General features: G+C 30.3%; 1 protein-coding gene and 1 long non-coding RNA gene across 3 annotated transcripts; one reads left to right on the top strand and one right to left on the bottom strand.

Annotated features, from left to right (window-relative positions):
- Positions 1 to 25,327: 25,327 nt before the first annotated feature.
- Positions 25,328 to 51,241, top strand: LOC132732361 (orexin receptor type 2-like). Of its 2 annotated transcripts, none has more exons than XM_060718774.1 (5): positions 25,328 to 25,843; positions 30,965 to 31,343; positions 32,442 to 32,598; positions 49,514 to 49,632; positions 50,938 to 51,241. In XM_060718774.1, the coding sequence occupies exons 1-5, from the start codon at positions 25,427 to 25,429 to the stop codon at positions 51,105 to 51,107; spliced, it is 1,242 nt and encodes a 413-aa protein (XP_060574757.1). In that variant the 5' UTR covers positions 25,328 to 25,426; the 3' UTR covers positions 51,108 to 51,241. The 2 variants fall into 2 exon arrangements, with proteins under 2 accessions (XP_060574757.1, XP_060574756.1); XM_060718773.1 differs by lacking the exons at positions 49,514 to 49,632; positions 50,938 to 51,241 and adding exons at positions 33,317 to 33,435; positions 35,145 to 35,646 and having other exon boundaries at positions 25,332 to 25,843.
- On the bottom strand, positions 36,413 to 53,096 carry LOC132732362 (uncharacterized). Its single transcript, XR_009626017.1, has 2 exons — positions 52,945 to 53,096; positions 36,413 to 36,875 (listed from the first exon to the last, which is right to left on the bottom strand). It is a non-coding gene; the product is annotated as an uncharacterized LOC132732362 (long non-coding RNA).
- Positions 53,097 to 72,089: the final 18,993 nt, after the last annotated feature.

The raw sequence follows: 72,089 nt of genomic DNA, 5'->3' as shown, positions 1-72,089 counted from the left end.
GGTGATTTTCTTGTTGCTCTGCCTTACCTAAAGACATTAAGTACTTTAAAAGTGGTCATTAGGCTGTACCTTTTAATATATCTTTACACAGTCATTTATGTGTTTTATTTATTTCGTCTAATGTAACCATGACCATTGTTAAAGTTTCACTTGGCAGGGATTAATTTTATTGATAATTTTGTATCATTTAGGAACATGTTCGGGCTTAGAGTGAGGTTTGGCGGGCCTCAAACCGGTTTTAACTCCCCATTGGTTTAACTGCCACTGACCGTTCCAAAGCTGAACCTCTCTGTGTTCCTTCACGTGTTTTTCATATTTTTCAAGTATTGTTACTTGTTTCGAATGTTAACATGTTTCGTGATGTTGGTCTTGTTGGATTGTCGTTGACGGTAGGTATTTTCTTAAACCCCCTCTCCCATTTTACCCCCCCCCCCCCATTTCACCCGTACAACCCTTATCCCTTTAATTCCCATATAGGCCCACTTGGATTTTTGTTATATCTTACATTACGTGTCCCTCTGCTTTCGCTGCCCTTGTGCCCACTCCCGGTTTTGGGTTGGTGCCTTCTGGGTGCCCTAATTTGGTGTGTCAGGGGGAGGGCTGCGTCCTTTGAAGGTTGCATTTGCCTTGTTGATCTTTAGACTCTTTTTTTTTCGTACAAAACACTAAATCACTATATTTCTACCACCGATAATTGTCAAAAAGCATCAGAGGCAAACGTATGTTCTTGTAATGGCATAGCAGATACTTTTTGGAACACAGAAAACAAAAAATAATTGCGAAGTTAAAGCATTTCTGGGCATAACATGCCTTTATAAAAAAAAGAATTTCATACATTTCATCATGTAATATTTGTATTTGTTCTATTTACAATATATTGGGTACACTTTTCTTTACACTTATATATACAATTGATATTTACTGTTTCATTAAATGGTTTAAATAAAGAGTGTTTGAGATTATTCAAGAAATTGATTAGGACCAAATTAGAGTTTATTAATAATCTATTCATTAATCAAGCAGTTACAACAAGAATTTTCCTGATTGGAACCAGACAGGATAAATGATGGGGTAATCAAACGCATAAACTCTTAATTTCTGCAGAGGTAATTTGATTTCATCCTAAAACTGTGACTAATATATGAATAAATTGTTTTGTATCATGTTAACTCTGTAAAACCGTATAAAGTAATACACAAACATACTCATAAATGTCAATTTAAATGGATTAGGGATATTTTAACACTTAATTAAGAGGAACTTCACTGAGGTCCAAAAAGCATAAAAACCTATAATTTGACTTTCTAATATAGACAAGATGGGGACGTAAAACAATAAGATTTGCAAAAAATTATTTACGAAATAATCTCAGATTTAAATGGAAAATCGAATTTATAGTATATTAATAGCCCGATTTGAGTTAAAGGCGTTGCATATCTTTCCTTTTCCTTAGTCATTTGTCACAGTTGAGATAATTATTCTGGTTTGAAAAAACGGAGTGAGCGAATTATTAGAATGATCAGAAATTCTGCACACAAGTTATTGGTCTAGGCTACATCAAATTGAATAATAATCTCGAAATAAATGTTCCAGTCATGTCAAAAGAAAGAAGAAAAATCTCAGTTCCCTTTTATCTATATTCTAAGGTAAAAAGCAATATAATAAACAGTATTAGCATTTGAAATGGCATGAAATGAATTTATTTCATAATCATGAAATTAAATATTGTGATTGTCAAGTAACACAATTCAGTACAAAAACTTTAAAATATATAAATATTCTGTTTAATATTCATGTTTTCTTGATAAGTTTCCGCTTGTGTTGATTTCTACTCAAACTGTAGGCATACAATGTTTGCAATTAAATACTATATAAATATGTTTATAGAAGCATTCAAACTTAATTGATCTTGTCAGTCGTATCACGCAACTGGTTCTAACAAATTGTCAAATGGAGATCTATTAGACATACCGATTTAGGCAAGACGTCATTCGTGTCATCATTAAACCTATATTGAGTTGCCTGTTCAGCAGCGACGTTAACATGTGATTTAGATGTGAATAAAGGGATTAGGACCTATTCTTGCGTGAGTCTTACTTCATAGCGTTTCCAGCTTTTATAATCGATATTATATATACTTTTTGAATGATTATTATAGCAATACGTAAGATGTAATGGAAGAAATTAGTCTGTACTCGAGCATTATTTTGTATCGTTATTTTTTTTTCTTTGCAATATCAGCTTCACATATCATTGCCAAAATTTACTTAATTTAATCTTTAAAATTGCAGAAATTCGTGCTTTATGTTCTAGACTTAGTTGTATTATTCTAATGATAGTACAGATAATGAACTATAATTTTATATTTTACAAATACGAATAAAATATTGCTATTAGTAATTCGACAATCTGAACGGATAAAATTGTATTGGTTTAGATTCTGTTCATTTATACATTAATCATTAATTTATTTCATTAATATAATCTTTAAAAGGTTCATATTATGTAAAGTATACAATCATGTACTTGGGTAAAGTAAATATGTATTTAAGTGATACAAGTGAAGCTAAACATACAACAATCTTACACATATATGGTTTCTTTTATTTTGGTTTGGGTTTATTTTATCTGTGGAAGCAAGCGAGAAACACTGTTGATTTATTCAGGTACATTTTCTTGAATTAATTCATGCATCGAAATGCACCCGAGGTCTTCCCCTACCAATAAACTTGAAAAACCGACAAACAATATCAGTGGATAGCTTTCATAATTATTATAAAGTAGATTTTATTGAAGGTACTATGACATTGTAAAATTGCACAATGGAATAATTGTCATTTTAATATATAAAATTATATTTATTTTTACCCTTGCACTGTAATGAATGATAAATTTTTTTGGTAATATAAAAAAATCGCTTACTACATTATGCATAAAATAAACAAAATCGAAAACAAAAAAATAGTCAAATAAAACTGCATCAAAATTATACGGTGATTTCATTTTACCTGCAAGCTTGACTTTTGTATGTATAAGAAACATAGATATAAGTAGGATGAATTTATTCAGTGATAATATCAGTATGACCGTCTCAAGGATATCTGTCAAGTTTTACTATTAAACATTTTGTGGAGGTATCTCATGAAATAATGATATATGACACCACATTATATTGTACAAACGTTTTTTTTAAAGGATTGTAAAACGTAAAAGTATAAGCATATGCATAAAGATGGATGTTTATAAACGATGCAGAATCAAATCATCAGGTACTTTGAATATTTTTGTTATCGTTTAAGCATTTTGTTTTAAGAGTTGTTTTATGATGATTAAAATTCGGAAAAGTGTCACTTTTTGTAATTACAAAAGCATAATTAACGATTTTTACAATAACGTTATCAAGTTTATAAATTTTACACTATCTCAATCTATACACATGAATGGCTTTACAGTAAATTTGTTTTTGTCCTGTGTAAATTAGTGTTCCTTTATATTTCGCTTCGACTGAAAGGTTTTTAAGGTTTTATTAAGTGTACTTCATATTATTTGCAAAACAAGAAATCTGCATTACATTTACTTATTAATTATATAAGCGGAGATGTAATGTCTTGTAGTTTGTGTAAGGTTTAAGTCCTCTTTGTGCGTGTTTAAAAGAAGGCGTGTTAAGTTATACGCGTTTTCAGATCAACTGAAATTATGGATAAAATGCAACATCATCAAAAAATAGTTTTCATTTTTTTCAATACATCAAAATGACATTATGCTCATTTTTATCGATGTCAAGTTAAATTGAATTAGTAATATATTTCAAAAGATTGGTTATTTTAATGTGAATTAATAATTAATAATGGAAACTGTGTATGATATAATATTTAATTAAAGACAACCTAGATTATAAAAATACTGTCCCGTTATTTTATAACAATTGAACGTAACCGAAACATTCTGATCAATATTTATAGAAATAATTACATTAAATGAGATTGTGGTAAAATGTTATTTTCATTTTGACATGTTCACTTTCCATTTACACTTGAATGGGTATAATGTCACTTTAATGAATTTCATACAATTTTATTAATAATCTTTGATATCATGAATAGATTGGACTACATTCATCAGTAAAGTTAATTTTTTGACATCATTAACTTAACAATTGTCAAATGTGACATCATTTGATGGGTTATTGCTTTACCTATTATATTTAGCTTTCCTACTTCAATAGCACATGAAACTAGACGAAGTCGTCGTTTGCATAACCCAAATCTAAATATACATAAGCAATGTTAAATATGATAATAGGAACAGTTAGTACATATAACAAATTCATTTAGCTTTTGTAAAGCACCAAATGTCGGTTAATAATTGTATGCAATTATCTAGCAATTTACTTAGTTTTACTTAGCGTCTATTTATAGATAGTAATATGTTGTATGATTTTTTTTGTATGACATGCAAGGAGAGATATATACTTAATATACAATATTTTTTATAGTAGCTAGGTACAAATTCTTACATAAGACGAATATACCAATGCAATGATTTTTTTTCACATCATGCATTTACTATGATCAAAATGTTGATAATTGCGTCGATAATAAAATGTGTTACTCTATATAATTTAAATCATATTGACATAATGATTTATTGACAATAGTTCAGAGAATTTTCTTGCAGGAATTAATACTGTATAAATCATGACAGCCTCGTCATCTAGAAGTACATACTTAAAATTAATTTAATTGCATTTCGACTGTTCAATTTATGTATGGAAATTGGTTTCAATATATAGTCGTATCTCTTGAGAGCGTTGTTTAAGAGCTATTTATTACGTTGGATAAGTTTATAATTTTGTCTCAAGTGTCTGTTAAATAGAGCTACTTTGACCAGCTTATGCAATGCTTTCATCTATAATGAAATATTATTTTTATTCTTAACAGTAAATGACGATACTAGATGCAACGACTTATAACTGCATACCACTATTCTCAGCAAGAATAATGTAATGCCAAAAAACAAATGTGACCATGAATAATTTATCATTTACCTATGTATGCATTTTCTTCAGGCAATTATGCATGGTAATGTATAGGCATTTGAACAAATACTCTGTGAGATATTTAACAAAAAATAGTTGCTACGTTAATAAGAGGATATCTTATTTTCATTACAGGTCGTTTTGCAAGTCGATAGGACAATTCCGACGTTTTAAACATCAGCCACAAATATAACCATATTCAATTAAGTGAACAGATGCTATTCTAAAGGCAACAAGGTAGGCATGTTTTCTGTTATTCAAATTAATAATATTAACTTTGACTGACATGACAACAAGACTGAGAAATGCATGTTCATTAAGCTATTTATAACAAATCTGAAACAAATAAGTACATTTCCCCCTATGTACTTCTTTTAAAAATAATCTCTAGGATTCCTTTGCGACCAAAATGATGATTCAGTAAAGTTACGATTAAACGATTTTCATGTACCCATAAAGAACATTCGTATATCAATAATCTTTGTACTAAAGATTCTGTGTGTAACATTTTCTGATGCGTTATACGGTCGATGTTTCTCTATACAACTTAATAAGAACAATTATCTAACGACTTATTTCCAAAATTATATCACACTACAATTAATTCTAGTATAACGAGTGTAAATCAGGTATACACTGTAATTCAACAACAGCAACAATCACTTTAAAATGAAGCCACGTCACAATAGTAACAATATGATTGGTTAGCATAAAGCAAAGAGTGGGTAACATGAAACAAAATCATGCTTCAGTACATTGGGAAAACAATGAGTTTCTCAACAACTCCTGCATATAAGTGGCATATAAACTACATTGTATTACGATATCAATTATCACAGTCGCTATGGACGTCGTCATGGTATAATGCATTTCTATGTTAAACTATTTTAAAAAAGATAAAGGAGATGTAATTATCTATCATGCATAAATCAATGTAACTGTATCTTATTGTCTGTATCTGTAGTGATGTGGTATAAAGACAAATATATATATACAGAAATATATAAAGTTATAATTCAAAAAGGTTTAATATCATCGCAGTGTTCAAATCAGATTTTTTCAAAATTTTGATTCTTTAATACAATTACCGGTAGTACTTTAGTCAACAATTGGTAGGACGTGATTGCATTATTACAAACACATTTTTGACCTTGATAACGTATTTAATTTATAAATATTGTAAACCATATTTGCATTCATATAAACCTACCAGTTGACGGTTTATATGTGTACAGGAAGTTAAATAACGCATATAAATTTTTTTTTTAATTCATAAATATGACAAATAATTTAAATATTACTCTCTCTTTTGACACTTAAGCGAAAAATTTATATCATGTTTTTTAAGGAATCAAATGTCAAAGTTTAGAAAATAAATTTAAAAGATGTTTTAAATTATTATATTCTAAATAATAATGAAGAGTCTCTTTGATTCTAGGGAACTTGGTGATTTCACACAATTTCATTATTAGAGTGTATTTTAGTGAAAAGGATGTCGTTATTTAACGAATAATATAATATGTGAGGCAATAAAATAATTCTTAACATCGTTAAAAATATTTAAAATATAAATCCATTTATATATTTTTGTGGTCTACAAAGTAATGGGATTTGGATTTTGTGCTTGACTTTAAAGTACTTAGTATGAACAATCAAGATATATAAAACGCATCAATGAAATATATTAAATAATAATATAGACAGCTTATACGATTAAAACCATCGTAATATAAATCTTTGTATATGCTTGTTATTTGAAATAAACGATAGCGAATAAACATCAATTCATATACGTTAGTTGTTGAAATCTTTCGTAACTAACATAAATTAAGGAAAACCACACTAAACATTGTGATACATGTATGCTGATAAACTGATTACGATTTTCCATCACATTGACTGATATATTTCTCTTTTTCCAACAAATGACGATATTATTTTTTGTTGACAATACTGACAGACGAATTCAGCAAAGCATTCGCTCTAGATAAATCAAGTTGGCCTCAGCACGCAAATATGTCTAACAAGTTGTCAAATGATAATCTAATTTCACTACCGTCATGTATTAGATATCCCGAAAAAAATGAATTGTGCTGTCGTAATATCGGCATTGATTGACATTTGCTACCGTTCGTCAGTATATGGTTAAAGGGATTAGGAACAATCCTAGCGTGATAATCTTTCCGTTAAGGTATCTCAATAAACTGAGAAACGACAAACGTCATTATAACAAGCCCACTTGCAAATATATTCTTGCATATGAATATAAATAATATCGAATATTATATGCTGTATGTACAGCAGCATTAAACATTGCTCATCAATACTGCTTTAGCGAATAATCTGTTTTCAGTGTGTATCATATATTATATGTTACGTTTTTATTATACAAGTGATTGTGATTCTTCGAAATAAAGTTATCTTATGTCAATGTTTACAATGATTTGAGCTAGCCGTAAGGAAGAAAGACATTATTTCAATCTGACTAATCAGTCTATAACATTATTTCTTTACTTCCAGTTAATGCCACACAATTTCAAATTTCATTAAATAATTCTTTGACTATGTCTAGACATTTAATTTCTTACGTCGTTTAGGGAGTAATGATGCAGTAAAGAATTTGTTTTTTATAAAAACGTTTTGTCAACCAGAATGCTATATTTATTTAAAAATTTGTCAACAATGGAAATAGAAAATCTGGCACGCACGATGTCTGAAGCACTTTTATTTATTAAATAAAGCTAACATATCAATCATAGCTGTTATATGTCAATACTTTCCCATAATTTTGTTAAATCCCAGAGAAAAACATTTATATCACATACCAAATTATTTGTTTCGCTATTCGGCTGTCTCTATACGGCCATGTAAAGGTTTAATTTCTGTTACATTTATAAAACATCTAAATAGGAGAGTCTGCTAGACAGAATCTAATCGATATATATGTCAGTAAATACTCCAATCCTTTACTTAGAGATGTTTCGGATATCTATGTGTTAAGAACAATGTTCTCAATCATAAAAGGCAAAAGGCAATATATTAAATTGTAGTAAACGTACCAAGAGTACGAATTTACTTCTAAGTCTACAGTGTTATTTGATTTTTTTTGCAACTAAGTTTAATTATACAATGTAAAAGCGTAACACGTTAAAACATAATAACCAGTATTGCTGTCTTAATTGCAATTTGAAATTAATTAGTCATCAGATATATATTTCCGCTTAATCGACAGAAGTATAGGCTTTTAGAAACAAATCAAACTATAAAATTAATTAAATTTAAATAATTAATATAACCATTTGTGCATTAACATCCCTATGAACCCTCGGAGTTTAGCAAATCCCTCACTCTACGAATTCGGGCTTAGTTACATACACATTCTTGCGATTTGACAGATTGTAGTACAAAAAAGACGCATCTAGCCTGTTAAAGTAAAAAAAATTCATCTTAGAATGATAATTATGTATTGCTTTCACGTTAAGAACGAGCATCAAATTTAAAATCATATTGTGTCACTTAAAATAGTGTATGTTTAATGGTTGAAAACTCAATGTTTTGTATTCATTATATTCGTAAATTAAGACAAAATGTCATATAGTACACAAGTCATGTGCCTGAGTGCATAAAGTTATCTGTCTGTATGTCTGTCTACTTCTGAAGATAGGGAAACAGATCTTCTTAATGCGAAGCCCAGCCGTAAAATGATTTATTAAACAAGCTGCTGTTGAAATTTTACATTCAGAACAAATGTAGATAAGGTCAGGTTCAAATGACAATGACATAACAACTTGTCTAGGACCAAAAACAATATGTCACCATTCTATTATCCTTATCACCGTATCATATTACACAGTACCATTACTTGTCTGCCCTCAAAAGTTGAACTAAATTGTGCTATTCAGAGGTTGTGAAATACTTCCTATTTTCTCAACAAAGGATATACTTAGACAATAAACATATTTTTATCAAGTTACAAATTACTTCCGACAGCTGTTTAGGCTTTGTCAAGGTGTCTTATTACAAAAAGTTGTGTGTATATTTTATTTGCATGTGTTTAAAGAATAGAGAAAACAGAATCCCTAAAGAAAGCCAAACACGGCAAAATTGAAAATCTTGCAGACTCGATTTGATTGAACCTCTTGAAAAGTGCAAATTACCATCCACGCTCCCTAGCTACGGCTTAAGCAGATCTTATATACATCAACATCCATATTCAATTCTTTTGTACTTTTTTTGTCTCGTATAATACTTAACAGTATCAGTATATTTATTTACAATATAATCGACTTTCCATTATGAACCAATTCATTTAAATAGACGTACATCTTCCATATTTAAATGATATTTTATGCCCAATTTCCATTTCTCTTTAAGGATATTAATTTCATGAAATATATGATCCATTATATTACCTTATTAAATTTTATCTCAGCCTTGATAATTATGTAGCTTCATGACTGTGTACTTTAAGCAAACTGAGTTTTATATATATCTAAAAGGTATAAAGTTGCGCTCAAACTTGTTTGTGTCAATTGAAATTCTCTTATTAATCTTTTGTATTTGATTGACACCTATAACGACATTGACGAAACAACGATGAAACTATAAATCTTTTACAATGATTTGAAATGCCTTTGTGATAATTATATTTAAATTGCAAAGAAAACGTAGCACATCGATCCATCAAGTTTTGTTTGATCAGAATGAATGAATTGTTTCACGATTTTAAAACTTGATTTTAGCAGCAGTTAATTAGTATGTTATATGATGAACGTATTACACTTGTATATCTTCCACAGATAATTGTACGCAGATTCAAATAAATAGCACACACAATGATGATAATCTAAAATTATACATACCCAATAGAAAAATGATACTTCTAGAAAGCAAATATAAATATAAACGTAAATGCTATCATTATAAACCCATTCTTCATTCAACTGCGTGTGTACATATCTGTTTATATAAAGTGACGAAAATCAACAAAGATAATAAATTATGTTATAATTGTTATTAGATCACAAGATCGTATTTCCAGGTAACATTTTGTTAATTCAAAAGTACACCTGTAAGCTATACCATACAAGATAATAAAGCTCCTTTCTTATTTGAGGTATTCATTTAGTAATAATTTATTTAAAGAACTGGAATTTCTGCTGGGATCTCGACTTATGTAAAATTATGTATATGAGTAATTATAGATTGAATTTGATAACCAGTATTAAAACATATGCAATATTACAGTCATTTAGACTGATGCTTGTGTAATATTAACATTATTTTATGAAATTGCAAATTGAGTGTGATAGAGCTTCTACGTAGACGTACAAATATGTTTTAGCACGTTTTCTGGGAAGTTAATACAATGAAACACATCTATATCATTATAGTTTTCATGTATAATTATATAAGGGCACTATTTTTCATTTACACACATTACAAATATGTTATAAGTGTGTTGCTTATTATATTGATGTTCAATTACTTAATCTTACTGATCAAATCTGGACATTCTTTCTATCCAACCCAAACTCAGTTCCTATCAACCTAAAATCAATAATTGGTATGGTTACTTTATCATTATCTATTATTGTTACTGTCATTGAATAAATAACAATTTATCATTTTTAACATTTTAATCATGAACATTATTTTGTAATGTTTTGTTGTCATTGCTGGTGAATTGGTTAGCTCAAAATTTGACTGTTACCTTTTATACTTCCTTTAAAATTAGAGAAGTTCAACACCCAAAACGGCAAAATTGATATTAAAGCCAGTTCAAGCAATATTTGTCCTTTAACAGCATTCTACCCATCATTTTCTCTCTAAGGTTCGACCTTATTGCAGTTTTATTAAAATAACCACAAGGACATACCAAGGGCGTTTACAGTCTAGAAATTTTAAACAGGATATTTAACTATTAAGTAAACATTATTCATAAACCATAATGGTGGTGCAACGATGCGTATCATTGAAGACAAATTTCATGCAGATTTGACGCTTAATTATTGTCTATATAAGATGCCTATTTACCACTATTAGTTTGCCACTTCGTGAAGCAAAAACGCATGTCATAAAACCATATTAACTTATTATTGTAGATTAATTCAACAATTGACCATTTAGTACATTACTATATATTGAAACGTTGCCTGGTAATAGAATTCAGTGGTGCAGCAAATATAAATATGTAAAGGGTTTGTCTTTCGTGTGGATGTTTTTTAATAAAATGGCTCCGTTGAAATAGCATATCCGTGCCATTGGTCGTTTTTGCTAATTTAACCTTATCATCTGAACGGCTATTAAGAAGTTTATTTTTGTGCATGTTTATAAATTTCTTGTAAAGTGAAATCTATTTCTTGTTATAAGAGATTGATAACCTTTGTATGAGACTAAACTTTCAGCTTGATGCTTAGGGTTTTGTAATAAAGAACTTTAATTATAATTTGCTGATTTCACAGAAATGCATGCATAAGTGTGTCTATCTGGTTATAGCACAAATATTCATCACACTTAAACGCTTTGACACTATAACTTTTACAATCGTTATCAAACGATACTAATGCATGCTAGCAGATTTTTAAAAGACTGTGATTTATACACATCTATGACTATAATGGAATTTTAACAATCTTAACTGCTTAAAAAACTTAGTTAAATATCACTTATAACAACTTTTTTCCGAAAATGATTTTGATGTCGCCACAAATTTATTTGACTTAAAAGTAGAAAATTGTTCAAAATATAGACCATAGGTTTCCTTCGTGAATTGAAAAAATATACAATCCGTTAAATGTAACCAAGGATATTATATTTTTTAAATTGCAGATTCGTCAAAATAGGTGTACATGTATTTGTTTTGCTTTCTGTCTTATTCAGCATAGATGAATTTAGATATTAGATATATTAAATTCATAACCATAACATAAAGATCCTGTTTGTAAAGAAAATATTTTGCTTTTTATATCTAAGTCTGTTTAAATGTACGCCTATCATGTCTCAGTACATTATCATCTAAACATCAAATTAAATGTAAAAACGAGTTTAATTCATTCAGTGTTTAAAAGATAGTCTGAACCATAAAATAATTTATAAATTCACATTTTCCATCATTTAATATACTAAATCATGTTAAATATAGTTAAACCTATTGTATTCTTCATTCGAGTAATATTACTATTATTATTCAAATTATTCGAAATAATTTATTTAATGTTTGTGGGGTGTAAGACGTAGCTTTTAAAAATCGACCAGCCATGTAAAGTAAATTACGCATTAGAAAATTTAAACCCGGATATCATGAAAGATGCAGTACTTTGCAATACGTGCCTTACATTGGGTAGTAAAGGAAGAAGAGAATTTGAATGCAACTATAGTGTAACCATATAATTATATATTTTGCAGGGTATTCAATCTTTACATGAACGTGTTTATTATAAGTTTAACACGGAGTATAATAGATGCTATTACATGGTAAATGTCAAAAAAATCAAATGTATGTGTGTTTTTTTATTTCCATATAATACTACATGTAAATTGTCCACAGTATTATTGAATGAAAGATTTTCAGAAGTTTCAATATTACTGCAATATAAATCACGATGAAAGCACACATGAGAACCATCAATCTGTTTTTGACAGGTGGTTGCATATAAATGTTTGTAATTTCTTTTTTTTTCTTTTTTTTTTCTTTTGAGTAAAAACACAGAGAAACTTTTGAAACTAGGTAATGGTTTGATAAGATTGACAATAATTATGGGTTAAAATAGGAAAAAGAAGTCAAATATCATCTTATAATTCTTGAAATTTTGCACACTCATTCAAAAGGAGTCATTTATAGGAAAAAAAAAACATATACTTCCTGCTCTTGTCCGTAGCAATTATGGCTTAACCAGAATTAATAAAGGTATCTAAATGGTAGACATCAGAATAAGGTTGTATCCATATGCAACACCTTACTGGAAGTTATACAAAATAAAAAAGATAGCGAAGGCACCTCTGTTTTCAAAATATAGCTATAGTTATTAGGAGTGCACCATCACGTCTGATTGACACAGAAATAGATTGCCTTTCTCACCAAACAAAAGAGAACAACATTGGTTCTCCGATATCTAATAAGAGCATATCAATTAAAAGCGAAAACGAATTTCATTTTAATGATGGAAGTAACTTTTCTTGTACTTGTCAAAGAAAACAATGATTTTGACGGTATGCACTGAATTTGATTAATTAGTGAAAATGTTTGAATACAAGCTAATGGTCCAATATCTTAAAACTAATGAAGCTTCGTGTATTACATTTATACTCGACGTTTCTCGTGTTATATGAAGCATGATTATTATCTCTTAAAATGAAACAAAAGAATTAAAGAAAAACTGAACAAGGCATTTATTAAATGTTTTTTATGTTTAAATATATAGCCTTATCATTAAAAGTGTGTTTTGTTATTGTCAGTGACTAAACAAAAGATAATATAATTTACTTTATTCACTGAAACAGTGATTTATTTCACTGAGTAGTAGTCGATTACATGCAATCATATAATTATTTGAATGTTAGTTACCAAAGAAAGCCACCAAGGTGGACCGAACACCGATATATGACAAACATTTGCTTACCGCAAACCATACAAATAATCATTTCCAGTGTTAATGTTTCCTTTGTTACTATTTTGTCTGTTACATTTAATTTCACACTTTATTAATTAACTTGACATTGACACGCAAATATTATAGGGACTCCACTGTGGTTGACTTGAGGGACTGGAAAATTATTATTCGAGACCAATGTTCTATTTGATGTAGGTCTAGACTATTTACTTGTGTGCAAAATTATCAGGTTATTCTCTCACTCCGTTTATTTTCAGAATAATTATACTATTATTTTGTAAAATTGACCCACAATTGAAAAGCGTTGCAACGCTTCTCACTTAAAGTCGGCTCAGAAAAGCAATAAAAGTACGATTTTCAATATTTCCCCCTATCGTTTGCATATCTTTCTGTTTTAAGTGCAACAGCTTATCTATGAAAGAAATTCAGATCTTATGTTTTAAGGCTTTTTGACCTTTTTGGAAATCCTTCCGCATGCAGTTAAACGTTTGCTTTATGGTTGCCGGAAACAACCAGTCATCCGCTCCAAACACGACTTCAATTAACTTTCTTAAAATGATGGCAGTAACATGAAATAGATAAGCCTGATGCGTTTGTTTCAGTACTAGAAACCTAACACCCATTGCTTAGTACTCGTTGGTTCCACGAACTGATTCGAGAGTGTTTCAATAAGCTTGTAGCTTCTAACACAACCGAACAAGATCATATCAGTATAAACTAACTCAATAAAACGTGCTGTTATTGAAGAAATATTCAAACGTTTATTTTGATAGAAAGTGATGGGAATACGAATTAATTATTCACATACATAGTTTTTTATTGTTTTTTTTTCATTTCAATATAATTCTACGTGCAATGAACAACAACATATTTATAAAAATTATTTCGGTTAGTAGGCCAGTGTGTGTACAAGTACAAAACAATGCGAGTGGAATACACATTCAGTTGATTATCATTGAGAAACAATACCTATTTCAAACTAAACTGTAATGATATTATCTCTGCGGTTATCATTTGTTATTTGATTCAGTAGCAATTTCTGTAGTACATTTAATAATGCAACACACATTTTACATTATCTGGAAACAAAAGCGGTGTTAACTGTTTTAACCTAAACAGCTGCATGAAAGTAAGACTAACGTGTTCACGTCATAGATAGTCAGGAACCATTGATCCATTTCCTCGGAGCATGGAAAATTGAATGCATCATTACCCTACATTGTCTTTCAGTCATAAGTATTTTAGTACCTTGATTGTATAGATTTTGTCTAATACAATATATAATTTGACGATGTTAAATAAGGTCAAAGGGAAATAGATTTTTTACAATATTATTAATAAGGTATAAGATAAAAGATTTAAAACAAGCATACATACAATATCATTCCATCTGCTGTAGATTGATACATTAATAAAGGCTCAGCTTAGATGTTTAAGACATGAAGTCGCCCTATTAACTGCTCATATATAATTTTGCAATATACATTGAGATTAATTATATAATTAATCGAAGTCAATATGAACACCTACCATGTAAATGTGTTCACTTCATCATTTGGTTTAATAAACTTATATTTAAAGTGTTTGACATTGTATTATCAATGATTAAAATAAAAACATTAACTATACTCATTTTTACTAGTGCAGACTCATTATAGTTGTGTTGTATTATGTGTAAATAAGAATAACAAGTATTATACAAAAAAGATTACGGTTGCATCAATGCATAAGCATGGAACGTTATTCATCACAAATACGTAATCTGTTAAATAAGACGGTTTTTACTAAGCTTTCTTTCGAGGAGTTATTTAACATAACCATTATTTTGTATAATTGTATTTGCTATGTCGTCCTAAGGTTACTACCATTCATGGCATACACAACATAATCCATTTAGTGGCTAACAATACTTTTTTTAGTGTACCGAATCCTGATATTTTATCCGAATTTAAGTGATAAATGTTAACTTTTTTATACATTCATACTAATTTTGTTTAGGTTTACACTCAGATGTTATTGCATAACAGGTAAATCCTATAATAGGTTCAGGTATTAAGTTATTTGTGAATTTAAGGCGGAAGTACTTGAAAGCATTATTCGTTTTGGCACAATGATTAAGATGCTAAATCCTGAATGAGATTAAGGAAGGAACTATGTTTTTGGAAGAGGAATCATAACCATTCCTTGAATTGCTTTCACTTTGCAATTTTATTTTATAATCATTATTTCTATTGTTAATTATGTGAAAAAGGTAAAAGGAGAATATTCAGTTGTTATCCATCCATCCATCGATCCATCTGTTTAGCTACACTGTTTAGCAAATTGTTGTATTGTATTTATTTTGCTTTTGGAGATATTTTGTATTTTTGTTACATTTTTCTGACTGGTATATATTCATATTATAAGCACGTTTATTAAAAGTTTTGTTTTTTGTTGTTTGTTTTTTGTTGTTTTGTTGTAACACGTCTTTACATCTTCGTCATATGATATTTCGAAATTGTTGGTGAAACATATTTCTTGAATAAAAGCAAATTGGCTTTTTTTTTCTTCATAAAAATAATGCTAATTAACACCGAGCTGTTCAGATCGTTGACTCTCCGCCATCTTTTAACAATTCATACAAGTGGCCTGACTTTGAAATCATCAAGCCAGTCTTGATACCGGTTGGCTAAAATATTTATTTAGGCTAGTTAGACGGTTTTAAGATGTTCGTATTTCTGGTCACTCAAGCTAAAGATAGAATTAAAAGGTAATATTTAAAGCTGTGTTTCTCTAAAAGCTCAGGGTATGGTATAGAGCGTATATATTTTATATGTAGCATTTTTTAATGGAATCCCACAAGTTTTTTTTTAATCATGACCCTGGAGTCCTTATTTTGTACAATTATGATGTAATATAATCGTCGCTTATTTTGTTCTTTATGATGATAGTTGTCATTCGTGGAATGCCTTTGTTTTAACATGATATGAACATGACATTTTTGTTGCAAGTACTAGCAATCATATCTTTTTTACAAACTTAGGAAATAAATAGTTATAAGACTTATGCTACTATTATGATTTATAAGAGTGTAAAAGTAATTGTTCTAATTGTTTTTATATTGTTATACGTACACATGTCCTACTCGGTATTTCGATATTACTTTACGTAAAAAGTTCCTTCTAACAAAAAGTGTGTTAGATAAATACTATGAAACATTATTATAAGTATATTTGTAAAAGGCCCAAAAGAATTTCTAGCACCAAAGTTATGCCGTGAAAAGAGGCAATCATAAAGATTTCAAGAGTCTATATGACCTTACTATTGCATTACACGTTACATCATTTTAGGTCACATATCTATTATTAATAAGTTAATTTCAAACATGGAACCTTTATATTATGCATTAACATTACACATTTCCAATAATACAGTCATGTAATTTACTGTATTATATATATAACTGAATTTAGCAAAAGCTAGTTATGTCTTCTGAAGAGTTTTTTTTTAACATAATCTACTTCCATCTGATAGTACTTTAAACGTGATAATTATGTTGTTATAAATGGAATAACAAACCATTAAATTGTTGAATTTTGATATTTAACGCATAACCTGCTAGGAAATATGCAACATAATAAATGTCTTAAATTAAAACAACTTTCTACCTGCTAGGAACAATGCAAAATAACAAGCGTCTCAAATCAAAACAATTTATCTGTTACTTATGTAAGATTACTGTAATGACGGCTGCCAAGCTCTTAAGCAATGCGATAAAAAATATGAACAGTTTACATGCATAATGTGCCAACATAGCTCTCGGTTCGGTTATTAGTTGCTACATTGTACGAAAAATGTCTGCAACTTTATTTTTACGTATTAACGTTTCCCACCTGTTGGTACAAACTATGAAACAATGCATGATACATGTGATATGCAAGCAGATTTAGTCTACGGAAAAGGCGTTTATTATTCAAAGGTTTCAATAGATACAATTATAAAAATAGAAACAAGTTAACGCAACTCTTACACAAAGAAAACAATATGTACTTGCCGTTCAAGTTCGATGCAAGAGATGCGCTACATGTAGCCATTTTTATTTATTTTACTTTTATACCTTTATTGTCAATGTGAAAGAAAAATAATTAATAAATTCCATCTTTCTGTGCACATAACAGGTCATTATCAATTAGATTTACTTTAATTTGTGTTGTTGGTTGCTTTTATTTCACTACGAATAAAAGGGCATTCAATATTATTGTTATAATCGGATAAAATTCGTCTAATATTTCAATGATTAGTTTTTAATGCACTTGATGAATATAATTGTATGTTCAATAATGTTCAATAATGTTCTATTATACGTGAACGTTGCTAAATATCTTCGAAATCAAAGCTTAAAAACATTAATATAATTATGATTTGCCGTGTAGATAAATGCAGAAACCATATCTTCGTTGCTTTTGTCATAAATCTTCTCTTTACATTAGTATACAAATGTATTTTATATGAATGTCATATAATTGTCATTGAGCTAGGATAATTCTTGTTGACAATACTGATAGTGAATGATCCAGATGATTGCAGTGAAGCATTCAAAGTAGATTAATCCTTTCAGCCTCATCACGCAAATAAGTCTAACAATTGTCAAATGGAAATCTATTTTCATCGCCTGAGTTTAGAGAAAGAGTAATTTTGTCATCGTGATATTTGCTGTTATATATATTTTTTGCACTTACGTGTGCTGCTAGTAGTTAGACTATACATTATAATTCTGAGTCTGTATTTAACATGTACTTACACCATAAATCTGCAAGAACCAATGATGATCAGCCTTTGCAACCAGTATAGAGCAAAATCAGTCGGTAACTATACCCGTACTATATACATGTACTGTTGGCTGACACGTTCAGACAGATGTTATTCATTTCTTCAATCAAATATGACGATAAAAGATGAAACACCTTAAACAATTTAATTCTGTGTATTTGTCCAAGTACTGTAATTATACAGTTTACAGTATGTTTCTTATATAATTATAACATTGATGATAACGATGATGATGATGATGATGATGCCGATGATACCGATGATGATGATGATGATGAAGATGATGATAATGATAATGATAATGATGATAGACATGATAACTTGTGTACATTGGACTTACTTCTTCTGTTCAATTGGACATGATCATTGATGTGCAATAAAATTTTATCTAATTTTTTGCTTTATTTTTCATTGCTCTCGTGTGATCTCCCTTTTAAGTTTGAACTTAATTTCATATTATTTGTAATTTTATCGTAAATTGAAAAATTCAAAGTAAAGTTTTTTGACATTTCACAGTTATATATAGTAAACAGAATAATTATACATTAAACTAAAATATATCATAAGTGATATTATACCTATTTTGTCGCTGTCGAGTTAAGCTGTACATAGTACATAGTAGAGATACATTTCAAAGATGGAACATTATCATGGTGGTTAACCAATAGTTGGTAATGGCTAAAGGCTCAGAAACAATATAAAAACTACCTAAAGTATAAAAAGAGTGATCCATCCTTGGAATTTGAATTCATGAATAGAATATTACCGAAACATTCTGAAGGATATTTCTAGAAATTTCAAGGGGTCATGTGGATTTCGGTTATTCATACAAAGTAGATTATATAATTGAAAACTATTTGTATCCAAATAGATTAAAACGCAATTCAATTTGACATTAACAGGTGCAGTCACAATTTACGCTTTGATGGACATAATGTCACTGTAAAACTGAATGATTTTCAATGAAAACTTTTTAATAACTTCTACGTTCGTAATATGATGTTGTTCAAATAATCACGTTGTTAAGTAAATCTACTTTAAAATAAGAAAATTTACCCTCTTTTTTTGCTGGTGCAACGCGTCCTGATATTTGATCATGTTTTCATTTATCAAAAGCATTCTATTTTTTTCTATACATTTATTCAAGTATTTGTTGATGTTTATCCCGGATGATATCGCATAACCACTAGATGTGCAAACGCTGTCATTCAGTCAAGTTGTGAAATATATCTTTAGATTTTATAAATTGATAACGTTTGGCGGGCGAACTTATAAAGATAACTTTTGGATGGACGATTATGATAAAAAGGTATTTGTTTTTCACTTTGATGAGGTGGAAATTACAGACATAATGCATTTCTATACTGATGTTTTGTCTTTATTCAGTTTACTGTTGTTTTATTGTTATACTTTGTCACTTTGTAAGGATAAATTTCGAAGGATGATCTTCGTTTTAGATGTTTTGCTGAGCACTTCATCTCTTTAACTTAACTTACATGTAAATAAATTCATTCGATTCGCTTATACCATAATTATATATATATTTTTAAAACAGAATATTATGTCTACACTTTGCTATTATTTATTTTCTTGTTACAATCATACCAAATGTGAATTGACACATTTCTCATTAACGTTGCTTTTAATTCAAAAGCAGATGCTTTATGAAAAACAATAAACATAAAACTACGTTTATGCATTTTATTTAATTTCCTTCTTTTTTCTTTTCGTTTGAATCTTTCATTCCAATAATTCTCAGATGATATTTTAACAGGGACAAAGGGAGATAATTTTGTACTACGGAAACACTTATACAGATGAAAAGTTAACAGTCATAATACATTTGAATTAATCAAATGAGCAAAGAAATATATTTTCATGCATTAAGATGTTTGTATAAGTGTTTGCTTTCAAACCTTTAATTTACCTAGCTCTCTTATTGTTAGTATGGATAACCGTTTGTATAACCATATAAATCGTCTTAAAGTAGTGTACGAACAGTCAGACAAAACAGCTGTCCTGTCAGACAAATGACGACGCAAATTATTCCAACAATTTGTCATGTGACGATCTCATCAATGTAAGAAATAGAAGTCATTTCTGACGTTGTAAGATATGTATTGATTTACTTTTTCCTAACAACCGCGCTTACATGTGATTAAGATACGTTTAAAGGGATTAGAAACTATTCTTGCGTGATTGTTGCTACATGCTGTTTCCGGCTTTATATAAATAACAATGAATAACATTCCTTCTCCTGAAGAGGACATTAATGTAAAGTAAGGACTTGAATATATTGTGGTGAATTTATGAGATCATATTTTGTTATAAAGCATTCAGAATTGATTACAATTGTATACGGAGCAATCAGCATCAAATTCAATAATGATGGACAATTGTGTTACAGTCGTGGTTATCTGCATTATTCAATGTAATTTAAATGAGAATATATTTTCCCTCGTGTTTCAGAAAGTCTACCGATGCCAAATGTAGTTCGTTTTAATAGGGTGATATAGAGCACAGACGATACGTTATTTTGAATATTTATTGTAAGGCATGTTATCATTTAAGGCACAGTAAATCTTAGCTATTATTATCTTATTTTTTTCAATGGAAATAGATAAAAAGAAAACCAACATGGAAAAATTAAAAATATTTTACTAGACTTTTTTTATTTTGTCAATGGACAACAGTGGTAAATGAAAGCTAGCGTTTTGTTCCCCTTAGAATTTAAGAAATATTCTTTAAGTTTAAAAACCTATAGCTGCGTTTGAACCTACATATTTGTTTGATGGGCAAAGACATGCGTAACATGTAAAAGAAACTAACTTACTGTCATACATAAAATTATATGATAAAATTATTATTTTAAGCATTTAAATTTGAGAAATTCAATCATTATGACAGTTTCTATGCTGAATTGTTTTAAACTATGCTATAATACTTCTCGTTTGTATCGTGCATTTCATTGGATAAGCGATAAAGAAGAACTCTTTGGGATATTTGATTTATTTTTAATTTAAATTTCGACAAATAAAGAGATAATACAGTGAACAGGTTCTTGGTTAGTGACGGAATAAACAAAGCGTGAATGTGAAAATATAGCTGAAAGAAACTTACATAAATTTTCGACAAATAATTCCTCCATGCCATGATATAAATGATTGTATTGTAAATTGAATTCAAAGACATGTCGGCTTTGGTTTGGTTATATCAGCCATTCACTTTTTATTACCGGGTGGGCCTGTCAGAAACTATTTGTTCGACAAATAATTCTTAATATTTCCATTGTAAAAATCGTACGCTTGTGTGTTTGATGTCAAATCAGTCATGTATATCATAACTTTCTAAAGATATTCATATACTCTGAGAACTGTTAGTGATCATGGTATATAACGTTTATAGACTTATGTTTTGTTTTATAGACCTTGTTAAAGTATGACGAATTCGGTCATCAAATCCGAGAAGCTATATTTATACATGTACTTTAACATACATGTATCAAGTCTTTAAATGTAAAGTATAATTTTTGGAACACGTCCTGGTATAGTTTTATGTTTTGAAACGTATCTTCCGTATCAAATAATGGACTCTGGTGTATTTGTTGATACTGGTGTTACCATATCACTTTTGTTCAATAGAAACAGCACATAAAACCAGATAGAATTACGTTGGTGATTTCCCGTTTTACAAAACAATCTGTTGCCATGAGCTATTCAATAAACAGAGTTCAAGTTTATTGTATTAGTATATGTGTCACATTTCTGTTCTACACGACGGGAAAGGTTGCATTGTTTACAGATGTAAAATAGAATACTTAGGCCCATGGGGATTCATCAAATAATAACCATTGTACGGAAAATTTAATCGGAGCTATATTAGAAAATAATGTGACGAAATCGTGTATTGTTAAGACATGGTTGTGTAGTTAGAATCAATATAAACAACATTAGAATAATTTGGCCAATCCTGTAAATTTGCATTCTTAAATGGAAGCAAATGTATTTCACCAAACTCAAACTTGAGAAAATGTTAAAGAAAAGTAATTTTAAGAAGTTTCATTTAATAATTTCACGTTGTGTGCGATTAATGACTGATTTTGCAGTATTCATCAACATATTTCTACAGCGTGACTTACATAGTAAAGCCTCTTTTTGCATAGTTTGACCTCTTTATTTTAGGTGGATATGTATGTGCCGTTTGCAATGTATGAATTACTTTCTTTGTTCACTTCAAAATATTTTACTTTTTATACATTTTCAAACTTCGCATGACATTAGTATGATTCTTGAAGAATGCCGCTTTAAATCTGCCACATTATATTCTCTAGAATTAACGAACCTTTTTGTTAGTCTCGGTTTTTATCTTTTTTTCTTCAATATCATTTTATAAGAGCCCAGGTAAAAATATGAGAGAATATAATACAAGTGTGATAGTGAAACGAGGTTAAATTGAATGTATTAATAGTGCATGCCCTGATGTTATTACTCTATTTTTAACAGCAATTACATATATAATGCAAAAATATTATTTAAGAAACCCGTTATACCTTTAAGAGAAAAATATCAAATTCAATCATAATCGTAAATAAAAAGTATATAGCTATCGGTTTTAATGCAAGGATTGGGCGGGGGCGGAGGTAATCTATGATGCATTTTGTACTTATATTTTCGTAAGTTTCGCTCTTATTGTCATTGTCAATGACAAGTCGTTGATATATTAATGTCAAGAACGTTGTATAATGTATCAGTAGCACTTAACTAACTGCTAGGTAATCAATGTAGCTGAATGCTTACTCGCATCAGTGAATCAGATCATTTATTGGATTGCACGTTTTGTGATTTCTTCTGTAGAGAATAACACAATCTTAAGCTCATGATTAGATTTCTGCTATTCAATTTATTTAATGATGTAGAAGTAGGCAAAAAAGTAGAAAACAACATTGATTATTAGGCTTTTACTCAACTTTCCTTTATTATAGTCGTCGTGTTTGTCATGTATAAATGTCTAAGTGGAGAGAATATTACTGTACTATTGTACAATCCAGTTTATCTCATGGACGGACTCAATACAACTGACCGATTTTGCGTTTTCCAATCGTAAATTGAGATCTTGCTGTTTGTTTTTGAAGATTTATGCCCTGCCGCTTGGCTCAATAAAGTGAATTTAGTAATATATGGGGTACCTTTTTCGAGATATATTTTGTCCGGGACAATTGAACTAGCCATTGATTCTAATAGTCGTTTGATCCTTTGCGCTGAATGTAAGCTTATGTAGGAGATATTGATAATTACTGGGCAGGTAGATATTATCCGGGGAAAACCGGTTTGGTGAATCCACACGTAATGTGACACACAAAAAAAATAAAACAACAACATAACACTTATTTACATAATAGGCGGGGAAATTGACTCCTATATTTCTGAATTTCCAGAATAGACACTGCTGGAAAATGAAATGTAAAAAAATATATTGAATCTGTAAAAACTGTTTCATGTATGAGTTAAGTTGTTTCATGTTCTATGCTTTTTTTAGCAGTAATACACTGAACGGATTAATACCCTTCACCCTCTTAAGTTTTGATACATGTTTTGCATCATAAATTGTGAAAGAATATTGACATTTCAACTTTTTTAAATAATCTGTGTAATTTTTAATCATTAACTGATCTTACTAATAACTTTTTTGCAAATTCCTGTTTTTATACTTTATTTTTCCATTTAGATGTGTAATTTTAATAGTTTTATTTTAGGCTTATGAATCTCAGTGGACCTTCTTAAATTAAACATAATTATATTTATATGGATTTACAAGAGGTTAAGCAGAACGTCAAAGCTAAATATGAATCTTAATATATAATATTATATATTATACAATGTGAAAATGTAAACGGTATAAACGGTAATTGGTATGTGCATACCTGTCAGAATAGCGGCGTTGTAACTATTACGTTTACCGTGGTTTTCCACAAGTTTTTGTTAATAAGAAAGAAATAAGAAACTACTAAATAACTTTCGAGATTGCCACTATGGATGTTAAGCGACTTGTGCAAAAATAGTTTATAATAAGATTTAGCGCCTCAATGTATTGTTGTCGGTTTTCCCTTAAAAACATGCGTGTATATTCTTATCATAATAAGAACACTTGATACTTATAGTGTGTATAGCATAATTGCTTTTTCTATAAACATATAGATATGATTGGAAAGTTGTAAGTGTGGTCTGTTATAGCAAAATGGCTATATCATTTACAATATCTAGGTAAACATTCGCTTTCAGAAGTCTAAGACATTATACATTATACATATATTTCCGGATGTTCTTAAATCTAAATAAACAGTGGTTTGTAACATATCAGTATGATTGAATATTTGTATTACTGAATATGCTTACGATGATACTGCAGCTTTATTTATATGACTTTCACTTATGTGTGACTGTGTGACTTTTTTATTTCAGAATAACCAATGTGATGAGAGCGATGGTATGCCTCACATGCGGAATGTGAAAATAAAAATCTGATACAGTAAACTGGTGGCCGCCTCGTTGTAGCAGATGTTAGCGCTGAGTCTTCTTAGAGAACACTATTGAGAATCGTTGGGGGTATTATAAGTTATAGGAAAAACAAATCTGACAAGGAGAAGTTCAACCACCATCTGTTTAAGTTGTGTTATAAATTGACTCTGGGGATTTACTTGTGCAGGAAAAAAGAAACACATTGGAATACAGTATTTGGATATTAAGCGGATTCATTTTTTGGTGTTAAACTTAAGTAAATAAAACAAACAGATAGTTATATACAATAAGTTTTTTTTCTTTAAAACAAATAAAAAACATGTTGATATGACTGAAATGAAAATTCTTAAGACAGACAATTACATGTAAAAATGTGTCCATACAGTTTCTTGTGAGATTTTAAGAATAAGTTAAGAAAGTTAAAGGGAACTTAGTGTAAGTAAGTTTCTACGATGGCGGGAGACCAAATGCAAAGCCAAAATTCAGAATTAGGGAACATGACAGACATAAATTCAACAGCTATAAATGGAACAAGTTATAACCCATTGTGTGATGAAAATACTTATTGTGAACCATGGGAGGACTACATTGATCGTGTCCATGCTTTGATATACCCAGAACCCGGGGAATGGGTTCTTATTGTGGTATATGCGTTGACATTTTTTGTAGGACTTATTGGAAATATCCTAGTTTGTTTTGCGATCTGGAGAAACAAAAATATGCGAACCATTACAAACATGTTTATAGTGAATTTGTCCGTAGCAGATCTTGCTGTTATCATTCTTTGTCTTCCATCTGCACTTCTAATTGATGTCACAGAAACTTGGTATTTAGGAAACACATTCTGTAAAATACATATTTTTCTCCAAGTAAGTATACCTCATCAACTTTTCATTTGAAAATGATTATTTTGACAAGGATTGTTTGTCCTAATTATATTAAAGACATATTATGCCTCAGAAACATTAAACAATTTACCTTTTAGATAGAGAAAATATATATTTTATTATGACCAAAGTGGTATACCATACTAATAATTATATGTATATAATTATGCAAATAAAACAATTTTCAAACATCGAAAAATATGTAAAACATGTACTGCAAATATTTGTGCATTTTATATGTAATCATTAAAATATATGCATTGATTTCTTATTAAAAAATTTGTCTTAAACTTTATAGAAATTAAATTTCTAATTTCCTCCCTTTATTAACGTGAATTGTTAAATTCGGTTATATCTTTATCAATAATGCCTACAATATTGATAAATCTTAATTTGAGCATCATTTTTATGACTTAAAGCCATTAAAAGGTGTTACAGGATCTTTAAATAATAGTTTTAGAGCATGTTAAATGCTTGTTTCTTAAAGAAAGTAGCGATACATGTGAAATAATATGTCACAAAGAGTGGCACAATATAAACAAAGTACAGGTATTTTGACTTCCATACAAAATATACAAAATTCTAATTCACCATAATTTTACTTATCGCAAAAAATCAATAAATGCTTCAGGTAATTGGCCATACATTAAAAATAAAGAAGCTATTGAAATATAAAAATAATAAAGCATTTCTTAGGCATAATGGTCTTTCAATTTCCCCTTATCATATCGTTAAATTGCCATGCGACATTTGTAAGTGAAGTTGTTATTTCTTTGACTCAAGAAACTTCCGCCAATTTTGCTTAGTACTTAGGTTGGTTCCAGGAACGGTCTGAAAACAATTCTATGACCATATAGCATCCAACACAATGGAACAAGTTTGAAATAAATTCTGTATAGCTTCCAACACAATGGAACAAGTTTGAAATGAATTCTGTATAGCTTTCAACACAATGGAACAAGTTTGAAATAAATTTTGTATAGCTTCCAACACAATGGAACAAGTTTGAAAAAAAATCTGTATAGCTTCCAACACAATGGAACAAGTTTGAACATACTGATTCGTTTTGAAATTTTCCACAGAACGACTCGAGAAATTCCTATATTAGTTCGGGCAAATTAAATCTTAAGATATTGATAAAAGTTTAAGGGCAATGGGCAATTTGTCATTTTTAATCATAATAAAGGTTTTCTAAGCAGTCAAATATAAATGCCATACTGGATATTATAAACGTATTACTGATCATAATAAAGGTAAACCATGGCATGTTTTCTGCTAATATCAAGTGATATTAGCACGTTATATTAATTACGCGAATTTCGACACCTGATAGTAACTTGCTATGCCTTTTGCAGCTTTAAACTCAAATGATTGAAAAAAAGACAAAAGTGAACATTCTATTAGAAGAAAACGTTATTCTGATAATTTTTTGACAAATGTAAACACATGATACGACAAAAATTACACAATTACTGTCATTATGTTATTAGTAATAAAGTGTTTGTTCTAATCTTGTTATAAAGGCTATTTTTGTGTCGCCTCTACGGAGTAATGGCGATATATAGGGATCACTTCTCAGTCGTCTGTCCGTCCGTCTGTCCGTCCGTCACAAAACTTGTCCGGACTACTCCTCAAAAGATACTGGTGCAATTTCATCCAAACTTTACAGCAATGATCAGTACCAAGTCTAGTTGTGCACATTGTCAACATTTTTTGGTTAAATGATTTTTGTAAGAGTTATGGCCCTTTAATTATTTTTATTTTTAAAGTTTGTCCGGACTACTTCTCTTATACCACTAGTGCAATTTCAATGAAACTTTACAGGATTGATCTGTACGGCAAGTCCTTGCGCAAATTGCACGGGTTTCCGGTTGAATGATTTTGGCCGAGTTATGGCCCTTTGATAAAAAGGTGTTTTTTTTCTGTGTGTTGCCAGATACCCAAAAGCTTGTCCGGACTACTCCTCAAAAAATACTGGTGCAATTTTATCCAAACTTTACAGGAATGATCAGTACCAAGCCTAGTTGTCAGTACCAAGCCTAGTTGTCTGTCCGTCTGTCACAAAACTTGTCCCAACATGAAATTGGCCATCATGAGGCGACACATGTGATCACTGATCGCTCTTGTAATACTGTACGTTTGAATCGTCGTTTTTCATTTGATAGTCGCGACGTTTATATAGTTTTATATATACATATGAGCCGCGTCACGACAAAACCAATATAGTGCGTTTGCGATTTCCGCGCAGTCTGATCAGGATCCATGCTGTTCGCTATCGGTTTCTCTACTTGTAATAGGGTTGGAAAGCGAACAGCATGGATCCTGATCAGACTGCGCGGATGCGTAGGCTAGTCTCGAACCATGCTGGTCGCATTACGTTGGTTTTGTCGTGACGCGGCTCATATGCTGTCACCATATGAAGAAATCTCACTTCTGTTTCTTAAAAAATAAATGCTTGCTGTATTATAATTTCTGACAGCCTAGTGGCAAGGGTTATGTTTCCAAACAACCGTTTATATAGGGTCATATAACTTACATGTAATAGTATAAACGGTTTTAAGCAGACAAACAACTCTTATGACCATATATAATCTGTCAAAGAATTGTAATACACATTCATACATGTAACAAATACAATTGTTTTTGAAGGGAAATACAATTTATTTTATAAAGAGGGGAAATAAAATTTTATTAATTGACAAAATCCATGTACATATATTATATAAACGCCAATAGATAACCAATGAACAGTGACGTTACAGTCGTACAGTTTTCCGAAGGTTGGCAAAAATACATGTATATAGTGTCTGAATTGTGCCTTCATTGAATGTCCACAAAAATAGTTGCTACATAAAAAAATCTAGAGAATAATAATGCAAACTAAACCGGTAAATTGTTATTTTCGATAAATCGTGCATTAAGGACGAATTGGTTAATGATTCGGGTGAAATATCATCTCCCAGGGTAATTGTTTAAAGGTTTAATTTTACACATTTGAATGAATGTTAAACACAAATACAGCTCGCGTCTCGTCTCGGAATTAATAATAAATGTATTTTGATTACAGGAGCAAATATTTATTTCATTAATGTTTAAACTAAAACATAAATTTGCCCGTTTATGAAATTGCACTATTTGTATTATTTTTATTGATATGTTTTAATTTGCATAATTTGTGATTAGATTTCTATAAAGAATAGAACTTTTTGTCTTTTTTTCTGATTTTACCTCATTTACTTTTATAAAAAGTGGAAGGTTTGCATTTTCACTGTGATATTATTTAAAACTTCTAAACAAAAAATTGTCTCGTATTTAATACAAATTATTTTCATTAAATAAACGGTTTACTTTTATTATTTCTTGTAGTATCTTAAAGGCCCATTTTGCCTCAGAAATGCTATCGATTTTCTCTCATATTTTTTGCTTTATTTTGCATCTTTAGTTATGTTGGCAATTGGGGAAATGACAGCTGTACTGCAAAACCGTAATGTGTCCGCACCTTTTTTACGATAAATTATTTACTATTTTATTTTAGATGGAAACAGTTATAATAATATTGTTCACTATCATGTATATACAATATACAATTGTGCCACTTATTTCAAGTGAACTCCGTTCCCCTATTTTTTATATGAATTAATAATAGAAATCCCATGAGTAAATAAAAATACCAACTATTTTAAAAAGTTAAAACACGTTTCATGAATTCATTATGATCAATAAAAGCCCCTACATAACAAATGAAGTTTGTGGAAATGGCTTCACTAATAAATGAGTCCTTTAAAGGGCAATTTATGTACAAGTGGACACTAAAACGTCTATAAAATGACTTGTAAAAGTTCGTATTTCTGACATGTAAAATATTAATGCAGTTGGTTCGTTTCATTAAAAGTCATACTATTTACTTTTAAGTTGACCCGGTGCATGTTGAAATGCATGTTGAACCGTTGAAACGTTAGTGTTGAAATGATAAGTTTCGAAATGATAAATGTTACACACAATATGCTGAACAGATTTGTGTTGAAACGATACATTGTCAATTGTTATGTTACTATTGGTAACGATACAATGTCACGTTGTAACGATATAATGTCACGTTCTAAAGATTCAATACCGATTTTTAACGATACAGTGTCACGTTGTAACGATACAATGTCACGTTGTAACGAAACAATGTCACGTTTTGTAACGATACAATGTCTCATTGTAAAGATATAGTGCCACGTTGTAACGATACAATGTCACGTTGTAACGATACAATGTTTCGTTGTAACGATACAGTGCCACGTTGTAACGATACAATACCACGTTTTAACGATACAGTGTCACGTTGTAACGATTCAAGGTCACGTTGTAACGAAACAATGTCTCGTTGTAACGATACAGTGTTTCGTTGTACCATATAGTGCCACGTTGTAACGATTCAAGGTCACGTTGTAACGATACAGTGTCACGTTGTAACGATAAATGCCACGTTGTAACGATACAGTGTCACGTTGTAACGATAAAATGCCACGTTGTAATGATACAGTGTCACATTGTAACGATACAATGCCGCGTTGTAACGATACAGTGTCACGTTGTTACGATAAAATGCCCATTGTAATGATACAATGTCACGTTGTAACGATACAATGCCGCGTTGTAACGATACAACGTCACGTTGTAACGATACAGTGTCATGTTGTAACGATACAGTGTCACGTTGTAACGAAACAATGTCTCGTTATACGATATCGTGTCACGTTGTAACGATACAATGTCACGTTTTAACGATAAAATGCCACGTTGTAACGATACAGTGTCATATTGTAACGATACAATGCCACGTGTGAACGATACTTCGGTTTCATAGCAATGATTGATGATAAATAATTTTGAAATTAATATTCTAAAGTACGCATGAATGAATACAAACTCTTTCTTAACATTTCTATCTATTTGTTAAGCATCATTTTCTGTTCTCAAGAATTAGAAATACAATTTGTTTCAGTTGAGTTCCTGAAATAGTAAGAGTAGAATATGCAATATTTGCTTCATTTCTTTATAAAGTTATACTCTATTTTACCATTATCCTCATTACGTTTTTTAATCAATTTTCAGTCAATCTTCATATCCGTATCAGTTCTCACGTTGAGTTCCATATCAGTTGAACGATGGTACGCAATTTGTCATCCACTACGATTTCACAGCACAGTTGGTCGAGCACGTACAATCATCATCATTGTATGGACCGTGTCGATTCTTCTTGCCGTTCCGGAACTCATATTCTCTACAGTGATACCATGGAATGCACGAACTGTTCTCTGGTCTAGTTGTGGACCATATTTGTGGAATACGAGAGATCAGACTATATATCAGGTGTTCTTGATGATAGCAGTGTACTTTGTACCAATGATTTTGATGGGCTTTACGTACATGCAAATAGCTTTAGTTTTATGGCGAGGTCACATTCCTGGTGCTTCTACTTCAAGAAATTCCCGTAACTATCTTTTAGTGTTTTCTTTTAAATGTTTGTCGAAAATATAACTTCAAAGCACACTCATGTATAATCGTTATTCTATGTGTGAGTTGTTGAAAAGTTCTTTTAAGCATTATCTTTTATGTTGATACTTCATTAAGAATGAAGAACTAACTTAAGAATTTAGAATAAAAAAAGCACATAGTTATCTTTGGTTATTATTGTTCAAACGCAATCAATGGTATGCCATTTGTTCAGCCCGCTTTTAAAAATAAGTTTGATACACTTTATATCCATTTTCTGTGTTAACTTTATGTATATATGTTTATATTTCGGCGAAACTAAGTAGCATTTTATTGACATAATCATAGTTCGCATTTTTAGCTAATCAATTAGTACATGTTGAAATTCCTCCCAACCTAAAAACAAAGAAAATGAATGTTTTTGTCCATATTTAAATATTGACAAGTCCATTTGTTAAAGCGTTCATATTTAAACGAATGCAAATTTGAAGTGAGCATAACTTTGTCAACAATTTCACAGATCCCTGCCTTGACTTTTAGTGACATTTGTCCTTTTGGTAACAAATAGGTTGCGGTGAATTTCGTATTGTGATACACTTACCTGATCATTTGAATGAGATATTTTAGGATCATATAGGGATATTTACCATTAAACATGCAAAGCTATGGTAATTTCCATCAGTCCAGTTCACTATAGTTTAAATAAAATAATGTTAATATGCAATATAAATCTATGGTAACCTTTCGTATAATAAATTAGGCTTGGTAGTTCTGTTTTCCTTAATTACTTATCTCCTCAAACCTCATACCATAAAAAGCTTCAACACAACGTGTATAAACGTGACCGCATGACTAACTGCAATGTAAGAATAAGGACATGTTTCCCATAACATTTGATATTGTCACAGTGAATAAACAAGTCTACTTCCAGTTATCGCAAGCAAAATACAAGTTAACATATATATAGGCTCCCAAGTAAGATACAGTGATCAGAAGTAACACGTTCCTTCACTCGCAAGATATGGTTAACATTGAATTATATAGGCTCACAAGACAATGTACAGTGATTTTGTTTAATTATATACTGTGATTACAGGAAGTCGGCAACCAATGTTGAATAACCGACATCAGCGGGAATCAACAGATGGCGAGGATCAAATGGATGGTAGAAGGAAGGCTGCCAAGATGCTTGTAGCTGTAGTATTTATGTTTGGTATATGCTTCTTCCCTATACACCTTTACAATATATTAAGGTACGGTTTTGAAATATACATTTGATATTCTAACCCTTACTTGTCCGGTGGTAACTAATTCTACCCATACTACAAGTGCATATCTAGTCTGTGTCGTCCGATAGTTTAACTACTAGTAGGATATGATTTTATAAAGCTTATCGGTATGTTTTTACATTGTGTGTATCAGTTATCAGTAAATTTAAGTGTCTACAGGTCAGACAGAAGCACCAAATTCTATGGTTACCGCAATGGTGTTAATATCATTATTTAGCATTAGACTTTGGCCCTACTTATTCGTCCAAACAGAAGACGAAAATCCGAACAATTCTGGTTGTTCATTTCGAACAATCTGTGTTCAGTCGGGTTTACTGCATAAGTTATAAAAACCAAGAGCTTGTATTCGAAACAAACGCAAACAGCTAAGTTATTTAGACGCTAATTAGAAGAACACAATAAACCTTATAAACAGCTACAGTTGTAGCCCCTTCATTATAGCTGTTGAAATTGATATTTTTTTCTTATTAGCTTCTGATTATTACTTAGAAATCTATGTTTTTTACTTCCACAGAATTAATTGCATTGTTGAATGATTCACACTTAAATTTAACAATACTGTATGTACAATTATTAACTTGTTAAATGAGAAAATATGGAAAATATCGCTGCTATAAGAAAGGAATGCAAATAATGAATAAGTCTGACCTAATTTGTAATGAATATCCTTTTTTTTTTTCAGATACACTGGATCAAATAAAAATATGAGTCACTCGGCTGAAAACATATTTGTCCTAACTGCACATTGGGCAATCTTCTTCAATAGCTGTGTAAATCCAGTTATTTATAATTTCATGAGCGGTAAGTATTACTATTTGTTACGTTTTTTAGTCCATTAACGGAATAGTTTTAATCAAGTTATTCCTTTAGAAAAATAATAATTAGATAGCATAACCAAACTATAATTTTTTAATTTCATGCCGATGGATAGCAGTATCAAATTGAATGAAATATCAGATGAAATATATTCAACTGCAGGCAAAATGTTCGTACATACTGGAAATACTCCTTTTAGGGTTTCAAAATTTGAGAAACTTTAAAGGCTTATTTTTAAAGATTGACGTCATGGCTCTGCTGTCATAATTGAATGACATCATCAGAGACAGCGCCTAATGTAACGATGAGAAAATCAAAATAAATATATTTAAACCCATTGCGAAAGCGAAACAGGTAGAAAAATGTAGTGCCTTGCATGTAGGATCAAATAAACACTTTTATTACATGCTTTTCGATGGTTTATAGAAATATATCAGTGAATTAAAACTGATAATTTCACTGTTTGAAACAGTGAAATTATCAATTTGATAATTTCACTGTTTTGAATTTAAGCCCCTTACGTTGTTTAAGTGAAATACCAGCGTACACAGAACTGGAAACCAACTTAATAACGTGACGTCGTAATGACGTCACGTTGTATAATTATTTGGCGCGCTATTCATTTATTTTTAGGTAAAAATGTCCTTTTTAACGTTTGATTGCATGTAATAAAAAGAAAATTTGTTTAGTTTAGTGTAAGATCGAAATATATTTCACCTCGTGAACACCAAAAGTTACGCCACTCGTGAAATATACCTTTTGGTGCTCACTCGGTGAAATATATTCCGATCTTACACTGAACTTAACAAATATCCTCTATATATAGATATATTAGACGTAGCTACACTTTTCATCTGGTGTCTATGCTGTGAAGAATATTACCCCCTTTTTAAAAAAAAATAACGCGATAAATCGTCTATCTCCGTTGTTATCAATACTAATCCGTACTCATTTTGTTCCTAATACTTCTTCAATGTTACATTGCATCGCCCTTTAAAAGTTTATTATAATGGAGAACCTCATAGTAAAAGTCAAACGACTACGGGCTAAATTCTTCAAGATTTATATTAGTTTCCCGATACTTTTCCTGATGTTTTATTGAAAATGTCTGTGTTTACAAAGGTCATCATGATTTAGACTGCATTACTGATTTCCTTTTGTGATATCGTTGTTTGAAAAAAACGGGAAACAAGCGCCATAATATATAAACTACAGTTTCCTCAGCTATTATGTCAAAATATAGAGAAATTAAGAATCCCAAAAGAAAGCACAACAAGACAAAAAAAACGAGCAGAAATAGACAAGATATTATTAAATGTATAACAAGTTTATAAACATAAAAGACTTCCTTGGAAATAATCGTATTTATCAGTTTGCAACAGGACTAAATGTTTATGTAAATATAAAATGTATATTAAAGTCAATTAAACGATTAAATCCGAAATAAAAATGCTTACAGTGTCAAAATGTGTTGATAAAGTTAACTATTTCATATAAAATTTATTACATTTTCATAACATCTCTGACAACGGAAAAATCTTGAAAAATATATTTACTGTCCTCGGTACTAATATCATATATGTGTTAGTATTATTTGTACAGCATATTCATTTGTAAATTAGCATTTTATGAAATCATTTAAATGCAATGATTTTAAAAATCCCAATTTTATTCGGATTGTCTTATCATTTCAGATAAATTTCGGAAAGAATTCAAAGTGGCTGTTCTAGCCTGCTTGAGTTGTGGGCGACGTACGGGGCCCTGGAACAGAGGTGATATGTACAGAGTTACATTTAACAGTGGCAGAACTATAAGTGTTCGTTACAGCAATCATACGCAATTACCGATGCAAAATTGTGTTTAGAAACAAAATGCTACATTTCTTCATGATTTTTATTTTACTGTTGTTCTACAAAATGTATGACATGTCAAATGACTTACTATTCCAACTGCAACTGTGTTTAAACAGCCACAAACTTAAGGTACTCGAGCTTTACAGCTAAGAAAAACAGCGTCAAACATTTCTGTTATTATGTATTTCTATGAAATGCACTTGGCTGGAGAACAGTGATTTTAAAATAAATGTCAACAAGTATTTACAAACATTGAAAATGGTATTTTCGTATATGTTTCAAGCTTTTGCTTCTTGTCTGTTTATTTTCTTTTCTCATCTACAAGATTTTCTTTTCAACAACTTTATTGATTTCACAAACGTCAGAGAGATGGGGGTGTGAAAAATGTTGCACCATGCTTCTTTATCAATATCTGACTCAATCAAAACGGTTCAGTAATGTCCCCCTTTTTCTGTTTTTGACATGCTCTCGAGCGATCTATTTTCCCCACTTTGTATATGTATACATGTATGTTCTTAAATAGAGAGAAAAATGGAATCACTAATGCACGCTCTAAACGACAAAATTGAAAATGATGCAGGCTCTGTTTGGTTAAGCATATTAATGGATGATACTGTACATTGCAAGTTACCGTCCACCCATGCCCCCACCCCCAGAACCGACGTATGCAGATCTCAACATTTAAATACAAAAAAACGATGAAATTTTGAATAATTAAGAAACATCCGTTAATGTGGTCATTAAAGTTTTAAAAAGAGTGTGCGATTTTTAGCAGTTTTCGGTCAAATAATCTTTCATTTCAGATAACAAACCTATTTTTTTTTTTTTTTTTGAAAAAAAGTGTTAAAGTTTTCTAAATACAATGTATCTCAATTTATGATCAATTAAGAATATAGATACCGGATAAAAGTCAAAACACGAATTTCCATGAATTTAATTGCATAGTTCAGCAGAGAAATAATAACAAATTGTTCATAATTATGTAAAACTTGTCTTTAAATATGTACTTTTAAGACGAACCAGGAAAATAAATCTTGCTTCGCTGAAATAATAATGAGTACATTTGTAACTACTCTGAATTTATAGTTTGGTAATGTGTAGGAACATGATACGTTTAGCATTTACATAAATTGTACTGATATGAAGTAATGATTGTGTACTTATATATAATATATATTTCTTGCGATTTTAAAATAGTATTGAAAAAAACAACTGTTACAACAGAAAACAACAATAAATCAAAGAAGATACGTTCTCAAAAGATTAAAAGAAAACACGAAAGATCGCGATTTTTATCTGACCTCAAAAAATGGCATTCGTGTGTACAAAGGGAGTAACAAACTGTTAACGTGTTATTATCTGAAAGTCTTGTGGCGGTCTAATATTGGTTTGCTGATATGTTGTTACTAGTTGCCAAACAAATGGCAAGAAATAGTATGTTTGGAAGATCTGAACATTGTTTTTGATGGAAGATAACGTCACACTGCTAATGCTGTTTAATTGTGTACATGTTTATCTTGCTTCGGTTAATGCTTTTCTGTAAACCATACTTCCAAGCTTTATTTTTCTAACCTAACAAATAATAGAATGAAAAAGACATATCTCAAAAGGTTTATATCATTGTAAGTAGTGTAAGAAACCAAATTGTAGAATGTTTTAACGTGTCTTTTATTTCTTTTGTTGCATTTAAAGATTTGTACAAAATGTAATAAATATGAAGATTCTTATTGTATCTTTCTTATTATTTTATTGAACACAAAATTTACATTTAATGAAGAAAGGAAATAATACACACGTATTATATTTAGTTATCCAATACCCAGATGTTGCAAATGTATACTGTAACTGGAAAAAGAGTAAATTAAAAAAACGCATTACATTCTTCATACAATAAGCATCCATTTATATTAAATATGTTCTTTTGTACCTGATGCAACCACATTTTACCGAGTTATAGTCGGCATTATGTTGTTTAGAACATATTTGTGTTCCAATGATTATGTATCGTGCTTAAGTAATTTATTTCAATAAACGCATACCTTTATTATATGTATTAACATTAACGTTATTGGTACACAATGCTATGATACCCACAATAATACGTAGAGAAAAAATATAAGAAAAGCTTGTGGGAACATTTCAACTTCACGCATTCCCGAATTCATCTTTCTGAATTCACAATATTATGTCCATGAATTCACGATTTCAACTTCACGAATTCACTGTTTCAACAACATGATTATACGGAAATAAAATTGTAAATTTACGAAGATACAATCGTGCATTCATAAAATTGAAATGTCTTTCGTACAAAACATTTTTGACAGTTTTAAGAAAGGAAACACATTCAGCTTTAAGTCAACGCACTTATGAATTATGTAGATTTTTAAAATGAAGCAATTATCAAAATCCATTATCAGGCGAATCAAGGTCTAAATATTGAAAGAATTTAGAGTTTTACAATATATTTCAGTGTAATAGTTTTAATGTTAAATGTGATTAATGTAATTGATAATGTTGTAATAGAAACAATTTTGAAATTAATGGGTCATGCTTATATCAAGAATTAATTTATTCTGATGAAGGTCAATGAACATTTCAAAACAAAAAAAAATCTTAAAGTTCCATTTCGTTAATTATCAAAATAAATCGGCTTCAAAAAGCCAATTAACTAAATTTGGGGAACTAGATTTGACTGTTAACCACTGCTAACTGACATTTTTGGTTTTAATTCCGAATTGAATGAGATGCATGTTGCTACTTATAGTACAATGATTAGTAAAGAAATAAATTTAAAAAGAAAATATATTTTTTTAGAAGGAATAGAATGTGTAGATAATGAAGGTCGTTTTAGACTTCGTAAACAACCACATTATCGTGAAAAAATGAAATTTGTAATATCTTATAAGACTGGATCAAAGATTCATATATAATTTTTAAAAATCTATTTACCGTAATTTAACCTCTATTAACCGTAAATTATGCTAAAATATATCAATTATATTAAAAACGTTTTAATAATCAGTATTATGTATCGGACTGCCACAAAGAAGTTGTAAACTATAGAGAAATACAACTTAAAGAAATTCCAAAACGGAAACATTGACTGTTGCAACTGAAACATAAACAAAGGTGATAATGATGAAATTTTGAATTTGGAAACTACGTCGATCAATGTGTTCATGAGACGGTGATCATAAAACCTTCAAACGCACAGGTTTGAGACATTCTGTAAAAGTGGCGAATGGTTCTCAATTAACAGAATGCGTATGCCCTAAATGATTTAACTAATGATAAGACACAACGGGGAATGGAATGGTCAATCTTCGTCAGCGACAATAAGCGCTCGATCATGGAGGTTCCGTCAATGACTTGATACTTGACTTCAAATTCTCATCAGTGGAAATTTAAAACAACAACAACAAAAAAAAAACAACGAAAAAACAATAGAAATCAGTACTAAAGTGTAAAATCGTATGAAGTAAAACACATCAAAAATGCATGTTATAATTTACAATATTCAGTCGGTATGATTTGAATGATGCTAAGCGTTATCATAGATAGACTGCACTTGTCGTATTTTATTTTATTTCTTGTACTTATGTCTCTAATTATGATCATATTACTATTTGATTATTCGGTATAGAACATTGTTCAATTATACAATATGAGTACTAATCACATTTGATTTATAAAACTCTTCCAATTACTGCGGAATGTTCATGCAATGAATGTAATTACTTTGCTAGTAGGAATAATTGTTCAACCATAAATATCTTCCTTGACAATTTGCATTTAATTTAAAGAGGTTTGTGCAATTAGAGACAGTAATCAAAATTTATTGTCTTCATGAACTAATTAATGTACTACTAATGTAAATATGATATAATAGTAATAAATGTTCCATTAAATCAATGTATGCAAATGATCTATTTTAATGATGAATCTATTGTACGAGATTTATTCTACAATTACCGTGAGTGTATTAATCACATAGTGTGTGTTTCATTTCTTTTATGTTTTCTTGAATATAATTACCGTTTCATGTTTCAATGTAAATTCTTCTGACTACATTGGATACATAAATGTACCTTAGGTTTCCAAGTAAATAATTAGTCAGAGATTCTGTTTTGTGTATGCCATATTTTTTACATGTAAACTCTTTGTCATAAAACCATGGTATTAGTGCACTGGCATTCAACGGTAAGAAGTTTGGACAAAAACATGTATGCTAATACAGAGATCAAATATATGTGTGTGCTAAAGAATGCTATCACCTCGGCGGGGCCCACATTCAATTCGGCTGTAAGCCAGGTTTAGGATGTCCCATCCTAAATACACACCTGCACTATTTTTGTTTGTCTCACTTTTAAATGTCTCTTTAAATCTTTAAGTGTTTACCAAGAATAGCAAAATGTACGTCAAAATCGCATTAGACGCCTTACTGGTACTATGGGGAGAAAGGTTGAGGCTATCCGGGAAAGTGGCGCTTACACATGTTATTAAAAAGTTGCCTACATAATGCCATTTTAGGTTACGTAATTGTCAACATTTACCAAAAATATGCACCAGTAAATGTTAGGTAAACACTTCAACACCATACTTATAAACACTTAACCAGTCATGTTAAATTAAACATATTTCAATCATGAATTGTTCTAGAACAAAACATTTATTATTCATCATATAAATGTTCATACTAAAACACATTGAACTGTATCAACCTTTTTTTACGAAAGAAGTATGTTCTTTAAATATTCAATGATTTCTTTTTAAAATTACTATGTATCAGTATATGAAATGTTTTTGAACATGTCTATTGTATGGTTTTGGTTGTGTTCTACATCGCACCAACACAGTAAAGATCATATGGCGACTTTTGTGCTTAACAAGTGGAGGAAGAACTGTGTCCCTCGAATGTATTATTTCAGGCCCGAAAGGCGAGTATGATAAGTACATGTGCTGGGATTGACAAATATACATTTATTCGGAATTGCATTTTGAGCTCCACATCCCAAGTGTTCGTGGTTTAAGAAACTTGGAAGACACGATTTGTTTACATGTGAGTTACAGTTTTTCCATATTTTTTACAGTCATGTTGCTAATGCCCCAAATCACCAATTAAGTAGGAATATCGTTGTTTTCGTTTGGAAATGATGTCTCTCTTTACTCAGTATTCACTGTTTGAAAACGGATTTTCTCATCACTACACACTTATTATATACCTCATCATAACTTTATAAAAGAAAACAGCGGTGCGTGGTATCAGCAAAATGTCTGATAAAAACAAACGTTCACTTCATATATTATAAATTTATCAATACCTGGTTGAGATAAAAGTGAATGAAGCATTCGGTTGACTTTATTTAAGTTAGAATTCTACATAAATGTTTTGATCATTATAGAATATTGATCTACATTCTAAATTTGAATTTAATAATATACCATTAATTTCCATTTTATGACAGTAGTCGTGCGTTAATGCTTAGTAAGGAATCTGGTGTCTAAGTTATATTTAAATCTCACAATACTTTATCAATGGCATACAGTCATGTCACATTTCCTTCCATACGTACATTATCACTCTTTGAATGTATATTTTACAAATGATTTGACTGACTGAAACAAGTTTTATTGTAAATCACGTGACACGCTTTTACTTCCTAAAATACATAATTGACGAGTAGCATTATACACACCTAGAAATAGGTTAAGCACACTTCGGAATTTAAAATTGGCAGTGATTGAAAGTACTGTCATGAGATGATGACTTAATTGAGCTAAGAAATAGTAAATTGAAAAGCAGTGATATAAATTTAGTAATCATAAACCAGTAATTTATGAGTTTAGTCTATACTTAGCATAAGAAAATGTGTTGTTTTTACCAAAAAATTAAGTGTTTATAAGTATGGTGTTGAAGTGTTTACCTAACATTTCGATGGCTGAACGCAACACTGGTCTAACTTGAATTTTTTTTCAAAAATGACTTTTTTGCATTTTTTAGCCTAATTGCATGAAATACATCAGTAAATAAAATATTAGAAATAATTGTGAAATTTTATGGGTTTTATTTACCACTTGGCATTTTGCTCTATCTCAAATGTGAGTATAACTTAAATGCAACAGAGAGCTAACTCAAGTTAGAACTGTGTTGCATTAATCAAAATTTACTTATTGGATGATAACACTGTACTAACTCCAGTTAGCACAGTGTTGCTGTTTAATTTCAATACAATAAAAATCAGTTTTGTTATATTTGCGGGTATTAAGTTAGGTTTGGCATATTCTTAAATAATTATTTTCTACATTTTACCCATTTTTGTTGCCAAAATTGCAGAAATGTAAATCCAAGGCTCTTAATTAATTCTATTTTGTTTTCAAGGAACAGTTATAAGTTTAAAATTGCTATATTATCTCTACATAGTCATTTAAGATTGAAATAAAAAATAATAGCGTATTAACCTTTCAAAAAGAGTTATTATAATATTTAAATCATTTAATTCACTGTTGATGAAAATTATTTACTTGTTATTGTTTTTTTTTTAATCATAGTGATCTATTAATTATTATACTGATTAAACAAGATCTCCAACCCTTTTTAAATATCAAGATTTTATAATTATTTAATACAATTTGCTTCTTCTTAAACTTAAAAGGACTCCTATTTTGGCATCATGGGAGTTGAGATTTATGTTTATGTACAATTTGATGAAAGTCTGGACAAATAACTTTGTTTAAACTTTCAGATCATTTGCTAAGTATTTTTCCGAGCAGTTATGTGAACTATAAAAATGATCGGATATTGAAAAGCATATTAATAGAGCTTTAAACTCAAATTAGATAATAATAGAACCATTATAAAATTTTCAACTTCATGTTAAGTATAATTTCTTTATATCTCTTGTGTATCTTTTTGTTTATGTGGCCCAAGTTGATTCATTTCAGAAATTCAAATCTTAAGTTTTTATGCCTTTGGAGCTCAGTGAAGTTTCTTTAGTATCTGTATGTATAAGGCTTGTAATCATTTGAATAATATTTTTGGTTTGTCTGGTTTGGTTTTATGGCACACCAACACAATTGAGGTTATATTTCGCTGAAACAGGAAAGATTTTTTCTTGCATATCAGATAGGATTATCTACTGTTTACACAGGTGCTAGAAAAACCTGTCTTACATTCCCCATGTAAGACAAGTCAATGTTTTTAAATGAAGTCATTCCCAAACGCCTTTTATGAATGAATTGTGTTCTAAAGATGACATCATTGTGCCATAACAAATGAAGTTGTAAAGTCATACGCTACTATAAGAGAAAAGTGCTAAATGAAAGTATTAGTTATCGTCATTTCTTTACAAAATATCACTGATATGTAATATGCGAGAAACAAAATCTAAGACAAGGTGTTGTCACAGACAAGAATATCTAGCTCTCACTGGTAACTGTGTAGTGGAAACTTGTGATTCTTTACCGCCATAAAAAATTACCCTCATTTTAGATATTTTCGTCTGTATCGGCAGCCGGTGTAAATTCCTTATAGGCTAAGTAAATTCCTTATAAGCTAACCTTGGATGTTACAAACATGAAGCAACAGAACTTGGGTACTTGAGGTCTTCCTCCACTGGTAAAGCTGGAGTATTGCCATACAACCTGAGACTGTTGTGTAAGTGCGACATAAAACCCAACAAGAAAAGAAATTCTTAAGAAAGAAGTGAGGACAATGCTGGTGATATATTATATTTAGTGGGGCCAATGCTGATAAAGAGGGTAATAATGGAGACAATGCTTGCGAAATCATAGATGGGACAATGCTGGTGATATCATAGTAAATGGGGACAATGCTGGTGATATGAGGGTTAGTAGGGACAATGCTAGAAATATTATAACTAGTGGGGACAATGCTGGTGATATCATAGTTAGTGGAGACAATGCTGGTAATGAGTGTTAGTGGGGACAATGTTAGTGATATTATAGTTAGTGGGGACATTGCTGGTGATATTATAGTTAGTGGAGACAATGCTGGTGATATGAGTGTTAGTGGGGACAATGTTAGTGATATTATAGTTAGTGATAGTTAGTGGGGACATTGCTGGTGATATTAAAGTTTGTGGGGACAGTGTTAGTAATAGTATAGTTAGTGGGGACATGACTGGTGATATTAAAGTAAGTGGGGACAATGTTAGCGATATTATAGTTAGTGGGGACATTGCTGGGGATATTATAGTTAATGGGGACAATGCTAGTGATATTATAGTTAGTGGGGGAATTGCTGGGGATATAATAGTTAGTGGAGAAAATGCTGGTAATTATAAGGGTTAGTGGGGACAACCTTGGTGATATAATAGTTAGTTGGGACAATGCTGGTGATATTGTAGTTAGTTGGGACAATGCTGGTGATATTATAGTTAGTGGGGACAATGCTAGTTATATAATAACTAGTGGGGACAATGTAAGTGATATTAATTATAGTTAGTGGGGACAATGTTGGTGATATTATAGTTAGTTGGGACAATGCTGGTGATATAATAGTTAGTTGGGACAATGCTGGTGATATTGTAGTTAGTTGGGACAATAATGGTGATATTATAGTTAGTGGGGACAATGCTGGTGATATTATAGCTAGTGGGGACAATACTGGTGATATTGTAGTTAGTTGGGACAATGCTGGTGATATTATAGTTAGTGGGGACAATGCTGGTGATATTATAGTTAGTGGGGACAATACTGGTGATATTATAGTTAGTTGGGACAATGTTGGTATTATAAGGGTCAGTGGGGACAGTACAGATGATTTTATAGTTTATAGTGAGAAAATGTTGGTAATATGAGGGTAAGTGGGGACAATGCTGGTGATATTATAGTTATAGTGAGGACAATGTTGGATTTGTAATGGTAGTGGGGACAATATTGGTAATTATTATAGTAAGTGGGGACTAGAAGATGACAATGCTTGTGATAAAAGTGTGATAGATGACAAAACTGATGTAATGAGGTCTAATTTGGTGGCAATGCTGCTTATATAGGTGGTGAGGAAGATAATGGTGGTGAGATGAGTACTCAGAATAGTAATGGGGGTTAACAAAGGGCTAGTGGAGACAATGCTGTTTATATAAGAGCCCAGGATGATGATGGTGATATAATTGTTGTTAATTATTTTGAAGGTGAAATTAGGGTTTTTTTTATATCATTGTGCTGGTGATGAGTGCTGGCAAGTGGAGAATGGTTAAAATGATGGTTTATGTAATACAGAAAATAGTTATTAAATGGAGAAAATATTAGATAAAAAAGTAAGAATGATGATAGATAATAGAGAAATGAAATGATTTACTGTAATAGGAATATGGGAAAAAATTATGTTTAAAAATCTGACAAAAAATTGAGTATAACGGATAATGACAAAGGAAGGTGGACAAAGCTATAGATACAAGTGCCATGCCAAGTTAAATTACAAAGAGAGGCAGCAAATAATGCTGCTTGGCAACTTGGAGTTTAGTTTATGCAAACTGTTCCTTAAAATAACATTTTACTTGAAATTCTGACTACATAGATAAACTTGAAAATATAAATGAAGATCCAATAGGTAAAACTATTGTTAATTTTGAATCAAATTGCCTGTGTTTTTAGAGTTGCGAGTTTTATAAACATGCTTCTATTTTTCAGTTATGAGTATGTGCTTCAATTTTAATGTTACATTGAATAATGCTTTATATAAAAAAAAATTATCTTGTCTACAAAACATTCATTATGAACTGAAATTTATAATTTCATTTTTTAAAAAATAATTTTATGTGATAAAACAACTGACTTTTAAGATTGCCTGATTTCTAGTATGTTATGCAAAATTAATAATTGTCAATTTTGTATAAATTAACATGTCGGTTTCTGTAGAAAAGTTGTTTTCCTTTAAAAACATACTTAAATATGGTTAAAGTTAAAGCTTTTTTCTATTATATTATCCTATTTTTTTAAACATAGCACTAATTGATTATTCTTTTGGTCTTATTGAACCCATTTTGTAAATGCAACATAGGGCTAAGTCAAGTTAGACCAGTTTTGCTGAAAATTTATCATTGATATTTGATGATTTATAAATGGAAAACTGATCTAACTCATATTTTTTCAAATATCTTTTTTATTTACCAATATTAATTTTTGAAACTCCTTTTAACTAAAATTTTAACTTATATGGATATAAAAATCTAAAAAAAAATAACAAAAATGTTCAATTTATAGAATTAATGAAGTTTTTATAGCCTCCTTAAAACTTTGTAAAAATCAAGTTAGACCAGTGTTGCGTTCAGCCATCGATTTACTGGTGCATATTTTTGGTAAATGTTGACGATTACGTAACCTAAAATGACATTATGTAGGCAAATATTTAATAACATGTGTAAGCGCCACGTGTCCGGATAGCCTCAACCTTTCTCTCCATAGTACCAGTAAGGCGTCTAATGCGATTTTGACGTACATTTTGCTATTCTTGGTACAGAGCTTGTTCCAGTTATTGCAGGTCGACTCAAATGGTTCGTAGCATTGCCAAAATAAAATTTAAAACTTTAGATTTGGTCATGTCAAAATTGAAGCAAAATGCCAGGTGTGCTTAACTTATTCCCAGGTGTATATACGCAAAATATTCGTGTTATAGCTTAAGAGACAATTACTGTCAATTCCTGAAAGAAATTTTGTTAACTGCCGAAGTTGGTCATTTGATACGTATACCAATCGACTTTACAGAAAGCGTAATCGATTAGTTTCCGTGATTTATACTATATAATCAGTTCAATAAAAACAAACGATTTTCTTAAGCTTTCTTCAGAAAAAATTGACGTTTATAAAATAACAAATGACAAATGACGCAACGTCCGTTTAACTATACGCTAAACAGAACGTGACGTTTACGCGGGAATAAAAACTTTGTCAAATACATACAGAATCTTTCATGAATAAAAATTACAGCAATATACAATAAATTACACATATAATATGGATCTGCACATGTGATACAAAAATTCTCATAATAATAATAAAAAAACCTTGATATGAGAAAAAACATACTACATGTATATGTATACCGGCTCAATAATGACAAAGTTTGAATTGTACAAAACTTTTGCATTCATACCATTAGGAGATAATGTGTTAAGCTTGTGAATCCAGTATGATTTTTTCCGTGAATTATACTGGCATAGGAACAAAACGGCGTATTGTTATGTAAACATAAACTCCATGGTAGACATAGAACCTTATATTTGATATGGTATATAACTACGGATCTACCTAGAAAACTTCATCAGGTTATGGAAAACATTAAATACCCTCATTGCACCGGTATCTTTGCACTTAAACGATGTTAGGTGTAATAGCTTTAGTACATTAAATACTGAATTACATTTAAAGAGAACTGAAATATAAATATATATTACGTAAGCAGGTAGCTGCATCTATTTTGGGCTAAAAATAATAAAACATAAATTTCGGTATATTTGAATCATTAACAAGAATTTCAATAACGTTATAACATTGTGCAATTAATCAGTTTTATTACTCTTTTGGAAATATTATCCTATTATATTTCTCATAAAGTCATTCCTTTATCAGTATTCCTCGTTTATTAAAATTCCTCATTATTGTTTTATTTATCTATTTGCAAAGTCGCTTATCCCATATTGTATATAAAATATAACAGGATAATTTACAAAATTAAAAGAGAAATACAATTACCTTGTAGCAAACACTACCATTCATTAAGGCGGGGTCGGGTGTCATATTATTATTATTAATATGACCCAAAATTGACGTTCGTTTTGATTCGCTCAGGTAACAATATTTTTTCTATGGTATTGTTTAACGTCGCAACAACACAGTAAAGGTCATTTGGCGACTTTCCAACTTTACTGGTAGAGGAAGACTTCAGGTGTCCCTGTATGCATTAGTTTAGACACGAACGAGCATTTGAGAAGAACCATCGACGTTCTGTACGCTAGCTGGATAAGTTCCTTACATGAAAAGACCCAAACGGGATTCGAAAGCATAGCAGTAAGGGGCAAGTGGTTTGAAGTCAACGACCTTCATCACCCGGTCACTGATGCCCCTGTAACAGTTTCTTTTCCAAGTCAAGTCAAATAATTTATTGGCAAAAACATATACATGTTCATCGACAAGCAACATTTTTGCGTTGCAATACAAGATACAGAAATGTAAGATACGTACACTATAAATTAAACATTATAAATTCTGTAGAAATTACAGAAAACAGTAACAGTAAAAATTAATACATTACCATGATATAAGTCGATTCAGAAATATCTACAACAACTCTGACGAGATAAAACGTAAGTTATTAGGTAATTTAAAATGAAGTATTATTTGTTTAATTTTTACCATCATTTTACTCTCAAGTGCATTGGTCGTGTGTAACACTACCGTTCACTTTCATACTACTGTAGTTTATTCACTTAATTGTTAGTTTATGGACGTACCATAATTTTTAATTTATAAAATTCTGAAAATATAAGTATTACTATTAATCTCACAATTTTATTCACATTTCGATCAATGAAATCTGTTAAAAGCGGAGCATATTTCGGTTTGAAAAAAGAAATGCAATATGCTACTTATTTGAAGCTAGTAATTTAAAAGTGAAATCCATTTCAGAAACTTATAAAGATGAATCTATTAAAGGCGGTGCATATTTCGGTTGGAATCTAATAGAGTGAAATCTATTAAAGGCGGTCCATGTTTCGAATTGTTTGAAACATACTAAGTGCATTGAACTTTGGTGTAAAATGTGGAAGAAAGAGGCATGCGATAGATGATTACCATATTGTCGCCACCAATTAACATTATCTCGTTTTTTATAATTTATCGCCGCCGAAAATAAATATTATGTCACTTTCTTCAATGTCCCTTCGCCATTAGTTAACATTTTGTCGGTTTCTTTAATAGATTCCCATGAGTAAACATTCTGTCGTTTTCTTCAATATCCATTTGGCACCAGTTAATACACTGCCGGTTTCTTGAATATCTCCGAGTTAACATTTTGTCTTGTTCTAACATGTAACTGTTTGTATCAATTCCTTTCACTTTGTGCCTGTATTTGTTGCTCTATATTGCAGAAGAACAATGTTTGAATGCAAGTTAAGATATAACTTTTAAAACCACAACAAACCAACCAGTTCAAAGTTTTCAGAAAAATAAATGCTATTTGTTCGTTTTATGGAAATACGGGTAATCCATCAAATACAACAATTATCGTTCCAACATATACAGAGTTCATATTTTTCGCGAAGGCAAAGACAGTGACATGAACGTTCTGCGACAATCTTTTCCAGCTTATAAACTAGTGTGAATTATATATATATATTTTCTGTCTTAACATTTATTTGGTTTTGCAAAAGACTCGCGAGGATCAGATGGATGGTAGAAAGAAGGGTGCCAAGATGCTCGTAGCTGTAGTTTTTATGTTTGGTATAATATTATGCTTCTTCCCAATACACCTTTACAATATATTAAGTTACGGTTTTGAAATATACATTTGATATTCTAACCCTTGCTCTTACGGTGGTAATAAATTCTACATACTACAAATACATATCCTATACTTTAACAAGTAGTAGGCTATGATTTTATATAGCCTAATTATAGATTTGCATTTACATTGTGCATATCAGTAATCCGTAAGCTTTAGCGTAAACATGTCTGAGAAGAAGCACCACATTTTATTGGAATGAATTGTGGTGATCGTAATGGTGTTATAATTATTTAGTATTAGACTTGTTTGTCCAATGAGAAGACCTAGATCCGAACAATTCTGACTGTTCATGTCGCACTATCGGTGTTCAGTCGGGTTAACTGATTTAAGTTAAACGTTGCATCTAATAAAAAAAGCGCTTTAATTCGAAACATAGGCAAACAGCTAAGTTATTTAGACTAAGAAGAACATAAAAACCTCGTAAACAGCTACAGATAAAGTCGCTTCCTTATAGATGTTGAAATCGATCGCTTTCCTATACGCGTCTTTTTCTTAAAAATGAATGGTTTTTACTTTCATAGAAATGATTGTGTTGTTGAATGATTCAAACTAACATTTAACGAAACTGTAGGTATATTTATTTACATTTAATAAGAAAAAAGGAAAATGTTGAGATTTAAGAAAGGAATGCAAGTATTAAATAAGTCTGACCTAATTTGAAATGAATATTCCTTTTTTTTTTCAGATACACTGGATCAAATAAAAATATGAGTCACTCGGCTGAAAACATATTTGTACTAACTGCACATTGGAGAATCTTCTTCAACAGCTGTGTAAACCCAGTTATTTATAATTTTATGAGCGGTAAGAATTACTATTTGTTATGTTTTTTTAGTCTATTAACGGAATAGTTTTAATTAAGTTCTTCCTTTTTAGACTAATTAAATTGCATAACCAAACTATAATTTATCAATTTCTTGCAGATTGAGATCAGTTATCAAATTGAATGAAATATAAGATGAAATATTTTCAACCGCAGGCAAAATGCGTTTATATACTGGAAAAACTCATTTTAGGGATTCACAATTTGAAAAACTGTAAAGGCTTATTTTTAAAGATTGATGTCATGGCTCTACCGTCATAATTGAATGACATTATCAGAGACAGCGCATAATGTTACGATAAGGCAATCAAAAGAAATATATTTAAACCCATTGCGAAAGCATGAACAGGTAGAAATGTAGTACCTTGTATGTAAGATCAAATAAACACTTATATAGATATATTAGACGAGGCTACACTTTTCATCTGTGAAGAATATTACGACAAATAAATATCCCCTTTAAAAAAATAACGCGATAAATCGTCTATCTCCGTTGTTATCAATACTTATCCGCACTAATTTGTTCTTAAAACTTCTTCAGTGTTACATTGCATCGTCCTTTAAAGGTTTATTATAATAGAGAACCTCAAAGTAAAAGTCAAACGACTACAGGCTAAATTCTTCAAGATTTATATTAGTTTCCTGATACTTTTCCTGATGTTTTATTGAAAATGTCTGTGTTTACAAATGTCATCATGATTTAGACTGAAATACTGATTTCTTTTTGTGATATTTTTGTTAAAAAAAAACGGAAAACAAGCGGCATAATATATAAACTACAGTTTCCTCATCAGACATTGTGAGCTATTATGTCAAAATAGAGAGAAATTAAGAATCCCTAAAGAAAGCCCAACAAAACAAATAAAACGAGCAGAAATAGACACGATATTATTACATGTATTAAGTTTATTATACTTTGGAAATTATCTTTTTCATCAGTTTGCAACAGGACTAAAAGTTTTACATGCGATGTTTATGTAAATATAAAATGTATTTTCAAGTCATTTATACGATTAAATCCGAAGTAAAAATGCTTACTGTGTAAAGTTAACTTTATAACTTTTTAAGTTCATATAAAATTTAGCAAATCATAACATCTCTGACAACGGGAAGATCTTGAAACATATATTGTCTGTCCTCGGTACTGATATCATAAATGTGTTTATTATATATTATACTATTATAGTATTATTCGTCACAGCATATTCATTTGTAAATTTCCATTTTATGAAAACAAATGCAATTTTAAAAATCCCAATTTTAGTCGGATTGTCTTATCATTTCAGACAAATTTCGGAAAGAATTCAAAGTGGCTGTTCTAGCCTGCTTGAGTTGTGGGCGGCGTACGGGGCCCTGGAACAGAGGTGACATGTACAGGGTTACATTTAACAGTGGCAGAACTATAAGTGTTCGTTACAGCAATCATACGCAATTACCAATGCAAAATTGTGTTTAGAAACAAAATGCTACATTTCCTCATGATTATCATTTTACTGTTGTTCTACAAAATGTATGACATGTCAAATGACTTACTATTCCAACTGCAACTGTGTTTAAACAACCACAAAGGTACTCGAGCTTTACAGCTAAGACACACAGCGTCAAACATTTCTGTTATTATTTATTTCTATGAAATGCACTTAACTGGAGAACAGTGATTTTAAAATAAATGTCAACAAGTATTAACAAAAACTGAAAATGGTATGTTCGTATATGTTTCAAGCTTTTGTTTCTTGTCTGTTTTTTTTTATCATCTACAAGATTTTCTTCACAAATGTAAGAGAGATGTGGCGTGAAAAATGTTGCGCGCTACTTTATCAATATCTGACGCAATCAAAATGGTTCTGTAATGTTCTCCTTTTTGTGTTTTTGACACTGCTCTCGAACGATCTATTTTCCCCACTTTGTACAAAATATGTATACATATATGTTAGAGAGAAAAACGGAATCACTTATGCACGCTTTTAACGACAAAATTGAAAATAATGCAGGCTCTGTTCCGTTAAAGGGACTCCACTGAGTTTTTTTGAATGACGGGACTGGAAATATTTTTTTTGAGATTATTACTCCATTTGATGTAAATCTATACTTATAACGTATGTGCAAAATTTCAGATCATTAGCTTCCTTCGTTTTTCCAGAATAATTATTATAATAGTGAAAAATGACCCTAAATTGAAAAGCGTTTAAACGCTTTTCTCTCAAATCGGACTGAGAATAGCACAAACATATGATTTACAATGTATTTCTTGTATATTACTTGGTTATATTTTATTTATATTTCTGTTTTAAGTGCTCATGTTTATTTATGTTAAAAATTACAATTTTATGTTTTTGGTTTTAGGCTTATAAACCTCAGTGGAGTTCCTTTAAGCAACTGGAAATTGCAAGTTACCGTCCACGCCCCATAGCACCGACTTACGCAGATCTCAACATTTAAACACAAAACAATGATGAAATTTTGAATAATTAAGAAACATCCGTTAATGTGGTCATTTAAGTTTTAAATAGATTGTGCGATTTTTAGCAATTTGTTTATGTCTTTTTCGGTCAAATCATCATTCGTTTCAGATAACAAAGTGTAAAAGATTTCTAACTATCTCAATTTATGATTTATTAAGAATATAGATATCGGGGGAAAAGTCAAAACACGAATTGCCATGAAATTATTTGTATAGTTCAGCAGAGAAATGATAACAAATTGTTCATAATTATGTAATACTTGTCTTAAAATATTTGCTGTTTAAGACGTACCAGGAAATTAAATCTTGCTTCGCTGAAATAATAATGAGTACATTTGTAACAACTCTGAATTTATAGTTTGGAACATGATGCTTTTTACGTTCAGCATTTACATAAATTGTACTGATATGAAGTAATGATTGTGTACTTATATATAATATATATTTCATGCGATTTTAAAATAGTATTGAAAAAAAAAACCAACAACAGAAAACAACAATAAATCAAAGAAGATACGTTCTCAAAAGATTAAAAGAAAACACAAAAGATCGCGATTTTTGTATGACCTAAAAATGGAATTTGTTTGTTCAAATGGAGTAACAAACTGTTAACGTGTTATTATCAGAAAGTCTTGTGGCAGTATTATGTTGGCTTCCTGATTATGTGTTACTAGTTGCCAAACAAATGGCAGGAAATAGTATGTTTGGAAGATCTGAACATTGTTTTTGATGGAGGATAACGTCACACTGCTAATGCTTTTTAATTGTGTACATGTTTATCTTGCTTCGGTTAATGCTTTTCTGTAGACCATACTTTCAAGCTTTATCTTACCTAACAAATAACAGAATAAAAAGACATATCTCAAAAAGTTTATATCATTGTTTGTAAGTAGTGTAAGAAACCAAAATGTATAATGTTTTTACGTGTCTTTTATTTCTTTTGCTGCATTTTAAGATTTGTACAAACTGTAATAAATATGATGATTCTTATTATATCGTTATTGTTATTATTATATTGAACACAATTTAATAAGTAAATGAAGAAAAGTAAAAATACACACGGACAATATTTTGTTATCTAAGACCCAGATGTTGCAAATGTAAACAGTAACGGGCGAATAATTAATTTAAAAGCGTTAAATTATCAATACAATACCCATCTATTTATATTGAAATATGTTCTTTTGAACTTGATGCAACCACCGATATACCGATTTATAGTCAGCATTATATTGTTTAGAATATATTTGTGTTCCATAAAGGATTATGTATCGTGCTTTAGTAATTTCTTTCAATAAACGCATACCGATCTTTTACGTATTACTAGTAACATAAACGATATTGGTTAGACACATTATTACTGTGAGAAAAGAAAACACTAAGTACACTAAATACAGACCGATGGGAACATTTCAACTTCATGAAATCCCGATTTCATCTTCCTGAATTCACAATTTTATGTTTTTAGACTTATAAACCTCAGTGGAGTTCCTTTAAGCAACTGGAAATAGCAAGTTACCGTCCACGCCCCATAGCACCGACTTACGCAGATCTCAACATTTAAACACAAAACAATGATGAAATTTTGAATAATTAAGAAACATCCGTTAATGTGGTCATTAAAGTTTTAAATAGATTGTGCGATTTTTAGCAATTTGTTTATGTCTATTTCGGTAAAATCATCATTCGTTTCAGATAACAAAGTGTAAAAGATTTCTAACTATCTCAATTTATGATCAATTAAAATAAAGATATCGGGGGAAAAGTCAAAACGCGAATTGCCATGAAATTAATTGTATAGTTCAGCAGAGGAAATAATAACAAATTGTTCATAATTATGTAGTACTTGTCTTTAAATATGTGTTGTTTAAAACAAACCAGGAAATTAAATCTTGCTTCGCTGAAATAATAATGAGTACATTTGTAACTACTCTGAATTTATAGTTTGGAATGTGTAGGAACATGATGCTTTTTTACGTTCAGCATTTACATAAATTGTACTGATATGAAGTAATGATTGTGTACTTATATACAATATATATTTCATGCGATTTTAAAATAGTATTGAAAAAAACAACAACAGAAAACAACAATAAATCAAAGAAGATACGTTCTCAAAAGATTAAAAGAAAACACAAAAGATCGCGATTTTTATATGACCTTAAAATGGCATTTGTTTGTTCAAATGGAGTAACAAACTGTTTACGTGTTATTATCAGAAAGTCTTGTGGCAGTATTATGTTGGCTCCCTGATTATGTGTTACTAGTTGCCAAACAAATGGCAGGAAATAGTATGTTTGGAAGATCTGAACATTGTTTTTGATGGAGGATAACGTCACACTGCTAATGCTGTTTAATTGTGTACATGTTTATCTTGCTTCGGTAAATGCTTTTCTGTAGACCATACTTTCGAGCTTTATCTTACCTACAAATAACAGAATAAAAAGACATATCTCAAAAAGTTTATATCATTGTTTGTAAGTAGTGTAAGAAACCAAAATGTATAATGTTTTAACGTGTCTTTTATTTCTTTTGCTGCATTTTAAGATTTGTACAAACTGTAATAAATATGATGATTCTTATTATATCGTTATTGTTATTATTATATTGAACACAATGTAATAAGTAAATGAAGAAAAGTAAAAATACACACGGATAATATTTTGTTATCTAAGACCCAGATGTTGCAAATGTATACAGTAACAGGCGAACAATTAATTTAAAAGCGTTAAATTATCCATACAATACCCATCTATTTATATTGAAATATGTTCTTTTGAACTTGATGCAACCACCGATATACCGAATTATAGTCAGCATTTTATTGTTTAGAATATATTTGTGTTCCATAATGGATTATGTATCGTGCTTTAGTAATTTCTTTCAATAAAGGCATACCGATCTTTTACGTATTACTAGTAACATAAACCATATTGGTTAGACACATTATTACTGTGAGAAAAGAAAACACTAATAAAGACCGATCGGAACATTTCAAATTAATGAAATCCCGATTTAATCTTCCTGAATTCACTATTGTATGTTCGTGAATTCACAATTTCAACATTAAGAATTCACGATTTCAGCTTCACGAATTCACTGTTTTAACAAAACGAATATGCGGAAATAAAATTGTTAAGTCACGAAGATAAAAGTTTGCATTCATAAAGTTGAAATACCCCCACAGCTCTTTCGTACAAAACATATCTTCTGACAGTTTTAAGAAATGAAACATATTCAACTTTACGTTACCGCACTTTAAGTTTATGTAGATTTTTAAAATGAGGCAGTTATCAAAACACATAATCGTGCGAATCAGGGTCTTATAAATATTGAAAAAACAAAATTAGAATTTATATGTTTCAGTGTAACAGTATGAATGTTTAGTGTGATTACTGTAATTGGTAATGCTGTTGTAAAACTATTTTTAAATGAATGAGTCATGGTTTATATTAAGAATAAATGTTTTCTTGTGAAGAAATGAATATTTAAAAAATAAAAATAAAAAAAAATAAAAAAAATCAAAGATTATCGGAATAAATCGGCTTCTACAAACCAATTAATTGGGGAACTAAATTTGACTTTTAACACATTTGGTTATATTTCTGAATTTAATTAGTTGCATGTTGCTACTAATAATACTTTGGTAAGTAAAATTATTTGAAATGCATTTAAATAAATATTTACAAAGTATGAAATAGATAAAAACATTATTTATTCAGAAAAACATAATTATGGAGAAAATGTAGGTCATTTTAGGCCTCGTAAATAACCGCATTATTGTGAATTAATGAAATATGTTTGATCATATATTCCTGGAATATTATTATTTGATGAAAGTTTCATATACTATTGGAAAATCTAATATCCGTAATTTAGCCTCTATTTACCGTAAATTATGCTAAAGTATATCAAATATATTAAAAACGTTTTAATAATCACTATAATTTATCGGAATGCAACGAAGAAGTTGTAAGTTAAAGAGAAATACAACTTTAAGAAATTCCAAAACGGCAGCATTAAATGTTGCAACTGAAATATAAACAACGGTGATAATGATGAAATGTTGAATTTGGTAACTGCATAAATCAATGATGTGTTCATAAGACTAAAAAGTGTTCCCTTCTACACAAAAAACAAAAACGTATGAAATAAAACACATCAAAAATGCATGTTAAATTTTTCAATATTCAGTCGGTATGAATTGAATGATGTTGAGCGTTATCATAGATATACTGCACTCGTCGTATTTTATTTTATTTCTTGTACTTATTTCTCTTATTATGATATTAATAATTGATTGTTCGGTATAGTATATAAGTCAATTATTCAATATGAGCACTAATCATATTGTAAAACTCTGCCAATCACTGCGGAATGTTCATGCAATGAATGTAATTACTTTGCTAGTAGGAATAATTGTTCAACCATAAATATCTTCCTTGACAATTTGCATTTAATTTAAAGAGGTTTGTGCAATTAGAGACTGTAATCAAAATTTATTGTCTTCATGAACTATTAATGTACTACTAATGTAAATATGATATAATAGTAATAAATGTTCCATTAAATCAATGTATGCAAATGATCTATTTAAATGATGAATCTATTGTACGAGAACCTCAAGAACCTTGAGTTGAACCATCGGCGTTCCGTAAGCTAGCTGGATAGCTTCTTCTCATGAAATAATTCAAAGTCCCTGACAGGATTCGAACCCACAGCAGTGAGGGCCAAGCGGTTTGAAGTCAACGATCTTAACCACCTGGTCACTGATGCCCCTGTAACAGTAGTGATTAATATATAACCATGATATAAGTCGCTTCACAAAGATCTACAAAAACTCTGACGAGATATAACGTAAGTTATAAGATAATTTAAATTTAAGTATTAATTGTTTAATTTTTACCATCATTTTACTCTCAAGCGCATTGGTTGTTTCTTGTACTACCGGTTACTTTAATACTACGGTAGTGTATTCACTTAATTAAACGCACGTACCATTATTTTGCTATCTTTAATATTCTTAAAACAATAGAAAAAAAATATTTAAATACTATTAATCTCACACCTTTATTCATAATTTTAGTGAAATTTGTTTAAAGCGGTTCATATTTCGGTCTGAAAAAGAAATGCAATATGCTACATATTTGAAACTTATAATTTTAAAGTTAAATCTATTCAAGGTCCTGCATGTTTTGGTTTGAAAAAAAAGTAATATGTTGCTTAATATTTGAAACATATCAATTATAATTATAAATTAAATTAAAGTGAAATCTATTAAATGCGGTCCATGTTTCGATTTGAAAATAAATGCAAGATGTTACCGGTTTGAAACGTGCTAAGTGCATGGAAAGGCACTTTGGTAGAGGCATGCGAGGGATGATAACCATCTTGTCGCCACCAGTTAACATTCGTCTTCTATAATATATTGCCGCAGAGAATTAATATTATGTTTTTCTTTAATAATTAGTTAACATTTTGTCGATTTCTTTAATAAATCATCACGAGTAAACATTCTGTCGTTTTCGTTCACGTCCATTTGGGAAGAGTTAACATACTGCCGTTTTCTTTTATATCTCTCTGATACACGTGCGAGGTAACATTTTGTCGTTTCCTTACATGTAACTGACTGGCATCAATTCATTTCGCTTTCTGTCTGTAATTGTTGCTGTAAATTATAGAAGAACAATATTTTGAATGCAAGTTAAGATATATAACTTTTAAAACCGCAGCAAACCAACAAGTTCAAGGTTTTCAGAAAAAAATAAATGCCATTTGTTCGTTTTATGGAAATACGGGTAATCCATCAAATACAACAATTATCGTTCATACATACACAAAGTTCAAATCTTTCTCGAAGGCAAAGACAATGAAAACATGGACTTTCTGCGATTTTTTTTCCTGCTAATACACTAGTGTTAATTTAATATATAGAGGATATTTGTTTGTTTGTGTGTAAGATGAAATTTTATTTCATCGAGTGGGCTTTAAAAACAGTATAAGTAGAATACTGTTTACGCCACTCGTGAGAATACTGTTTTTAAAGTTCACGAGATGAAATAAAATTACATCTTACACAACAAACAAACAAATTTTCTTTTTATTCTATGCTAAAAAATAAGTTTAAACGAAATTTCCATAATATTAACATAAATATTAAAATCTGTTTCCCCATTGAGAGCCCCATTTAGTGCGAATTTCCCATTAAAAACAAGAAGTCTTGAGCTGAAAAATAAGTCCGACAATCAACATTAACTGACAGTGATATTATTTATTTTGTTTAAAAAATATGAATGATCGCTTGTTTTAATAATAAAAACAAACAATTCTTGTAGGAGAAAATTCCAACCATCCATCCATATTTCTGTTACTTACTGCGAATTTATATTAGACCTGGCTTTGTTAAATGTATGCGGCAGAAATTTTCTTAAAGTTGTGTATTTAACGGGAGGAAAATAATTGTGTTTGATTCAGAGGTATATCATTTTGATTTGTTAGTCATACACCTTTTTAAAAGAAAGAAAACATATTTGAGGATTGAAACAGACAAAAAATAAGTGTTGACAGATGTGAAAACATGAAAAAAGCAGCTATGAAAATGGAAGACTTGGAACTTGTTCTACGAACTGTAGCTGTCATTGCTTTTCAATTTTTTATAAAGCATTCGGCAGCTATTACTCGTAGGATACTTTAATATGCCCAAATGTCATCAAGAGCAGTTTGCATGTGGAAGGAATGTATTTTTCAGACAGTAAAAATGAAACAAAAAATTTAGAGACGAAATTTGGTGATTGGAATTTGAATGAATAGAAGTAAGTTTTCTTCTTTTTATTACTTTTGACATTTAAGTTATTTATTAATTTCAGCTTTGCGTTTTCTTTAAACAGCCTGACATTGTCAGAATTGTTAGCAAAAATAAAATTGAGGTACCACATGGGAAAAATCTTAAAAAAGTAGTTTTCAAATTATCAAATATAATTTTCACGGATAAATCAGTAATCCACTGAAAAGCATAAAATAAATATGTATATATATTTTCTTAGCATTTAGTTGGTTCTGCAAAAGAATCGCCACAACTCAAATATAAACATCACCTCTCCTAGTAATAATAATTTCCATAGTAATTAATTAATTAAAGCGGGAAATAACATACATACAATGTTGTGTATAAGTAATATACGCCTTCAAAAGTAAAGTGTTTATTGCTATGATATTTTGAAAGTTGAAAATTGAAAGAGGCGCATCCGTTCAGAAATTATGTATAAGGTATGTTGGTATAATGGATACAAAAAACATTAACATAACTTTTTAGAATTAAGAATTACGTTACGAACTTCCATTATCCAACTACAGGTTGTGAAAGTTAATCTTTCGTAACAACTTTTAATGTTTTTTTTAAGGGGTATAAATGAGGTTGTGGTACTGCTATTTTTTTTTAGCTTCAGAAAACAGATTTTAGTGAACATGATGTGTTATATTACATGTATTATAGATTAGAAGAGGCATCATTATATACAAAACAAAAATACAATTAACGTTATCCTTAATGAAGATATATTTTGGTAATTTAGATATAAAAAAAGCTAAAGATTAAACTAGAAATGTATCTTTAAGCGAAAAATTAAGTAGTGTACGAAAGCAGGAAATCGTAAATTTGTTAGATAAGCAGTGGTCCGTGCTCTGTCTTTGCCCTGTCCTGTTTTGTTTGGGTTGCGCCTGGGCTCCTCGCCACTGGTTCTTGTTGCTTGGTCATATGGGGGTTGCGTTCATTGAACGCCGCCTTTCCTTGTTGATCTTGTTTATCATATTTTACATTACTATATAAAATGTTTGTCTTGAAATGAAAAAGATGCATGCCGAATTATGCAGCTTTCACTGAGACATACACTACTGCATTATTGAAGAAGTAGAAAGGTATTTTAGGAAATTTTATATCGACGATAAAGAATATTTAACTTAATAAAACATGTCATTTTCTGTCATACTTTTCAACATCACAAAACTAACTACTGTTGTATATTGAAAAAATATATTGATATCCTATCTAATATATAAAACTAGATTAATCTGGATTAAATAAGTCATCAAATGCATAACTCTACTACTTAACATTCCCAAAATTTTTTATATTGTACTGGTACTTAATTAATTTATTTATATCGTTTATCCTTTTGCATTAATACATTATGTTGTTGTAATTGGCAATAAACAATACAATTATATTATCGTGCAAATTATCCATCATTTTTAGGTTTTTGAAATATCTATTTCGTGATAAATCATTTATTTATTAATTGAGATATACACTATTACTTAATTACGTTTTTTCATCTACCGCTCAAGGTCAAAGTTCTATGCCTACTTTAGAATAAACATTTCCTCATTCGTCTATATAAAACCCGCTTCGAAACCTCATTTCATTAAATTGTACATTTGGGAATATGCCTGTAAAAGTATGCATGGAAAGAAAACAATATAAAATGTCTATTATTTTTACGATCAGATACAAAATATGCAAATCTAAACTGTAAAATTCTATAAAACTTTCATCTGTTGCTCATACAACTGGGGTTAATATTGTATCTTATATTTGTTCTTGATATAGACTTCTTTAATTCGTCTGAATCTTCATTTACCCCTAAATTACACACTGTATTACGGTAATGATAATATTAAAAGATGAATAATTTATAGCTAATCTGCTACTTAGTGTAAATGGAGAATTTTATAATCAAAGCAGTATAAAGACACTTATTTATAATTGAAATACATAATGTATGTCTTGAATATGTTTCATGTTTTTAAAGTGCGTCAGTCGGTCTGATATAACAGGAAAATACATTTATTTATTATGGAAATTACCCGCATGAAGCAAACAATTTGATACCAGAACATTCCTAAATGTAAATGGTTGGTAATGATATTTGCTCCACATTTGCGAATTACTTTGTTACCGCTTAACTGTACCTACTGATATGTTCTAATAACCATTTATTATTAAAGCCACTTTTTTGATATTCAATATTGTATGAAGTAAACAATATATATATTATTGTCTATCTGTGATTTTTTTTTAGGACGATACATTCCGCATGCTAGCAGGATAGTTTACTCAAGAATCTAAAGTCTTGCAGGATAAAAACCCCACTGACGCCTGTGGCATGTTTTTCAAAAGGCAGCGACAACAACTCCTCGGTCACAAGATAAATAGAAACAATTAGTAAATAAATCAAATTTTGTGTATAAAATGCGATGTGGTTTTATGAATATAATGCATCAGATTTTATAAAAAAATCATGAAATGTACTACTGATATGTTATTGTTTGGGCTCAAAATTTATATATTTAGCTTGTTTGTATTTCAAGACTTCAAAAAGTCCTTATCAAATCCATACCACACCTCTTATGACATCAATTTTTATTTCAAGATTCATAAGGTTCATATCAAGTACATATTATCACACACCATTTAGCCTCGCTTTCATCTCAGAGAATCTTCATTTATATCAAATCCTTATTCTAATTGACGTATTGACGAAACGTACTGATTCTATTGGACACGTACGTATATCAGACTCAGCTGGTGCCTCGTTCAAAATTATTTGTACAACTGTATACTCGTCCAGGCTTTGACCAGAACACAGATGGAAAAATGTAAAAAACATTTGCAAATACTTTTTTTTTAAACCACACAATATAAGTGGTTATAGTTAATTAATTCAAAGATACACCATCAGTATAGTATACCCATCATAACTGTGGCCCTTGTAAGCTATATCCCGCTGATTAAAAAATACTCTTCTCTAATTGGCAATGATGACGTCACTTTTGACCAAATATATCCTATATAATGCTACCAGATGATGCTGTACGGGAGGATGGACCCTCATGAAGCATAGGACAGGAAACATATTGAAAAGATATTTAAAAAAAACATGTATGTTTAACCGATATGATTTTCCACACATCCTGTCTCGAGTCAGTAACTAACGTGGATAAGATACAATTATACTATTCTTTAATACGTCAATATTCGTTTTTTTTTAATTTTTGTTGTAACATAGGATTCAGATTTACTTTCACAATAATAATAGAAATATTGTTTTCTAAAACATACTAGAGATTCAAAACTTTTTAACCATCATTAAACCGTATCGAAATGCCACGAAGAAGTTGTGAAATAGAGAAAAAATACAATAATAGAAATATTGTTTTCTAAAACATACTAGAGATTCAAAACTTTTTAACCATCATTAAACCGTATCGAAATGCCACGAAGAAGTTGTGAAATAGAGAAAAAATACAACCTTAAGAAAGTCCAAAATTAAAAATGCTGCTTTGCTACATAAATGGAAGTACATAAAAGAAAATACAACCAAGACACGCTGGAATCCCCTGGACTTATTGCTTTGGTTAGGACTTCCGGGCTAACATTGTCTAAGGAAAACCCTCCAAACCTGTACAAAAACGAACCTTCGACGGAATCAGTAGTCAAATGATGTTTAAATGGTTGGCTAGATACAATGATATGTATATTTTCCTCATCGTACTCAGGCAAATGATGTGTAAACATTTGGATGGAGATTGTTTTTCTATAATGTATATACAGAAAAAAAAAAACAAATCCACGGTCCAAGTAACGAGCATGTCACGCGAAAATCGCTCGGACATTTTACTTTGGTTAGGCTGTGTAAAGAAGACCCTCAGAACTTGTGCAAAGTCGAACCTACAACGGAATCAGACAAATGGTGTTTTAACGAGTTGGTCGGGAAAATTATTTTTTTATGATATTTTAAATATATAAAGAAATAGCTTGTCTTGAAAACGACGATGCCACGCGGAAATCTCTCGAAAATATTGCTTGGGTTAGGGCTTTGGGCCTTAAAATGTGTAAGGAAGACCCTCCAAAACTGTACACATTCGAATCTGCAACGAAATAAGACTAATGGTGCTCGAAAAAAAATGTACTTTTTTGTTTGATTATATATCGCTTTATATAAAGAAAGACCGAATCGCCAGTCCAGAAAACGACCATGCAAAGCGGAAATCTGCTGGACATATTGCTTGTGTTATGGCTTCAAAGTTTCACAATTTTTATGTTAAAATGTTGAATTCTGCTTAAGCCGGTGCTAGAGTGCGTGAACGGTGGTTTGCACTTGACAGTATCGTTGATGAATAGGCTTCATCACACCGATCCTGCAACATTTTCAATTTTGCCGTTTTGGACTTTCTTTGGGCGTTCTTATTATCTCCATTTGTGTAAGGAAGACCCTTCAAACGAGTACAAAATTGAATCTGCAAAGTAATCAGAAAATGGTATTTTTACTGTCCACACCACTAGCACCGACTAAACCTTTAGCATGAAATGGTTAATGTTTTGAATTTGTGCTAATACGGCTACTTTCTTGGAACATTCAATATAACATGTTAGTGCAATTCCATGAAAACCGGCGTATGGTCCCTAAATTCAAGAAAACGTGTGTCCTAAATGAAAAAACAACGAGCGAAACTAAATGGAATTTAAGTTAAAGCCACGGGTTCTTTCATTGACTACACATTGCATTACAAAATTAGATAAAATAGGAATCAGTGACTGTCCTGAAGTGTCTTTTTCTATAAACATAAACAACTATCAAATAAAACACATCAGAAATTCATTCTAACATTTACAATATTCGGTCAGCATAGACTGAATGATGCTACACGTTATCATTTTTTTAATGGATTGCACCCGTCATAATTGATTTGTTTTTGTTTATTTGTACTGAATTCCCAATTATGATATTAATATTTAATTGTTCGTAAAAGTATAAATGTGAGAACTAATCACGTTGTATATTACATAAAAAGTACATAAATTCATTTTGATTACTGTCTCTAATTGCACAAACCTCTTTAAATAAAATGCAAATGTCAATGAAAATATTCATGGTTGAACAATTATTCCTACAAGCAAATTAATTACATTTATTGCATGAACATTTCGCAGTAATTGGAAAAGATTTACAATGTGTGTCTGTTTGTTTCATTTTACGCCTTTTTCCAACAGTATTTCAGTCAAATTGGCGGGTAGTTTCCTAACCATCGTTCCTGGAGAGTTACGCCAGTACTGGACTACCTTCTTCCGTGCTAAACTACCAAAGCATCTCCCAGGGATCGAACTTACGCCAGAGAGGTAAATGACTTCCTGTTTCCACACGTGGTTCCTCAATTTTATTTTTGCTGACAATTCTGACAATGTCAGGCTGTTTAGAGAAAAACAAACCTTAAATTGATAAATAACTTAAATGTCAAAAGTAATAAAAAGAAGAAAATTTACTTCTATTCATGCAAAGTACCAATCACCAAATATCGTCTCTGTTTTTTCGTTTCATTTTTACAGTCTCGAAAATACATTTCTTCCACGTGTAAAACTGCTTTTGATGACATTTGGGCATATTTAAGTATCATACGAGCAATAACTTCCGTATGTTTTATGAAAACATGAAAAGCAATGACAGCCATCAGCCCGAAGAATAAGTAAACAACCAAGCGTTCGTAAGGCAGCCTTTCAAGTTTCAAATTCCAAGTTTTCCAATTTCCTAGACGCTTTTTGAATGTTTACACATCTGTCAACACTTATTTATTGTCTGTTACAATCCTCAAAAATAAAAGGTGTATGACTAACAAATCCAAATGATATCAAACAAATTGAAACTGAATATCGCTTCTTATTAGTATGCCCATATTATAACGACTTAAGGAAAACATGTTTACCTAGATATTATTGCTCATGGCCTAATTTAAATAAATTCATATCAATAATGAAATGTACGAACAAAAATGTAATTGTTAACTTAGCAAAATTTGTTTATTCAGCAATGCAACTAAGAAACGAATCTACTTAATACATTTGTTTGAAATCGTGTACGCTGATAAATAACTATTTATATGTATAATGTATGTATCTTACTTTTCTGTACTTTGTATTGTACCGCCAAAATGTTACTTGGCGATGAACATGTAAATGTTTTTGCCAATAAATTATTTGACGTTTGCTTGACTTGATATTATCGTGAACATTATACATCATTTTTAATGTGTTGAAATACCTATTTCGTGATAAATAATTTCATTATTATTCGAGATATATAATATAACTGAATTACATTTTTACGTATTACTCTGTTAAGTCAGTGTTCTACGTCTACAATAAAGAGAAATTACGTCATTAGTTTATATTATAAAAACAGCCGTTAAACTTCATTTCATTAAATTGCACATTTGGGAATGTGCCTGTAAATGTATGCATGGAAAGAAAATAATAAAATGTCTAGTTTTATTTACCATCAGATACATATTATGCAAATCTAAACTGTAAATATCTAAGAAATTCTCATATGCTGCTCATACAACTAGAGGCAATATTGTATCTTATATATGGTTTTGAAGTAGAGATCAACTTTTTCACATTCGTCTGAATGTAAATTTACCGCCAAATTACATACTGTATAATGGTAATTATTATATGCATGGATTAATAATTAATTACTAACCTGCTACTTAGTGTAGATGGAGTACTTTATAAACAAGGCTTTTTCAATATACTTATTCTACTAATGAAATACACGACATATGTTTTGAATATGTTTCATTTTTTTTTCAAAATGTGTAAATCGGTCTGATGTAACAGAAATGATACAAAGAAATTGTAAAATGGAGAAAAATACAACCTAAAGAAAGTCCAACATTGAAAATTCCGCTCTGATTATCCCTTTTCTGTACATAAATGTAAAGTAAACGAAAAGAAAAACGACCAAGACACGCGGAAATGTCCTTGACATATTACTTTGGTTAGGACTTCAGGGATAACATTGTGTAAAGAAATTTGTGGTGACCGCTAATCACAAAACTTTTGCAATCACTGCGGAATTTTTATGCAATAAATTTAGTTAATTTGCTAGTAGGAAAAATTGTTCTTTGACATTTGCATCTATTTCAAGAGGTTTGTGCAATTAGAGACAGTAATAAAATGTATTACTCAATGAACTATTAAAGAATCATTGATGTAATATAATAATAATAAATGCACCGTTTGATTTATGTATGCAAATGATCTGTTTTAATGATGAATATATTGTACGAGATTTATTTTCTACGAGCGTATTAATCATAGTATGTGTTGCAAATTTAATGTTTTCTTGAATATGATAACCGTGTCAAGTTGCAATATCAATTCACCAAAGAGGCCGTAGAAGAAACATGGGAGTATCTTAGGTTTTAAAGTAATGAATTAGTCAGGCATTCCGTTTTGTGTAGAAAATATTTCTAATAATTTCTGTACACTTTGTGTCAAAAAAACATAGTAATTGTGTATGCTTTATTTCTTACACATTTATCTTATGTCAAGCAACGGTGGTATAATTGATTTATAAATTTCAAAGGTAAGAATTTTGGATAAAAAGCTGTATGCTAATACATAGTCATTATTTGTGTGTAATTGTATCAAGGATTTTGTCACTTTGTGTTGGTCCACATTCGTTAACGCTGTAGGCCGTAAATACACATCTGCACTGGCTCACTATTACATTTCTGTTTTAATCCGTCTCACTAGTGGCGTGCAACGTCTAATGCTCCGGTAGGAGTTTGACTTATTGTAAGGCAGATACGTAAGGTGTTCCACTGAGGTCAAAACCCTTGAAATAAAATGATATAAAATATAGGTCAAGTGAAAAACATTTAATGGAAAAGTTTGCAAATAATAATAAATGCGAGATTACAGAATTGAATTGAATAGTCAGTATCGATTTGTTTATAATTTAAGTGTCGGACTTAAATGACAATTGCAATGCTTTTTAGTTTCGTGTCATTTAGCAAAATCAAAAGATTTTTCTGGAAAAACGAGGTGAGGGAATGATCTGAAAATATATACACAAATAATTGGTCAAGACATATAACGGGGTTGGAAATCTCGGGAAATAATTTCAAGTCCCGTCGTGTCATGAAACCTCTGTATAGCCTATTTTACAGTCAAACGAAATGGCTGGTGCATATAAAGCTGAATCTGCCAAATACGAAAATATCAAGCTTTTTAGTGTTTTTAATTTAAAATATTACATAATTAAACTCGTTCCACTACATTGCCAGTTTTTGTATTATAGAATAAGGAATTATCCCTCATATATTTTTACGTCAGTATATCGCTGTTCTCATAAATATTTTGATATTTCTATATGTTATATAAATCTTACTTTTTATAGTAAATGTTTTATAGTAGTTACAAGACATATTTATTCCTTAACATATTTATTTGAAAAGAAAAAAAGGATAAATGTACGCTAGACACAAAGAGTTAATACATAATTGCGATTTTAGCACTGAAAGAAAAAACACAACGTACTTGGTGTTATTAACAATATATCTCACGTTGCTATTACTAATTAAAGATGGAACGTCTGTAATATGATAACAAATATGTTGAAATTATTTTGTAAAAGAATGACAAAAAATTACGACATAATTTGATATAAATGTTGTTATGTAAGTATCATGATCCAATATTACACACCTTTATGTTATATTGTTATACGTGCATGTAGCAGATACTGATCATGGATTGTTTTAGAACAAAATATTATTATCCATCATATAAAATCACTTGAACTGTAACTGTATCAATATTCTTTTTTCAAGAAACCAACAACATCGACGTTCCGTTAGCTAGTTGGGAAGCATAAACCATCCACACATGAAAGAATCCAAAGAGTTGGAAACAATTTGAAGTCTACAACTATTATAACTCGGCCATGGACGTCCCCGCCTCCTATACTTTAATATATTTTAAAGAGCAGTTTGAGCTAATTCTGCATTAGGACAATCTTTTACATAAGTATGACATGGATATGGCATATTTTATGCCTAATCCTATAAATTTGATAGTTCAGTAGTATTTTTCCATTTCTTTTGAACGGCGTAATTTCTGACAGATGAATAAGAAGTACAAGTCAAGAATTGTCGTTGTTTGCTTATTAATACAACTGGGTTAAAATAAATTTGTGTATCTTTATTAAAAAGCAATTTCTATAATGAATATGTTAATAACCAAAATAATGCGGAACATGTTTTTACTTCAATATTTAGTTATAAAGGTAAAATGTTTACACTTTATAGTTAAACACGTGGTTAAATCACGTTTGCATATCATAAAATGTTTGTTTTTTAAATCTCTTTTCTGACTGATATTTTGATTAACAGAGACGGGCACGTGTTGAAATATTTCGATACATCGATCACGGTGAAGTACAAACTTTGCGGAGCAAAACGACATAACATTATTTAAAAAAAAATGTTGCAGCCTGTAACATAGGTAATACTTTTTAATGGAAATTAAATCAATTGCTTCCTTCTTTCCTGCACTCCATTTACCTCTCATAATTTTTGTTTGGAGTCCTGATGCAAATTTAGCAAAATTTTTATCAGCAATTATGTATCGTTGTTATTACTTAATATTTACTAGACTGTTAAGTGTGAAAAGGGAATACACACATATTCAACCTCATCATCAATTTATAAACGAACAAAGCGTAGCGTGTTGTCACGCAAAGTGTCTTATATAAAACTAATATTAACTTTACATAATATAAATGTATCAATTTCTAAATTGAGATAAAAATGAATGAAACGTTGGGTTGACGTTATTTCTTTACAAATCTATATCAATATTTTGTATGGAAGTTAAATGAATTTGAAAGCTATGTCATACATACTCATTAAGACAGTTCAGCTGTTTCTATAACAATATAGGTTTAATAAAAAAACTAAGGCTTTTAACTCTCCCCGGTTTAATCAACACGTTTGTTATTTAAACTGGGCTGTACTCATTTTAAGTCAACGGCATAAATATCTCTGATATAACTGATTATAAAAAAACATAACAATGGTGATTTTTCGTTTTTTATTAAATAAGGGATGAACTTCATATTTCAAATATATGTTCCTTATCATTAACCACATCTAATGGGACAAGGTTCATAACTCTACTATCAACATTCAATAAAGTACCATAATGCCGCTAACATGTTTATATTTTCATTTCTCAAAAGCTTTCTTGTTCTTTTTGGTATACTCGCATAATGTATAGCTGAACGACATTTGTCTTCTTTTAGTTTGTATGACAGTCAAAATACAACATTGTTTATGTTTAGATACTATTACGGCAACTTTATTCCGCATTTATTTACCGTGATGACCATTTTGCACACTTTAACATTATTTTAGTACAAAAATTGAATACAGGTGTTTCCCATCAAGTGACACATTTCGTCCCATTAACGTATCAGAAATGTAAAGTAACAATGTGTAATAAATTGTAATGCGAGAATATGATACAAGAATCAAACTTCAATGAATGTGCGATTTTGTGAGTACATGTTGGAATTGATTTGACTGATGGAAACAAGGTTTATTGTAAAGCAAGTGACACACTTTTACTTCCTGAAATATATACTCAATGAGTGACAATATATATGTAAATTGCTCGTATTAGTGCGAAAGTGACAATTTTTTCAATCCTTGATTCAAATTATGCCAAATGCTTCAGTTGATAATTTAATATACATAAAGACGCGACAAAAAGCGTAATCGATAAGTTTTCTTGATTTATCTTTATGTAATAGATGCATCTATTTTGGGCTAATAAAAGAGTAAAATAAATCCCGTTCAATATTAACATACTAAAACAGGCTAAACTAGTTCAGTATATTCGTACTAACAAGAATTTTAACTACTAATGAATCAGATTTATTACTATATTGAAAATATTATTCTATTATATTTCTCATAAAGATGAGATTATGCTGACTTTAATTGCTTTAAACTTTAATAATTATATATAATGTCATAATTTCTTAAAGAAGCATTTTTTAAAGTTATTACTTTATCAATATGTGTCGTATATTTACGTTCTTCATTATTGATTTTATCAATTATTTCTTCACCCACATTGACATAAAATTCAACAGGTAAATCCTAAAAATGAAAAAAAGAAAGAAATAAAATGACCTCGTCACTATTTGCACCTATCATTAAGGCAGAGTGGGGGCATTTTATTGTCTTTTATATCAGTGTTGGTTGGTTGTACTTTTTCAAAATTGACGTCTGTATTGATACGCTCAAGTACCAGTAGTTTTTTGTTTGTTTAATGTCAAACCAACACAGTTAAGGTCAAATGGCACTTAACTGGTGGGGATGGACCTCAGTTGCCCCTCTGTGCAATATTTCAGGCACGAACAGGCACCTGAGTAGAGCCACCAACGTTCCGTAAGCTAGCTTGATAACTTTCTCACATAAAAGAATTCAAAGTTCCTGGCGAGATTCGAACCCACAGCGGTGAGAGGCAAGTGGTTTAAAGTCAACGGATTTAACCACTCGGTTAAATATTAATATACCATGATATAATTTGTTTTATAAAGATTTCTACTCGACGAGATACAATATCCGTTATAAGGTTATATATAATTATGTACATATCTTATCTGTGTAATTTCTACAATCACTTTGGGCGCATCAGTCGTATGTAATACACGTACTTTCTTACTACAGTAGTGTATTCACTAAGCGAGCGAACCATTATGTTTATTATAAAATATTCTGAAGGAAAAAAGCAAATGAATTCTAATGGTAATCTCACCGCATTATTATATATTTTATCTACTGACATTTGTTAAATGCAATGGATTTTTTACGGTTTGAAAAATAAATGCATGCTGTTACTTATTACAACTAATAAAGTGAAATATATGAAATGCATGTCTCGGTTTGAACGAGAAATGCAATATGCTACTTTTTTAACTATTAAAAGAGAATAGTTCGCCACTAGTTGACATTTTGTCGTTTCATTTAATATCTCTCTGATACGAGTAAATATTCTGTCGTTTTCTTTAATATATCTCTGATACGAGTAAACATTTGGTTGTTTTCTTTAATATCTATCTGATACGAGTTAATTTTTTGTCGTTTTCTTTACATGGTTTACATAAAATATAATTAAAGTTGTTTTTTTTTTCGTTTTGTTTTAATCGAAATGTATCAAATACGGCAATTATCGTTTCTACATTGAACAATTCATATGTTTCACGAAGGTAAAGACAATGAAAACATTAAATTTCTGCACAAATCTTAACCTGTTAAAACATGTGTGAATATGATATACATGTATATTGCCTGTCTTTACATTAACATAGCTTTGCAAAAAGTATCCTCATAACGGCTTTTAAATATAAACATCACCTCTTTTAGCACAAATTTCATAAACAAAATGGATAGGAATTAATTAATTAAAGCGATAAATAACGGATCTGTAATTTTGTGTCTATTCTGTCTATGCAATATAATCAGTTGCTTTGAACAAGTTGTTTTGTGTTACTTTATTGCTCTGGTACAAATTTAAGGAAGCAAATCCGTTCAGAAATAACATGTTTAGTAAGTCGGCTTAATGGATACTAAAGACATTAATGTAAATTACGACTAGAATTAGCTGACGAACTTACTTCCAGTATCCAACTACAGGTTGTGAAAATTAATCTTTCGTAACAACTTAAAATGTTTTTCAAAAGATATAAATGATGTTGTTCTACTGCTGTTTCAAATTTGCTTCCGAAAATGAATTTTAAAAAAATATGGTGTGTTATATTGTACATTATAAGGTATCTTTATAAACAGACCAGAAATTGTAAATGACGTTTGCTTTAATGAAAATGTTTTCTGCCATTAAGGTTCAAAAGCAGAGCGAAACAATGCATCAGAACTTTCCCTGAAAGTTATACTAAACAAATGTGCGAATGCAGGAGATTGTTAAATCTGTTAATCAGCGCTACATTACTTTATAAAATGTCTGTCTGGACAGCAATACGTTTAAATGAAAAGAGGCATTCCGATTCACGCAGTTTTCAAAACTGCATTACTTAAAATGTAGATATTCATTTAGGGGAATTTTTTATC

The sequence above is a fragment of the Ruditapes philippinarum genome, unplaced genomic scaffold, assembly GCF_026571515.1.
Source record: "Ruditapes philippinarum isolate M1 unplaced genomic scaffold, ASM2657151v2 ctg1283_1_1_1_1, whole genome shotgun sequence".
Taxonomy (NCBI): Eukaryota; Metazoa; Mollusca; class Bivalvia; order Venerida; family Veneridae; genus Ruditapes; species Ruditapes philippinarum.
Note: the sequence above shows the minus strand (reverse complement) of the source record. Positions and strands in the feature narration are given on the sequence as shown.

Coding starts and splice junctions, on each gene's coding strand:
- LOC132732361 (XM_060718774.1), top strand. CDS start 25,427: ATGGCGGGAGACCAAATGCAAAGCCAAAATTCAGAATTAGGGAACATG. Junction 31,344..32,441: donor TTCTACTTCAAGAAATTCCC/GTAACTATCTTT, acceptor CTGTGATTACAG/GAAGTCGGCAACCAATGTTG. Junction 49,633..50,937: donor TATTTATAATTTTATGAGCG/GTAAGAATTACT, acceptor TTATCATTTCAG/ACAAATTTCGGAAAGAATTC.